Here is a 72089-nt window from a genome sequence, read left to right as displayed (position 1 = left end):
TGACAAAAAATAATAATAATTTCAGTTTGGACTGAATTTGCTAATTTTTGAAGGCAATTTTTATTAGTCAAATGAAAATAACATTCCAAGTAAAACCTCAGCACTCTAATTTTCTTTTATATTACTAAAATGGACAAATATGCCTCTTATTTAGTGTCAGTTACAAAAAAATATGCCTTTCTTTCTATCCCTAATTTCTCACTAGTTCTACTCCTTTCATATCCACCGACCACTTCAATCACTTTCGTTAGTGCAAATCTATACCCAATTTCCTAATCCTAGCAGCCAAAACTACCCCCTTCCCCTCGAAACCCAAAAAAAGCCCCCACAAAACAATATTCACTTTCATCCTTGGTTGATACGTTGGTCACTACTATTAAAATTTAGAAAATTCCTAGTGAAGGTGGTGCTTTTTTCTCTATATTTGCTGCAGAGTCAATGTGTGTACTTTTTCAAAAAAAAAAAAATGTATGTAGGACTAAGTGCATTACATTCTATTGCAAAAGTTTAGTGCTTAATTAATTTGTTCAATTTTACTTTTGTTTAATTTCTTATATAATTGTAGTGCTGTCTTTAGGAGAGATTAATATAATTGTGGAACTTGGATGTGGTTCTTTTTAGGAGTTTATGGTGGATTATTTAAAGAGAGATTAATAAAATTGTTGTACCTGAATTTGGTTCTTTTTAGGATGGTTTACCTGTAAAATAGTTGCCTTTGTTAAATTCATAGAATCCTCAATTTCATAGCACTATATCATGAATTTTAGTCTTATATGAGGAACAGAGGATGTTTGAGCATTTTTAGGTGATAGTAAGGATTGTCCCAGCCCTGGCTAGCTGCGAGGTTGATTAAGGGTGTAGTTGTCTAAACCATAAAGTGTGCAAGAAAGGAACAAGAAATTGCTTGAAGGATAGTCTTATAAGCTTGAGGGCAAATTTTTCAGTTCAAATAATATAAAAAGAAAGAGGGAGGGTCTAAAACTTTTTTTTTAAAAAGTGCTAATATCTTCTACCTTGTTTTTATTCTTATCAAGTACATTACTCAATTAAAAGCATATTGTATCTTGGTACATTGCAAATATTTTAAGCATGATAAAGCATATCAACATCTTTTTAATATAGCAAATAAATATAATCATCAATTTTTGGTGATATTTCATTTGTTATCTTGTTTGGATATAGACAATTCAATAAAAGTGCACTTAAACAAAAAGGAAAAATAATATGACTTTGAAAAAATTGCCCAACCAAAATAAAAGGGTTTTGCATACCAAATTGATTAATCCATTTAGAGACTCATTTGCTTCTTATTGTTTGGGACCAAAGATATTAGTGTTGATACTTATAATTTTAACAAGGTATTAAGACAAAACAAGGATTTCACGGTGTGATTAACCCTAAGGGTGCGTTTGGTTGTACAGAATTGGAATTGAATTGGAATTGGAATTCTATAGAATTAGAATTCTGTGAATTGGAATTCCAAAACATTGGAATTCATTTGTTTGGGTAATGCATAGAATTGATACAGAATTCATTTGGAATTCCAAATTTTTTGTTTGGATAGGAGAAGAATTCATTAAAAATTAGAATTGTTTCCAACTAATATTTCCTTACATAAAAAATTTCTTTTTTTTTACTATGTAATAATTTTTTTAACATTTAGCTAATTGTTACTAAATCTTTAAGGAAAAAACCAATTAGTGCCTTTAATAATTTATTTTTTCTTGCATTTAACTAATTGTTACTAAAGCTTTAAAGAAAAAAAAACAAATTAGTTCCTTTTTTGCCAAAAAAAAATTCTTTTTTTAAAAATTAAATTATATTAAATAAAAAATAATTGTAAATTCTAACTTAAAAAGTAGTTAATATTTATTGAGTTAAAACCTTGATACTTTTTTAAAGTTAAGAACTTTAAATTTTAGAAAATCAAAAACCTACTCTATGATATGAATTAGGAGGAAAGTCATAACTTGTACCTATTATAAATGTTTTGAGTTTTGTATCTTACAAGAAATTCCAATAGATGAATATGCAAACAAAGTGATTTTAGCCAAAAAAAAAAAAAGAGAAAGAAAAGCGCAATTATACATTGCTACTATTTTTCAATAAATGGTCATTCTAATATTAAATTAAGTTCGAATAAGTTCCTATCAAATTTCAACTACCATGATGGCCTTGTCTAATTTGATAGTCAATAAACATTACTCGTGTTAAAGCATTCCTAAATTGTGTCCACTCGTTAGTTGGTTGTACCGTTCGAATTTGATTCTCATTAACAGCATTTACACCACCATCATTATTTGGACCATCATCTTCCATTCCATTTTCGTCATCTTCATCATCAACCTCATGCTGTACTGACAGGGTGTCGAGCCTGTGCAATAATAAATACCTGCTCAAATAAAATACAAATTCTGTATATAGCGGTAAGCAGGGTCGAATCCACAGGGACTGGGGATAATTTAATTTCTTCTCAAGTTCCAGATATGGGGGGTTTTTGAAAATGAGAGTAACTAAATTACTTGGAATAAATTAAAATAAAATAAAATAACTACAACTCAAATAACTAATTATCACAATAAAAATAATAATGGACGAACTCTAGCCAAGAGACAACTTCGGAGATGGTTCACTTAATTCGATCACAGATGCAAGGATTATTCCAGTTACTATCTGATAAATTAGTTATAGTTGTCATACACGCGATAAACAACTAACTCTTCCTCAATTTGTCGATAGCTAAGGTACGACCGTTGACTATTTCTCTAATCAGGAAACAACCCTAGGTACGACCATAGAAGTTCATTTCCCTAATTGCATGAATAATTAGAAGAGTCTAATTCTAACCAATCAACACGCTACGAGGGTCTCTTTAAGTTAACCTATCTATCTCTCTGACACAAACCTAATCATGCCAGTTGCCACCAATTTAGAATAATTAAACAATTACGGATTTAACTACCCTAATTGGCTTCAGGTTACTGAATTAATCTAGAATCCGGACCCTGGATAATCGAATAATAAAACAACCATATGAACATAAAGCAGAAGATAAACGAATTCCAGAAAATAATAGGAAAGTTAAAATCGATTAGATCTCACAATTTAAGTCGAACCAAATCCTCCGTTATTCTTGACTAGAAGAAGGGATTTAGTTCATCCCTATTGAGGAGAACCCACGCAAGATCGTCACAATACTTCTGGCGTACATACGAACCAAAGAAAACGCATGAATCAGGAAAAGAAAGAAAACTAAATTGTCTCTAAAAACTCAGCTCCCAACCCTCTGTACGTTTCTCCCTTTTTAAAGCCACAAGAAAGTCTAATACTATCTCTAGTGGTCCCCCCAACAAATTGGGAGCCCAAGTACAAAAGTGAGGCTCTCTGCCGAAACTTTCTCCTTTTGTTTCCTATTGCTCATCAAAGACTCCCATTAGCAACCGAAATCTTTGTTCTCTTGCAGCACCATGTGGGCCTAACTCGTAAATCCGCTAGAGGCTCTAGTGTGTGAAGGATTTTTCCCAGTAAAATCTCCTTATTAGCATTTGTCAGTTCCACTTCCTGTAGATAGGTCCAAATACCAAATGTAAGTATATATTAACAATTTAAAACAATATTTGGTAGGGACAAGGGGAAATTAATAATAAAATTACTAACAATTAACACCCTATCAATTCCCCCACACCTAAATCATACTTGCCCTCAAGCATGGGAACAGCAATTGAACACCAAAAATTCGACAATGGCTATTGCTCCAACTACCGTATTGCCAAGATACCCAAGAAAAATAAATATCAAACATCACAGGTCAAGATCCAAGAAAAATCACCACGGTTAGCTTCCCAACTACCAACTCCTCCAATTTAAAGCAAACTAATATAAGAAAAAGGAATGGTTGCTCATATTTATCAGCAAATAGTCCAACTATTAACCAAAATCTCGACATTAAGATCACAAACCGGCAAGCTGACTTATTCACATACTAACACACTCTTTATTTTATTTTTTTCTTTTTGTTTTGTTTTGTTTCTTTTTTTCTTTTTTTTTTTGAGTAACAAAAGACTTAGTCTATAACCCTTAGAGCCTTTTGACGCGAACTCCAACATTTGACAGATAGAGGAGCCCGGTTACTTAGCTCCAATCGCTATGCAACCACGCACTCATAGCAATTATTACCTTTTGACGCGAGAATCGACACTTTAGGTGAAGATCCCCGGTTATTCAGTAGTAATAACTAGCGAAGTACAGTCAACTCTTATTTATGATAACATAACACAATAACTAAAAAATATCACAAAAATAACAGCAGCCAGCCTCAAATTTCCAAACATGGAGAACTAAAATTAATAATTGGACCAATTTACATGAAAAATGCCAACAATCATTCCCTATGCCTATAAAAGTTAACCAAAAATTAGAAAAGTCAAACAATTACTGATATTCACCAGAGAGATGTTCCTGAACTCAACCACATCAACTCGATACCCTTTTATTACTAAAACTTGGCAATAGCAGAATTAGAGATAACAATCTAGCATCAAAACTTGATAGTCATAGAAGAGCTGACCACTAAAAAGAAAGAAAAGGAAATAAACGAAAATAGAACAAATAACAAAAATAAAGGAGAACATGTAAAAACTAAAAATTAGAAATACTAGCTGTACCACAGCTGTCCCCCCCACACCTAAGTCCGACATTGCCCTCGATGGAGGTAATATAGCAATTAAAGTGAAGAGAAAAACGAAACTTCCCTCTCAAGCGGCTACGGAATAGGCGGGAACGGGGGAGTGAAGCAGACATGGTGGAAGTACGCGGCCAGGTTCTTAGAGATTGGAGCCATCTGGTTGGCGATATGCATTACTTGCTCATCCGCGTGGTGAACCTGATCTCGGAAGTGGCGCTACTTAGCATCAGAGGCCATCGGTGGGAGATGCCACTTAGCAAATTCAAAACAATAATAATTTAATAGCCACTGGTGCCTCCCTCGTAGACAACCCAATCAACAAAATGCACAACCCAGGCACCTAGAGACTATACAAATATCCCAACAATACAGCAATTTCAATCAATATTCACTGGTGGCCCCAATTGCGTCAAATGCAAGAACAATGCAGTCCAAAAGCGCAACAAATGCTCCAAAGATTTAGCAATTGAAATCAATAGATAGAGTACTCCCAGCAAGTCAATTAGACGCCACCAACAGCAATAAGTAATGGAAGTGGCACAGTAGCCTTCCAATTCAACAAACAAACGCAGAAAATACCCTACCAAAGGCACTTCAAAGGACGCAAGACAGAAACTAGCAAAATAGAACTCAAGTAATACCAACAGGAACCCCAACAGAGCAGTGAATTCAACCAATTTGAGCAAGTGAAACTCAACAAATGTCACCAATTGGATAGTTAATTACCCAATTCAACCGACCAAAATTAGCAATGGCAATTCTAGCAACGACCGTTTAGAATTCGAGAAACAATTTAAGCACTAAAACCCAAGAGTCGAGTAGGCAGTCAAGCATAAAGGATTAAGAAATTTTAGTCAACACCACAACCAGTACCTCTGGTGCCCACACAAGGAAAAACTAAAGCAAATAGCCAATTCAAATTTAATCCCCACAGATGAAAATAGAGGCGTCAAGTAGGCGAAACCCAATTAATGCACAACAATGTAATCAATACTAGAGAATATCCCCAAATGGAGCAGCAAACAAACTCAGTTCCACCAAAATTAACCAAAAAAAAAAAATACCTAAATCATCCCCTGCTTTTAGCTATCAAGAAACCCACGAAACAAAAGCGCAAATTCCAGCAATAGAAGGACCAGAAGAATACTAATCGAGGTTGACGAGTCAATACCTCCACCTGTCAATTTGGACAGGTGGGAATGGTGTGACTGTGGGTGGCGTGAGCAGCGGCGGCTGGCGTCGGTCTGCCGCGGCAGAGCATGAGCTCGAAAGTGAGAGTGAGGGGAACGGCGGGCAGCTCCGCGACTGCTGGTGGCGTCGCGAATGGAGAACAGGGGCGGCGGTGTGCGCTGGCGGTGTTGTGTGTGTGCACACAAGGTGGAGCGGGTTGTGGGTAGTGAGATCGAGAGAGGGAGATGAAGGGAGAGTGGTGGCGGTGGAGCTGGCGGCGTGGAGCAGGTGGCAGGGAACTGGCGGCGCGCGGCAAGGAGATGGTGGACAGCAGCAGCGGCGGCCAGCGTGCGCAGGAAAGCTGGTGGTGGTCTGTCAGGTGGAGCTTGGAGCTTGGAGTAGTGGCGCGAGCTAGCGGTTCTGGGGGAGTGAGGAGAGAAGGAGAGGTTGCGGTGGTCATGAGCTGCGCGCCTCGTGGAGAGAGCCAAGGCAGTGGCGGACAGCAGTGGAGGGAGCGAAGAAGGCGGTGGCGCGCGGTGGGTAGTGGCGGAGAGAGACGAGCTGCGCTGCTCGGCCGCGAGGGTGGGCGAGCGGCGTGCGATGGGGTGTTGATGTGAAGTGGGTGGTGGCGGATGGAGGGCAGCCGAAAGAAGAAATAAAAGAAAATGGAAGCAAGGCAGCGGGGAAGAAAGAAAGAAAGAAAGAAGAAGAAAGAAAGAAAAAGAAGAAAAGAAAAGAGAAAAAAAAATAGTTTTTGGGGAATTTTTTTTTTTTTTAAGTTTAAAATTTGAATTTTTCAAAACAAAATCGCAGGTTACAATGGAAAGTATTCTTTTTTATATTTTTCAAAAAAAATGAAAAAAAATTCAATAAAAAATAAAGAGAAATAAAAATAAAAAATAAAAATAAAAATTTTTCTTTTGTTTTTGAGTCGTCAAACACTGCGTGGGCATGCCAAAATTGGTAAACGTCCACTGACCTCAAGAGTCACAAATACCGCGTGGGCACGCCAAGATTGCACTTCCTGCCACAGTGGAGAAAAATATGAAGACCGATTACTACTCAACTGAGAAACGAAAAACGAAAGAAATGAACAACGAAAAATAATAAAATCAATATTTGGGTTGCCTCCCAAAAAGCGCCTTTCTTTAATATCTTTGGCTAGACATTGTTATGTCTTGTTCATGGAGGATAAAATCTTGTGACTCGCTTCAATGCTTCATCTTCAATGTGATCTTGGTAACCCTCATAGATGGAATAATCTTTGAGCACATGAGCTACGATCTTCCATGAACTAGTTGATGGCGCCACATAATCAAGCATTGATCGCAATTCTTCATCCACTCCTCCATCAAGAGTATTCAGCGGTTCAAGATATTTGACAATAACTACTCTTAACTCATTCCTGCCATGAGACTCAAGAACTTCCGGTATAACAAAATCAATATCATTAACAGAAATCATAGAGAAAAAGTTAAGAAAATGCGGGTTAGGGAATGGAGGTGGTGTCACCACATTTGATGATTCTTCACTGGATTCTTTCACTTGAATGGGTTGCGGTTGGGGTTCCATTTCTTCCTTTTCAGCTTCTTTTTCAACTGCATCTGTAGATCTCTCATTTTGACACTCTTGCATCTCCTCATCACTAGTCAAGCAAATTGCACTCTCATTTTCTTCAAAATCAACAATGATTTTCGAGGGCAATTCTTCAATTTGAGAAGCCAATCGATTTATTCTGGATGTCAATAGACATATTTGATCTGCCAGATTACTCATTGCATCCTTCATCATCCCATTTCTCATTTGTGTCTCCTGTTGGAATTGATATGTATTAGTAGCTATTGATTCAACTATTTCTTCAAGAGACATACCTGACATAGATGATGATTCTTGAGACTCATACTGCTGAAAATTCATTGGCCCTGTTGTATAATTATAACTGGAGTTATCCCACCATCCTTGATCATACCCGTTTGAATTAGGGTTATACCACGTTTGAGACCAGGGTGAAAAATCTCCATAATTATTGAGTGGGATACTCAGATTATCTTGATATTCGGGGCACATACCGGTTGAATGATCCCTGGCATAACGAATTTTACAGGTTGCAGCAGTCATTCTTTCTCTAATAGAGTTTAGTGCCTCTGAATATGCAAACTTAGCAAAAAAAACAAGCCTCATTGCCTTCCCTGGAAACAAAATCCAATTTATCACCAAAATACGGAGTGTTAGAAGCCATAAACTATATAAAAAAATAAGAGAAAAATAAATAAAAAAATAAAAACAAGATGAATTCAAAAAGAAACAAATTAATCTGGCACCAGTCCCCGGCAACGGCGCCAAAAATTGACAGGGTGTCAAGCCTGTGCAATAATAAATACCTGCTCAAATAAAATACAAATTCTGTATATAGCGGTAAGTAGGGTCGAATCCACAGGAATTGGGGATAATTTAATTTCTTCTCAAGTTCCAGATATTGGGGTTTTTGAAAATGAGAGTAACTAAATTAATTGGAATAAATTAAAATAAAATAAAATAACTACAACTCAAATAACTAATTATCACAATAAAAATAATAATGGACGAACTCTAGCCAAGAGACAACTTCGGAGATGGTTCACTTAATTCGATCACAGATGCAAGGATTATTCCAGTTACTATCTGATAAATTAGTTATAGTTGTCATACACGCGATAAACAACTAACTCTTCCTCAATTTGTCGATAGCTAAGGTACGACCGTTGACTATTTCTCTAATCAGGAAACAACCCTAGGTACGACCATAGAAGTTCATTTCCCTAATTGCATGAATAATTAGAAGAGTCTAATTCTAACCAATCAACACGCTACGAGGGTCTCTTTAAGTTAACCTATCTATCTCTCTGACACAAACCTAATCATGCCAGTTGCCACCAATTTAGAATAATTAAACAATTACGGATTTAACTACCCTAATTGGCTTCAGGTTACTGAATTAATCTAGAATCCGGACCCTGGATAATCGAATAATAAAACAACCATATGAACATAAAGCAGAAGATAAACGAATTCCAGAAAATAATAGGAAAGTTAAAATCGATTAGATCTCACAATTTAAGTCGAACCAAATCCTCCGTTATTCTTGACTAGAAGAAGGGATTTAGTTCATCCCTATTGAGGAGAACCCACGCAAGATCGTCACAATACTTCTGGCGTACATACGAACCAAAGAAAACGCATGAATCAGGAAAAGAAAGAAAACTAAATTGTCTCTAAAAACTCAGCTCCCAACCCTCTGTACGTTTCTCCCTTTTTAAAGCCAAAAGAAAGTCTAATGCTATCTCTAGTGGTCCCCCCAACAAATTGGGAGCCCAAGTACAAAAGTGAGGCTCTCTGCCGAAACTTTCTCCTTTTGTTTCCTATTGCTCATCAAAGACTCCCATTAGCAACCGAAATCTTTGTTCTCTTGCAGCACCATGTGGGCCTAACTCGTAAATCCGCTGGAGGCTCTAGTGTGTGAAGGATTTTTCCCAGTAAAATCTCCTTATTAGCATTTGTCAGTTCCACTTCCTGTAGATTGGTCCAAATACCAAATGTAAGTATATATTAACAATTTAAAACAATATTTGGTAGGGACAAGGGGAAATTAATAATAAAATTACTAACAATTAACACCCTATCATGTACTCTTCGCATCTCAGCATCAACTTCATCCAAGTAAGGATCATTTGGTTGTTCTACTCGAATAAGATGATGAAGGATGGCACGTGCATTAATTATAATAACATGAGTGTTAACATCAAAAAAAGATGCATCTCTCAAAATGACCCATCGCTTCCTGAACAAACCAAATGTCCTTTCAATCACATTTCGAGCAATTGAATGTCGAAGGTTGAATAACTCCTTAAAATTTTGAGCCTTGCTCCCACTAGCAGACCACTCGCTAAGATGATATCTAACTCCCCTATATGGAGCTAAGAAACCGGGGCTATTTGCATAACCCGCATCAACAAGAAAGTACTTGCCTGTAATGTTGGACAACAAATTGTTACTCATTTATAGTTAAAAGAAAAAAAACACTCGATATCTAATTGTCACATACCCTTGGGAACAATTAATGGATCTGATCTAACTAACGCATCCCATAGAACTCAACTATCTACTGCAGGACCTTCCCAACCAGGCAATACATATGTAAATCTCATGTCACGGGAGCGTACACCTAACATTTGTTGCTATCTCATTCTTCCTATTCCGGTATCTTCCTTGATCTCTAAGAAGAACATGTACTTTAACATAAGTACCGTCTAATGCTCCAAGACAATCCTGTATTATAAACAAAATATCATAAGTTGATGAATCTTGTAGATATTATCTTCATTAACAAATATCAAAAAATATTGATTACCTGAAACCATTCCCACTTTTCATGCTCGTAACCTTCCATTTCCGTTTCAGGCTGGATAAGATAGTGTCTCCCCAATTTTGTGATAGCACGTAGAACTATATTAAAGTATCGACTAACTGTCTCACCTTATCTTATGAAATTAAAATTGACAGTGCAATTCTTAAAGTTATGAGCAAGAACATAGAGAAACATTGCAACTGCTTCTTCAACAATAATATTTCTAGTATCCCTCAACCCACAATGCTCTCTTAAATTTGTACATAAAACAGTAAAACAATGTTTATTGAGTCGAAGTTGCTCTACACAAACTCCATTGTTTTCATAGTAAAGACGCCTTAGATATATTTCACGTGCTACTTTAAAGTCCAAATAAGGCTCCTTTATTATATGTTTCTCATGCCACCAAACTACTAATGTGGCTACTGTTACCATATAATTTGCAACTACCACCTTTCTCTTTTTTGTTTTTTGCTCGTCTCCTTCCTTATTCATGTCAATATCCAAATTCTGCAATTCAAAATCATGACAACAATAAGAAAAGGTAAGTCAAAAGACCAAAGTTTAAAAAGTGAGTCTGTGTTAAATTCTACATAGTCAATTGAAGCTAAAATGATAGCTAATGAAACCTCTGACATAATAATCTGCAATAATATTTTTGCCTTTCCTAAAATATTACATTTACAGCTTGTGAATATAACTATTGACAGAAACAAATATATTGGCTTATACACCTTTAATACTTTAGAGATCGCTTAGTATTACAATTTTGTGATTCATTAGTTTGTGCAAGTTGTTGGTAAACATAATTGCTTCTGTGATTCATTGCTATGATCAGGTTAGTGTGCCCATTTTGCCTTGGAAAATAAGCTTGGGAAACTATTACACTCAATTCTGTGAGTTACAGAACAAAAGATTAATTATCTTCCCCTTGAAACTCCTCTATATGTGTGTGTGTGTGAGATAAAGATAGCTATTTACAATTTCCTAACTAGCAATGAATTGCAGGGAAGGCCCAATTGGATAACAAGCACACCAAAGCTTCTTAAAAAAAGCCAGAAACTTTGGTATTATTCCTGCCTATTCTGCTACAAATATGTCAGAGCAAGGCCAGATTGGGAGATTAACTGCACTTCCTACTAATAACGCATTCATGTTGCACCACATTAAGAATACTGTGATAACCATAAGCTTTAAAATACACTTAACAATTGATTATATACAGAAACATACACCAAAGAACTGCAGGACAACTGTTCTAGTTAGTGTCAAAATTGAACCGTTATTACCAGGCTCTATAGTTGAAATATGAAAGCCAGAGATAGAGCTATAATTTTCACATCAAAAACCTATTCACAGCATTCTAAGGACTTGAAAATAAATACCTTTATAAATACAGGAAGTCAGCAGCCTTGAGACGATACATAAAAGATTTTTCAGGCCCTGACCTGACAGCAAGTTTTTCCATTAAGAAAAGAAACAACAAGATAACAAGCTAAAGTGCTCTATAAATTGAAGACAAGCAACCATTGTAAAGCACAAGTGCAGGCAAGCTTCAGCTAAACATGTCTCTGGTCTTTGTCAGGCAATACAGGAAGTTCAAACAAGGTTTAGAAAGCTTTTGTTTTAAGCAATGAACAGATATGAATTATAAAACTTCACCCTAGAATTCTTCAAATTATCTAAAAGACTCCTAGTAGGATGAATTGTTGCTGAGGTAAATGACTCTGTATGATTTAGACTCCTAGTAGGATGAATTGTTGCTGAGGTAAATGACTCTGTATGATTAATCATACAGAGGAGGCAGGGGAATAAACGTATATATTTTGAAAATTTTGTCAAATAAATTTGTTGCATATGACCTGCAGAGATTGAGCCCCGGAGATCCTGAACTGCCCTGTTGTTCAGGATGGCGTCCCAAACAGCTTTGTCGCAGGAGATCGAGGCCACCACGTTCTGCAATTTAAGTACGCACCGTTTAGAGACAGAACTGAAAGAAAAATTCATGTGGAAATGAAGTTAAAAAACTTTCAAACTATAAGCTGATGTCTTTTAACAATACATTCGATCTAGTATCATACATCCATTTTTCTGAGTAGAAGAGCAACAAGAAGGGCAGAAATGACTAAGTCATCAGCAGAATGAGATTTTAGAGAATTACAAGGTAAAGTGCGTCAATAACAAGAAATTACCCTCAAATCGATAAGGCCAATAATGGAGAATCCATGTACAAGGGATGCCCACAACATGTCGTGCTGAGAAGGCTATCTCCGGCGGTCATCTTTAGCTACAGCTATTGGATTCACTGGATTTGAGCCAATTTACAGAAAGAAACCCTGTAATTTCACTCATAACATGCGTAAATGAGAGTAGATGTTCAATGGTGGGAAGAGGCAGAGGAGGAAGATGAGTAAGAGGAGAGACGAGGTGTCAGCGATGGAAGTACGGGTGGAGGCAAAGGAAGAAGGATGGGAGGAGGCGGAGAAGGAAGATGCGGAGGAGAAAGAGCTGCAAAAGAAGCGATGGTTGGTCTGTGACAAGAGAGAGAGAGAGGGAGAGAGAGAGAGAGAAAGAGAGGCCTTTCATTTTCATTTTTTTTCTTTGATTATATAGAGACCCGTTTTATTGATTTAATCCACTTAGGATCCGCGTACTAACCCGAATAGGAGGTGAAATTATGGAATTAGAATTGTGATTCTTAGGTCTTATCAAAAAATTGAATTTGTGAAATTGATGGCCCATAGAATTCGAATTGAATTCTAATTCTCTGGCATTGACGGTGTCCAAACTGAAGATTTGGAATTGGGACTCCAATTCCATGGGGAACCAAACATACCATAAAAGTAATTTCTAACGCCCAAGTCGTTAAAACTATTAAACTCCTCGCCTGTGACTGTAATTGTATTGAGAGATAACCTTTACTTTCCAACTCTCCAAGACTTAGATTGCATGGTGACGCACATGCACTGATGGTGTCAGATAACACTATTCTTTTCAATGACAGACAGTGGAAAAAAGAAAATTCAACATGTTCCCTGAAATAAAGAAAGGTAACAGATAAGTAATGTCATCAAAGTATACCTAATACTATTGTATAGTGCTAGCACGAGTACAAGAATTACAAAGAGAAGGGAAAGAAAAAAGCTACTACATCACAGATTCAGTGGTGTTTCATAAATATCAAGTGTGTTCAACTAGATTTACGTGCCTGTTCTGATATTTCTGTTTGTCCCATTCTGGAATTAATGTATCCCTGTAATGAAATAGCATTCATCAGGTTCCATCTTCTTTTTCCATAGGCAACAGTCATTCCATTTCCAACCAAATGTAAAGCTCTTCATTCCTTTTCCTACCAAATGTAAACAGAACTCAACAGGCATCAGGCTGTCAAACTTTCACTCAGAACACATGAACAAACCGAAAAGAAACAGACACCAAGAAATGAGTGGTAGAAGAAAGACACTGTAGAATGCTCTGAAAGTTTAGATGCGCAGACCACACTTCTGCATTTTTTTTTTGGGGTCAAATTTCATGGCCAATCCAGATCTGTGATGATAGCATACTTCAGCGACAACTTTAATTAATTAATTCACCACTCACTAAGGTTGCACTCTTCCATCTGCATTAATGCGTAGCAATACCGTCATCATTAGTGATAGAATCAAATATTTATCGTTTGAGTTCAATCTTAGCATACCCAAACTTGCTTCTACAGTGCATGAGATTAAGAGACAAACTTAAAGAACTGAAGCAGAACATAAGCGTTGAAAGAGTTATTTTAAAGAACCAACAGCAAAATGGGAAAAAACAGAGACTGTTAAAACAAGTCAAACTGATAATAGTAGAAATTTCTTCTTCGGCCTGTGATTAAGAGACATTTACACTGCCCTCCTATCAAAGTTAGAATGTTCACCGTGTTTAAATATTTCGAGTCGAATATACTACATTGAGTATCTCAATCTCTATCAAATAAAAACTCAACAACTTTGTATGGCTGGATACCTAAGATGTCCTTAAAAAGGACAGAGAAGAGCATCTAAAGAGCAAAATCAAATAAAAAAAAGGAGCAAAAAAAGAGTGAAATATCCAGAGACCCTAAATGGAGCCAATTAAGTATAAGATCCCCCTCCTCCAACATTTAGACTGTTATTGCACATTTTTGGAGCAAACTTCTCAACTATCTTAAAAAGGGATGGATCATTTCCACTATCTCTGAACAAAGCTAGTAAAAAGGCAAAAGTAGATACTTGCAGTGAGAATCCTCTCTTATCCATTTCTTAAAAATAAACCACTGCATCATCAAATTCACTAGCCTTAATAAGTCCTTGGACAATAATATTTAAGATAAACAATGCAATTACTATATGGTATAGGCGATAAACTCAACATCTTCATGCTGCTCCATTGAGCAGGTCCACTATATTAGAGAAGCGTTTTTGGTATAATAAAAGAATAGAAGATGATGTAGGCCAGAACGTTGAGCGACAAAAGCAGCCTCTTTGCATCCAATGGCTTTTGATTATGCTAACAACTAAGTAAGCTTCTTCTATATTCTCTCACAAAATTCAGAAAGGGAAAGAGAAGCATTTTTCGTCTATAATAGAATAGAAGATGCCGTAGGTAACAACTAAGTCAAACTTACTTCTATCTTCTCCACTCACAGATAACTACAGATGATAATTTCAAAATATTCCAGCATGCTTATCACCTCATTCTAGAGAAAGGGAGCAGAAAGCTCAGAAGTGTGCCTGCAATGTGTATCAGTAGCTCAGAAAAATTCCCGTGGGGAGAAACCCTCAGGTAAAGAAGATACAAGGGAATTGAAATTTAATGGTTTAACCATAGCTGCTCTTCAACCAGAACAAGTGGATTGAGAGCTGCTATGCCACTGCTGCCCTTCAGTCTTTGGCTGGAGGGCGTCCTTTGCCTTCCAAAAGGTGCATCAATAGTTCACGACTTGAAAATGGTTAATAAATGTGTGACAAAAACTCAGAAGTTAATGGCCCTAATACAAAACTGTTTGGACCTTAATTGTGCTCATGCTTGCAAACTTAAGGCACCAAAATCAACCGAAAAACACTTTGTAACCTCTAAAATTTACAGAATGCAATTTCGAATTATCACAGCAGGTAAAAACTTCTGGGTGTTACTGCTAGTTACACTTTCTCTGATCTTTAATCCGTAAATTCAGGGACTTGTGAGCTAATTTCATGTCTAAGGGGAGGGCAGGGATGTATATGGGAAGAATTAGAACACGCACTCAAACAAAGAAGACTTGAAAAAATGGCAGTCAAGTTTAATTGGAGAATGTGAATTCTACAGTACAATGACTTTCATCCACAACTCCTGTTTTTTTTTTTGGTCACTTAATTGATTATTTTGCAACTGCCATGCGAACAATGTCTGTATAAGAACAATTAAGCTGCAATTTAGTAACCCGACATGACAATTACATGGACAAGCTATCATGTATCAAGTAAGCATACATAAGAGTGACTCAAACAGACAATGTGAACCATCGAGACAATTAGGCATAAAATTTTGAGAAAGTGATGAGAGAGGCGTGATCACAGAGTACAAACCATGAAATGCATTGAAAATGGGCAAGCAGACACTCTTTCGTCTGATAGTCATGAGAGAGCTTCTAACACATTGTCGCTTACCACCATGCAAGCATAAATCTTCAAATCTCTAGAATATGCTCAAAGATTGCTCCACCAAGGACTGTTGATAAACTTTTTGAAACAAAAGGACAAATATTGACAACAATGTCAGCTGCGAATCTACATCATGTACCTTTGGATGATTAAATGCAAGGAGCCAAAAAAAGCAACAGACTATCCAAAGGTCCCAAATGAAGCCAATTAAGGATAAGATCCCCCTTCTCCATTATTTAGACTTCCATTACCCATTTTTTGAGCAAACTTCTCAATTATCTTAAAAATAGAGGGATCATTTCCACTATCTCTGTATGAATCTAGTAAAAGTGAAAAAGTAGACAAATGCAGCGAGAATCCTCTCCTATCCATTTCATCAAAATAAACCACTGCATCATTAAATTCGCCAGCCTTAAGAAGTCCTTGAACAATAATATTAAATGTAATTAGATTTGGAGTGCAGCCATTTTCTTCCATTTTCTTAATAAACTCTTTGGCTTCCTCTAGGAAACCTTCTGAAAAGAGGCCATTTATCATCGTGTTATAGTTGAAACATTAGGATCCAATCCTTTAGAAGAGAGACTATAGAAAAGATGCCGGGCGCTGTCAAGCTTCCCACATTTGCATAATCCATCAAGGACGATGTTGTACATTGTTATATGACAATCTACTCCATCAACTTCCATCTTGTGCAAAAATTGAAGTGCTTCCTCAACATGTGAATTCTTGCATAAACCATTCAACAAAACACAGTAAGTGTGAAAATTAGGTTTTAAGCCAGCAGCTCGCATCTCATCGAAAGCTTCGATTGCTGTAAGATACCACCCGACACTAAATAAACCCTGCAGGAAAGTGGTATAGGTAACAACATTCGGTGTTAACCCTTTATGTCGGATCTCTTGGAAGAGACTCATGGCTGCTTCCACTTTCATTTTCTTCATATAACCATTGATCAATATACTATGGCTTTGAACATCAGGATTAAGGCCGCTAGCAGCCATTTTATCAAAAACTATCTTTGCTTCATCCATTCGGCCTTGTAAACAGTACCCATCCATCAATGCGCTATATGTAGCATTATCAGGCTTCTGATTTTGCTCAATCATGATTTTCAGTACCTCCTCTGCACCTTCTAACTGTCCTTCCTTACATAGTGCATCAATAAGAATACTAAAAGTAATAACATTTGGAACAATATTATAAGCCTTCATCTCAGTCAAAAGCTTTTCAACGTCCTTCCATTTACTTAAATTGCACAGACCCCGGACCAAACAATTGTAAGTGATGACATCAGGGGCAATTCCTTTCTCAATCATCTCGTGTAACAGGGAGAGAGCTTGATCCATCATTTTATCCTTGCACAACCCGTCGATAATAGTGTTGTAAGCAGCTGTATGAGGCCTGCACCTTCCTCCTTTTTCCATGAATCTAAGGACTTGAATGGCCATGCTAGTGTTCCCAGCCTTAGAAAGCCCATCTATCACAGTCCCATACGTAATTTCATTAGGTATGCATAGCTTTTCATATATTATTTTCTTGAACAATGCTTGTGCCTCATGAATTTTGTGTTCCCAAAAGAGTCCTTTAAGCAGAGTATTAAAGGTGGCCGTATCGGGCAAAATACCTCGCTTGAAGAAGCCACCAAATATAGAAAACCCAAAATTCACTTTACCCAAGAAGCAATAACAGTTAATCACAATATTAAGTGTGTATTCATTAAGCGGAATGCATCCTAACTCAGCCATATCTCTGTAAAGAGAAAGAACCACCAAATATTGCTTCATCTTAACAATACGACCCAGCAATTGAGTGAAATGAACAACACTAGGCACAGGTCTCATCCCGACCATCTGCTTGTAAAAGCCTAGAGCTTCATCAAGATTGCTGATTCTGTCAATATCACTCCTTAATCCCCGAGACCCATAATGAACAATGTTGTTAGGCTTAGCTTGATGATGATTACTACTTTTAATACCAATAGTGAGGGCTGCAGAGTGAAAAGCAGATTGGATGGGACAAAGAAATGAAAGAGTAGTAAAAGCGGCAGTAGTAGCAGTACCTGAGAAGGCCCTTTTTCTCATCTTCTTGATGGTATTGCCTTCGGAGCTGAGGAGCCAAAGACGATGGTCCTCTTTTGTCTTTTGCTGAAGGTTGTCGTCTCGTCTCCTCTCAGGTTTTGTGATTAACTTTTTCTCATATTCTTTTCTGGTTTTTCATTTTGTAGTTTTGGTTTCTTTTTAGCATTTTTGGTTTATTACTCTGAGATTGATATTTTTGGCTTTTTTTATGAAAATAAACTCAATAATTTAAGAAAACTATATAGAGACACAAGAGCATAAACTTATCACAGATTGAATTAGTATTAAAACATGAAATATTTTATAATAATAAGGCCAAGTTATTGGGGACACGTATAATGTCTTTTTTTTTTTTTATCGAAATCTATGAATGGATCCGTGGCACTCAAAATAAAAAATCCTTATTTTGATCACCAATTTGCTAGAAAAATGTTATTTATACTCCCATTTTCTTATTGATACTTTCACTATTATTTTAATCATATAATTTTAATTTATTAAATTATATAATAAAATAAATGGTGAAAATGCAAAGAACAAAAAATAGAGTGTAAATTCCATTTTAGACCAAAATCAAATAAAACCCCTCCCACATCAAAAGGTTATCCTCTTTTGTCATTTTTAATTCTACATTAATTACAAAATTATTACGACATAAGCACTTTTCTTGAAAAACACTTGTTAGCATATACGGAGCAAAAAAACACATGTTGACAGATACGATGAATGGTCAATTAGAAAAAAAAAATCCAAATATCTATTAGTTATGACATTTAATAATTTATATGATATCAACATTAGTTTATAACATGCACACATGTATCCTATTAATCAATTCACTAAATTCAATGAGTGTGTTTGGATGGAAAATTATTTGAGATATTTATTTAAAATAATTATTGTAATACTATTTGTGATGTGATACATGTGAGATAAAAAAAATGATTGAAAAAATAAAAAAAAAATGTTTAACTGATGCAAGCAAATTATTTATTTTCGAATCATTCGCATCCAATTGTTTAGAATGTATCCTTTGTGATGATACTTGATTTTATTATTATTATTATCATTTCCTTTAAATACCATAACATGATAACATCTGATAAAAGTCACTTATAATACTCATTTATTTGCCAAGCGCTAGCACTTTCATTAGAGTATCAGCCAAAAAATTTTTAAAAAGAAAAGAAAGAAAGAGCTACATCTCCACGAGCAGGCAGCCCAGACAATCAATCAGCTTCACAACCACAGAAAAAGGCCCGAGCATATCAGAAAATGTTCTCGGGTCCAGTTGAAAACTAGTACTAGCTCAACAAACTCCTTCCTGTCCTATAATTTGTCTATGCAAAATGAGATGCAAGATGGCCAACAAACCAATTGAACAAGAAAACTTTTAGGATAATATACAAGCAAATCTCAGCAGACAAACTTTGATATAGTAAGAAGAAAAAAATGACATCCAGCCACCAAATATCTAATTTCCATTTCATGGCCAGTCCAGATCTGTTGTGGTAGCTCACATTCTCCAGCATCAAAGTTAACCAATTATCCAACCCTCTCTAAAGTAAATCATGTCGAAATCATGCCATGCTCATTAGTAAAAGCTTCAAGCATTCATCCTTCTGAGTTCAACTCCGATCTCTGCATTGGCAATACTTCCTCCCTTGGTGCCTGTAATTAAGAGAAGTTTGAGCAACCATAAGCAGAATACAAAACTGGAAAAGGTATTCAAAGAACCAAAGCAGAATAAAAGAAGGAAAAGAATCCTTATAACTAGTACTACTAACAATAGAAGCTTTGGCTTGGGCCTGCGATTAATAAACAGATTTTATTTGTCCTCTACTTGCAGTTAAACGATCAACCCTATTAAATATCTCAGCTCAGTCATCCAACATACATAAATAAATGAATCGCTATGATGGGTGCAATCCAGAACTTTAAGCAGCTGGATACCTAAAAGGCCTCTTAACAAGACACACAGAGTGTCAAAGAGCAAAATAAAATATTATTCCCTACATGCTACTATTAATTTGCTGATCAGCATCAAACTTAAGCAGTCGCTAAAGCAACAGTAGGCAAAGAGCAGATATTGGGTCAATACAGACAATGGTACTACAGAACGTTCTAACACTGCAGTAAACTTTGCATTTGGATCATCGTCCATATCTAATCAGTGAATGTTTCGTTGTCCAAATTGCCCAACTGCCAGTTCCAGTATGTTTGCTTCCATAATATCAGTATGTTCTGAAAACAACAATGAGTATTCGAAAGTAAAAGGACAACTGCCAACGAAAGGACACATGTCAAGTCATTAGCACAACATAGCAATTTTATGAAGCTTAGATAAGTTAAAATGCGAGCACGCTTATGCTAAATACAAGTCATTAGCACTCAGGCAAAGAATACTAAAAAAAGTGGCTCTCCAGTTTAGTGAAAGAAAGTGAATTCCACAGTATGATGACTTTCATCTGCAACTCCAGCTTACGTGTCACTTAATTTGATTATTTTCCAACTGCCATGTGAACAATGTCTGTATATGAAGATAAATTAAGCTGCAATTCAACAACCCCACATGCCAATTACCTGGACAAGCAATCATATATAAAGTAAGCATATATAAAGTGATTCAAACGGCCAATGTAAACCTTCGAGAAAGTTGAAAATTAGGAATAAAACTTTGAGAAACTGAGGAGAGAGGAATGATTAAAGTGTACAAACCATGAAATGCATTGAAAATGGGCAGGCAGACACTCTTTCATCTGATAGTCAAGAGAGAGCTTCTAACACATTGTCGCTTACCACCATGCAAGTATTTAATCTTCAAATCTCTAGAATATGCTCAAAGATTGGTCCTCCAAGGACTGTTGATAAACTTTTGGAAACCAAAAGGACAGATACGGACAACAATGTCAGCCGCGAATCTACATAATGTACCTTTGGATGATTAAATGCAAGGAGCCAAAAAAAGCAGCAGAATATCCAAAGGTCCCAAATGAAGCCAATTAAGGATAAGATCCCCCTTCTCCATTATTTAGACTTCCATTACACATCTTTGGAGCAAACTTCTCAATTATCTTAAAAATAGAGGGATCATTTCCACTATCTCTGTATGAATCTAGTAAAAATGAAAAAGTAGACAAATGCAATATCTTCTAAAACTTTTTTTTTAAAAAGTGCTAATATCTTCTACCTTGTTCTTATTCTTATCAAGTACATTACTCAATAAAAAACATATAGTATCATGGTACACTGCAAGTATTTTAAGCGTGAAAAAGCATATCCACATCTTTTTAATACAGCTAATAAATATAATCATCAAATTTTGGTGATATTTCATTTGTTATCTTGTTTTGAAATAGCACTTAAACAAAAAGGAAAAACAATAACTTTGAAAAAAAATTGCCCAACCAAAATAAAAGGGTTTTGCATACCAAATTGATTAATCCACTTAAAGACTCATTTGCTTTTTATTCTTTGGGACCAAAGCTATTAGTATTGATACTTATAATTCTAACAAGGTATTAAGACAAAACAAGGATTTCACGGTGTGATTAACCCTAAAAGCAATTTCTAACACCCAAGTCATTAAAACTATTAAACTCCTCACCTGTAACTATAATTGTATTGGGAGATAACCTTTACTTTCCAACTCTCCAAGACTTAGATTGCATGGTGATGCACATGCACTGATAGTGTCTGATGACACTATTCTTTTCAATGACAGAAAGTGGAAAAAGGGAAATTCAAGTCAGAATTAAGGGCTACTACTATTGTATAAAGAAAGATAACAGATAATTAATGTCATCAAAGTATACCTACTACTATTGTATAGTGCTAGAACGAGTACAAGCATTACAAAGAGAAGGGAAAGAAAAAAGCTACTACATCACAGATTCAGTGGTGTTTCAAAAATATCAAGCATGTTCAACAAGATTTTGCTTTACTCTAATCCTATGTGCTTTCATTCTTTGACGTGCCTGTTCTGATATTTCTGTTTGTGCCATTCTGGAATTAATGTATCCCTGTAATGAAATAGCATTCATCAGGTTCCATCTTCTTTTTCCATAGGCAACAAAGTCATTCCATTTCTTACCGAATGTAAGGCTCTTCATTCCCTTTCCTACCAAACGTAAACAGAACTCAACAGGCATCAGGCTGTCAAACTTTCACTCAGAACACATGAACAAACCTAAAAGAAACAGATACCAAGAAAAGAGTGGTAGCAGAAAGACACAGGCACAGAAGAATGCTTTGAAAGTTTGGATGCGCAGACCACACTTCTGCATTTTTTTTTGGGGACAAATTTCATGGCCAATCCAGATCTGTGATGATAGCATATTTAAGCGCCAACTTTAATTAATTAATTCACCACTCACTAAGGTTACAAAAATTACACTCTGTTAGAACAAGCCTAACTGATAATAGTACAAATTTCTGCTTAGGCCTGTGATTAAGAGACATTTACACTGCCCTCTTATTGAAGTTAGAATGTTCACCATGTTTTAATATTTCCAGTCAAATATACTACATTGAGTATCTGAATCTCTATCAAGTAAAAACTCTTAAAAAGGACAGAGAAGAGCATCTAAAGAGCAAAATCCAATAAAAAAAGGAGCAAAAAAAAGAGTGAAATATCCAGAGATCCTAAATGGAGCCAATTAAGTATAAGATCCCCCTCCTCCAACATTTAGACTGTTATTGCACATTTTTTAAGCAAACTTCTCAACTATCTTAAAAAGGGATGGATCATTTCCACTATCTCTGAACAAAGCTAGTAAAAAGGCAAAAGTAGATACTTGCAGTGAGAATCCTCTCTTATCCATTTCTTCAAAATAAACCACTGCATCATCAAATTCGCTAGCCTTAATAAGTCCTTGGACAATAATATTTAAGATAAACAATGCAATTACTATATGGTATAGGCGATAAACTCAACATCTTCATGCTGCTCCATTGAGCAGGTCCAATATATTAGAGAAGCGTTTTTGGTATAATAAAAGAATAGAAGATGATGTAGGCCAGAGCGTTGAGCGACAAAAGCAGCCTCTTTGCATCCAATGGCTTTTGATTATGCTAACAACTAAGTAAGCTTCTTCTATATTCTCTCACAAAATTCGGAAAGGGAAAGAGAAGCATTTTTCGTCTATAATAGAATAGAAGATGCCGTAGGTAACAACTAAGTCAAACTTACTTCTATCTTCTCCACTCACAGATAACTACAGATGATAATTTCAAAATATTCCAGCATGCTTATCACCTCATTCTAGAGAAAGGGAGCAGAAAGCTAAGAAGTGTGCCTGCAATGCGTATCAGTAGCTCAGAAAAATTCCCGTGGGGAGAAACCCTCAGGTAAAGAAGATACAAGGGAATTGAAGTTTAATAGTTTAACCATAGCCGCTCTTCAACCAGAACAAGCGGATTGAGAGCTGCTATGCCACGGCTGCCCTTCAGTCTTTGGCTGGAGGGCGTCCTTTGCCTTCCAAAAGGTGCATCAATAGTTCACGACTTGAAAATGGTTAATAAATGTGTGACAAAAACTCAGAAGTTAATGGCCCTAATACAAAACCGTTTGGACCTTAATTGTGCTCGTGCTTGCAAACTTAAGGCACCAAAATCAACCAAAAAACACTTTGTAACCTCTAAAATTTACAGAATGCAATTTCCAATTATCACAGGAGGTAAAAACTTCTGGGTGTTACTGCTAGTTACACTTTCTCTGATCTTTAATCCGTAAATTCAGGGACTTGTGAGCTAATTTCATGTCTAAGGGGAGGGCAGGGATGTATATGGGAAGAATTAGAACACGCACTCAAACAAAGAAGACTTGAAAAAATGGCAGTCAAGTTTAATTGGAGAATGTGAATTCTACAGTACAATGACTTTCATCCACAACTCCTGCTTTTTTTCTGGTCACTTAATTGATAATTTTGCAACTGCCATGCGAACAATGTCTGTATAAGAACAATTAAGCTGCAATTTAGTAACCCGACATGACAATTACATGGACAAGCTATCATGTATCAAGTAAGCATACATACGAGTGACTAAAACAGACAATGTGAACCATCGAGACAATTAGGCATAAAATTTTGAGAAAGTGATGAGAGAGGAATGATTAAAGTGTACAAACCATGAAATGCATTGAAAACGGGCAAGCAGACACTCTTTTCATCTGATAGTCATGAGAGAGCTTCTAACACATTGTCGCTTACCACCATGCAAGCATTTAATCTTCAAATCTCTAGAATATGCTCAAAGATTGCTCCTCCAAGGACTGTTGATAAACTTTTTGAGACCAAAAGGACAGATACTGACAACAATATCAACTGCGAATCTACAGCATGTACCTTTGGATGACTAAATGCTAGGAGCCAAAAAAAGCAGCAGAATATCCAAAGGTCCCAAATGAAGCCAATTAAGAATAAGATCCCCCTTCTCCATTATTTAGACTTCCATTACCCATTTTTTGAGCAAACTTCTCAATTATCTTAAAAATAGAGGGATCATTTCCCCTATCTCTGTATGAATCTAGTAAAAGTGAAAAAGTAGACAAATGCAGCGAGAATCCTCTCCTATCCATTTCATCAAAATAAACCACTGCATCATTAAATTCGCCAGCCTTAAGAAGTCCTTGAACAATAATATTAAATGTAATTAGATTTGAAGTGCAGCCATTTTCTTCCATTTTCTTAATAAACTCTTTGGCTTCCTCTAGGAAACCTTCTGAAAAGAGGCCATTTATCATCGTGTTATATGTTGGAACATTAGGATCCAATCCTTTAGAAGAGAGACTATAGAAAAGATGCCGGGCGCTGTCAAGCTTCCCACATTTGCATAATCCATCAAGGACGATGTTGTACATTGTTATATGACAATCTACTCCATCAACTTCCATCTTGTGCAAAAATTGAAGTGCTTCCTCAACATGTGAATTCTTGCATAAACCATTCAACAAAACACAGTAAGTGTGAAAATTAGGTTTTAAGCCAGCAGCTCGCATCTCATCGAAAGCTTCGATTGCTGTAAGATACCTCCCGACACTAAATAAACCCTGCAGGAAAGTGGTATAGGTAACAACATTCGGTGTTAACCCTTTATGTCAGATCTCTTGGAAGAGACTCATGGCTGCTTCCACTTTCATTTTCTTCATATAACCATTGATCAATATACTATGGCTTTGAACATCAGGATTAAGGCCGCTAGCAGCCATTTTATCAAAAACTATCTTTGCTTCATCCATTCGGCCTTGTAAACAGTACCCATCCATCAATGCGCTATATGTAGCATTATCAGGCTTCTGATTTTGCTCAATCATGATTTCAGTACCTCCTCTGCACCTTCTAACTGTCCTTCCTTACATAGTGCATCAATAAGAATATTAAAAGTAATAACATTTGGAACAATATTATAAGCCTTCATCTCAGTCAAGAGCTTTTCAACGTCCTTCCATTTACTTAAATTGCACAGACCCCGGACCAAACAACTGTAAGTGATGACATCAGGGGCAATTCCTTTCTCAATCATCTCGTGTAACAGGGAGAGAGCTTGATCCATCATTTTATCCTTGCACAACCCGTCGATAATAGTGTTGTAAGCAGCTGTATGAGGCCTGCACCTTCCTCCTTTTTCCATGAATCTAAGGACTTGAATGGCCATGCTAGTGTTCCCAGCCTTAGAAAGCCCATCTATCACAGTCCCATACGTAATTTCATTAGGTATGCAAAGCTTTTCATATATTATTTTCTTGAACAATCCTTGTGCCTCATGAATTTTGTGTTCCCGAAAGAGTCCTTTGAGCAGAGTGGTAAAGGTGGCCGTATTGGGCAAAATACCTCGCTTGAAGAAGCCACCAAATATAGAAAACCCAAAATCCACTCTACCCAAGAAGCAGTAACAATTAATCACAATACTTAGCGTGTAATCATCAAGCGGAATGCATCCCAACTCAGCCATATCCCTGGAAAGAGAAAGAACCACCAAATATTGCTTCATCTTAACAATACGACCCAGCAATTGAGTGAAATGAACAACACTAGGCACAGGTCTCATCCGAGCCATCTGCTTGTAAAAGCCCAGAGCTTCATCAAGATTGCTGATACTATCGATATTTCTCCTCAATCCCCAAGACCCGGAAAGAACACTACTGTCAGATTTAGGGTGATGATTACTAATTGTACTACCAGTACTATAGGCATGAGAAACAGCAGAACTAGAAGCTGATTGTGGGTTTTGAATAAGGGTGGAGTTTCTTGGAGAAAGAAATGAAAGAGTACCTCCTGCCCCTGATTTGTGGCGGAGATGAGCATCACAGATGACTGAGAAAGGCCTTTTCTTCATCTTCTTGCTGGTCTTCCCGTACGAGTTCAGCTACAAAGATTCTATCGTTTGTGACGAGACTTACTATCATAGGTAGCATATTGACAATATTACCTTTCTAAAAATCCAATAGCAATTAACAAAACTATATGACTTTTTTTTTAATCCTGTAGCAATAGAATGTAGGGAACTTTTGACGTTGCAATTACCCAGCAAATTAGGAGCACATCAAATGGGCATTAGAAGCAAATGTGGCTTATTTGGATTTTTTTTCGCTTTTGAAATCCTGATGATTGTTGCCTTCTTGCTGTAATCAATAATATTAATTCTTTATATTAAATGAGTTGGTGAATTATAAGAGTGCCTTTTAATATTAGAACTTGTTATAATTTGCTACAATATCTTTTATTAATTTCCACTTTAAGTTGCTCATTTTACCATTGAACTTGTGTTTCTTATTTTGTCTTGATAATTTTAGATATGAAGTATTAATCATCACAAAATTGTAAAATTACTTATCTGCTGCAACTTCTCTTTGTTGCACTTACTTCTCTTCCAATTTGCCTTTTGCCTGTTAGGTTTATTTTAGTCTCAATTGCTGCTCTACTATTTATATAAAGAATAACGAAAGGGTACAAATCAAAGTAAATTATTATCCCTCCTCGTCTATGAATTTTTTATTAAGAGGTGAGAATGTTATAAAAAATGTCAATCAAAGGGAGGTAAGAGAGATTTTTGAAATTATAAGGATATTAAATGATATTAAAGCAATCCTTAGAAGAGATTTGTGAAATTACCCCAATAATCAATAAGTGAAGCAAAAGAAGCATATGCATAGTGCCTCGTTATGTTTAGTAAGAGAAAATCATTCGAAACGTTTCTCATATATTTGTAAAATAACTTTTTTATCTCTCACTTTTAAAAATATACTTTTACGTCCCTTACAAATTTACGTTAATCAAATTTGATCCCAACCTAGGGGCCTGTTTGGAACCTGAGTTTTTTGGGAGTTTGTCTAAAACTTTACTGTAGTGCACTGTAGAAGTTTTTGAAAAAATTTTGTAAAAGTTTTTGTAAGGTGAAAAACTTTTTTGTAGAAGTTTTTGAAATGTTACTGTAGACATTTTTTGGATTATTTTTAGAGGTATTTTTAAAACATATTTTTGAGTAGTTTATAATTTATAATTTTTATATTTTTATATTTTTAAACATTTATGCATTTATAATACATTTATAAATATTTAGAAATAAATATATTTATATATTTATATAAAAATATATAAATGTATTATATTATATATAATACGTAATATACATATATTTATAAATGTATAAATGTATAATTAGTATAAATGTATAAATTATAAATGAATATTATATAAATGTATAAATTATAATTTATAAATGTATATGATGATTATGTATAAATGTATTAATATAATTAATAGAAATGTATAAATGAATTAATATTATGTATAAATGTATAATTAATATTGTTTATAATTTATAATTTTTATTGTTTAAATATTTATATGCATTTATAATACATTTATAAATAAATATATTTATATATTTATATAAAAATATATAAATGTATTATATTATATATAATACATAATATACATATATTTATAAATGTATAATTAATTTAAATGTATATATTATAAATGAATATTATATAAATGTATAATTTATAATTTATAAATATATATGATGATTATGTATAACTGTATTAATATAATTAATATAAATGTATAAATATATTAATATTATGTATAAATGTATAATTAATATTGTTCAAATATTTATATATATTTATGCATTTATAATACATTTATAAATAAATATATTTATATAGGTATATATAAATATATAAATGTATTATATTATATATAATACATAATATAAATATATTTACAATTGTAATAATTGTATATTATTATAAATGAATATTATATAAATATATAAATTAATATATTATAAATTTATAAATATATAATATTATGTATAAATGTATTAATATAATTAATATAAATATATAAATGTATTAGTATTATGTATAAATGTATAATTAATATTGTGTGTTAATATTATGTATAAATGTATTATATTATACATAATACATAATATAATTGTATATAAATATACATAAATATATATACATAAATGTGTAATATATATAATATGTATTATATATATTAAATATATAATATATAATATTTATATAAATGTATAATTACATATTTATATTAATATTAATTTATATGGTATATAATATTTATATAAATATATAAAAATATATTTTAAATAAAATAAAATATTTATAATATGTTTAAATAAATATATAAATATATAATATTATAAATATATAATATATATAATAAATTTTTGAGGGTGAGGGACTCAAAAATTCAAAATTTTTTTTTGAGGTTACCGGCGGCGCCGGGAGAGGTGGTGGAGGCGGTGTCTGGTGTGGTGGGTTGGGTGAGGGAGGAAGAAAAGTTTTTGAGAAATTTTTTGTGTATAGATTTTTGAAGTGTGTAGGTAAAAAACTTTGAAAAGTTTTTTGGGGTTCCTGTAGCAAAAGTTGTTAAAAAACTAGTAGCTAAAAAACTTGGTAAAAAACTAGGGTGCCAAACAGGGCCTAGGTTTTCGACTAATTTTTTGTCGGAATCCACCATATGCCTTACAAGTGATCATTTTTTAAGGGCAAAATTGTCAAATCAAATTTTAAATAATTCGATTTATTATCCTTCATATTACATAAAATGAATTTTTTCATCCCTGACATTTTACAAAAATGAACTGTTTTGTTTCTCATGTTTCATAAAATAAATTTTTTCATCCCCCACATTTCTCATTGATCATGTGTACAATAGTTTTTTTTTAAATCCATGTATATATCTATTTGATTTCACCTAAACAGTAAGAATAATATGTAATATATCTTTATTTAATTTCACATAAACTGTCTAATCTTAGTTGTACACATTCTATTCAATAGATATATATATATATAGGGGTTTAAAACTAATAATTTTGTTTTAAACCCATGTATATATCTATGTGATCTCACCACGTGAACTTATTTAATATTTGTGGTCTTTTTCTTTTGATAATAATTTATTTATTGAGTTGTATAATAAGGCTATCTAATTAATCGGTCATAACTCAAATTCTATAGTCGTGTTAATAAATTACAATTTAAATCTGAAGTTTTCACTCGTCACTTTTAAGATCAACAATTAAATTACTTGTTATGATTCTCTTCAAATTTTAAAATACCTATTGCTTACTTTTTTTTGTCATACTTTTCCTTTGTTTAATTTTTCTGTCCAAATTTAATTCAATATAAACACTCAATAATATAATTAAATGTCTTCTTTGTTTTCAATTTTTAAGTAAAAAGAAATGAATATGAGTGAAAAACTAACAATTTTTTAAAATTTATATATATTTATATCTATTTGATTTCACCTAAGCAGTACAAAGTAGCATGTAATTTGTCTCTAATTTCGTTAGGTGAAATCAAATAGAGACATATTACATGCTATTCGTACTATTCAAGTGAAATCAAATAAATATATACATGGGTTTTAAAAAGAAACTATTCGCACACATGATCAATGAGGGATAACAAAAATCTATTTTGAAAAATGTGAATGATGAAAATAATTCATTTAGTAAAATATAAGGGACTAAAAAATTCATTTTATGAAATGTGAGAGACCATAAATCGAATTATGTAAAATTAGATTTGATAATTTCGCCTTTAAAAAATTATCACGGACAAGGCATGTGGCAGATTTCGATCAAAAACTAGTTTGAGAGAACCAAATTTGACTAATGTAAATTTGTAAGGGACGTAAAATTACACTTTTAAAAGTGAGGGACGAAAAAAATTATTTTACAAAATGTTAGAAAAGTTTTAAACAATTTTCCCTTTTAGTAATTTGCCTTTGATCGATACAACTAGCAATAAAAGTTTGTTACCGAAAACAGTAATAATAATAAAAGTTAGTGTGCAAATAGCAGTTTAGCCCTGAAATTTTGGAGAAATAACACTTTATTACCATGAATCTTGAAGATATGCAGTACCGCCCAAGAAGGCTGATCAAATGTTTAGAAAAGTTGTTGTACCCAAACTACTAGTACAATGACATTGTTGTGCTTAATTATTGTCAAAAATACTTATTTGGATTGCTATTTTTAGGAATTTTTAATGAAAAATATACATATGAGATAAAAATGTGATTGGAAAATATCTTCACGAAAAATGTAAAAATTTTTCTGCAAAAACTCACAATCCAAACAAATGTAAATTGCTATTTAGCATTATAAAAGGAGTCAATCACTCTAGTTCTAATGTACTTTAATAAACGTTATACTTAAACATAGAAAAAAAAGGCTTTTTTTTAAATATAACCAATCATCTCGATGAATGACAAAAAATAATAATAATTTTAGTTTGGGCTAAATTTGCTAATTTTTGAAGGCAATTTTTATTAGTCAAATGAAAATAACATTCCAAGTAAAACCCTAGCACTCTAATTTTCTTTTATATTGCTAAAATTAACAAATACGCCCCTCATTTAGTGTCAATTACAAAACAATATGTCATTCTTGCTATCTCTAACTTCTCACCAGTTCTACTCCTTTCATATCCACCGATCACTTCAATCACTTCCGTTAGTGCAAATCTATACCCAATTTCCTAATCTTAGCAGCCAAAACTACCCCCTCCCCCCGAAACCCAAAAAAAAACTCCACAAAACAATATTCACTTTCGTCCTTGATTGATACGTTTGCCACTACTATTAAAATTTAGAAACTCCCTAGTGAAGGTGGTGTTTTTTTCTCTATATTTGCTGCAGAGTCAATGTGTGTACTTTTTCAAAAAAAAAAAAAATGTATGTAGGACTAAGTGCATTACATTCTATTGCAAAAGTTTAGTGCTTAATTAATTTGTCCAATTTTACTTTTGTTTAATTTCTTATATAATTGCAGTTCTGTCTTTAGGAGAGATTAATATAATTGTGGAACTTGGATGTGGTTCTTTTTAGGAGTTTATGGTGGATTATTTAAAGACAGATTAATAAACTTGTGGTACCTGAATTTGGTTCTTTTTAGGATGGTTTACCTGTAAAATAGTTGTCTTTGTTGAATTCATGGAATCCTCAATTTCATAACGCTATATCATGAATTTCGTCTTATATGAGGATCAAAGAATGTTTGAGCATTTTTAGGTGATAGTAAGGATTGTCCCAAACCTGGCTAGTTGCGAGGTTGATTAAGGGTGTAGTTGTCTAAACCATAAAGTGTGCAAGAAAGGAGAAAGAAATTGCTTGAAGGATAGTCTTATAAGCTTGAGGGCAAAATTTTCAATTCAAATAATATAAAAAGAAAGAGGGAGAGTCTAAAACTTTTTTTTTTTTTTTAAAGTGCTAATATCATCTACCTTGTTCTTATTCTTATAGAGTACATTACTCAATAAAAAACATATCGTATCTTGGTACATTGCAAGTATTTTAAGCGTGATAAAGTATACCAACGTCTTTTTAATATAGCAAATAAATATAATCATCAATTTTTGGTGATATTTCATCTGTTATCTTGTTTTGAATAGACAATTCAATAAAAGTGCACTTAAAAAAAAGGAAAAATAATAAAACTTTGAAAAAAATTGCCCAACCAAAAAAAAGGGGGTTTTGCATACCAAATTGATTAATCCATTTAGAGACTCATTTGCTTTTTATTCTTTGGGACCAAAGATATTAGTATTGATACTTATAATTTTAACAAGGTATTAAGACAAAGCAAGAATTTCACAGTGTGATTAACCCTAAAAGTAATTTCAAACGCCCAAATTGTTAAAACTATTAAACTCCTTGCCTGTCACTGTAATTGTATTGGGAGATAACCTTTACTTTCCAACTCTCCAAGACTTAGATTGCATGGTGATGCACATGCACTGATGCTGTCAGATGACACTATTCTTTTCAATGACAGAAAGTGGAAAAAGGAAAATTCAACATGTTCCCTAAAATAAAGAAAGATACAGATAATTAATGTCATCAAAGTATACAGACTACGATTGTATAGTGCTAGCACGAGTACAAGCATTAGAAAGAGAAGGGAAAGTGAAAAGCTACTACATCACAGATTCATGGTGTTTCAAAAATATCAAGTGTGTTCAACTAGATTTTGCTTTGCTCTAATCCAGTGCTTTCATTCTTTGACGTGCCTGTTCTGATATTTCTGTTTATCCCATTCTTGAATTAATGTATCCCTGTAATGAAATAGCATTCATCAGGTTCCATCTTCTTTTTCCATAGGAAACAAAGTCATTCCATTTCTTACCAAATGTAAAGCTCTTCATTCCATTTCCTACCAAACGTAGACAGAACTCAACAGGCATCAGGCTGTCAAACTTTCACTCAGAACACATGAACAAACCTAAAAGAAACAGGCACCGAGAAAAGAGTGGTAGCAGAAAGACACGGGCACAGAAGAATGCTCTGAAAGTTTGGATGCGCAGACCACACTCCTGCATTTTTTTTTGGGGTCAAATTTCATGGCCAATCCAGATCTGTGATGATAGCATATTTCAGCGCCAACTTTAATTAATTAATTCACCACTCACTAAGGTTACAAAAATTGCACTCTTCCATCTGCATTCATACGTAGCAATACTGTCATCATTACTGATAGAATCAAATATTTATCGTTTGAGTTCAATTTTAGCATACCTAAACTTGCTTCTGCAGTGCATGTGATTAAGAGACAAACTTCAATAGGAAAATAGGAAAAAGCAGAGACTGTTAAAACAAGTCAAACTGATAATAGTAGAAATTTCTGCTTGGGCCTGTGATTAAGAGACATTTACACTGCCCTCTTATTGAAGTTAGAATGTTCAACATGTCTAAATATTTCAAGTTGAATATACTACATTGACTATCTGAATCTATATCAAGTAAAAACTCAACAACTTTGTATGGCTGCATACCTAAGATGTCTTTAAAAAGGACGGAGAAGAGCATCTAAAGAGCAAAATCAAATAAAAAAGGAGCAAAAAAAAAGAGTGAAATATCCAGAGATCCTAAATGGACCCAATTAAGTATAAGATCCCCTTTCTCGAACATTTAGACTGTTATTGCCCATTTTTGGAGCAAACTTCTCAACTATCTTAAGAAGGGATGGATCGTTTCCACAATCTCTGAACGAATCTAGTAAAAAGGCAAAAGTAGACACTTGCAGTGAGAATCCTCGCTAAATCCATTTCTTCAAAATAAACCACTGCATCATCAAATTCACTAGCCTTGATAAGTCCTTGGACAATAATGTTTAACATAAACAATGCAATTACCATATGGTATGGGCGATAAACTCAACATCTTGATGCTGCTCCACTGAGCATGTCCAGTATATTAGAGAAGCGATTTTGGCATAATGAAAGAATAGAAGATGATGTAGGCCAGAACTTTGAGCGACAAAAGCAGCCCCCTCTGCATCCAATGGCTTCTGATTATGCTAACAACTAAGTAAGCTCTTCTATCTTCTCTCACAAAATTCAGAAAGGAAAAGAGAAGAATTTTTCGTCCATAATAGAATAGAAGATGCTGTAGGTAACAACTAAGTCAAACTTACTTCTATCTTCTCCACTCACAGATAACTACACATGACAAAATCTAAATATTCCAGCGTGCTTATCATCTCATTCTAGAGAAAGGGAGCAGAAAGCTCAGAAGTGTGCCTGCAATGTGCATGTAGCTCAGAAAAATTCCCGTGGGGAAAAGCCCTCAGGTAAAGAAGATACAAGGGAATTGAAGTTTAATAGTTTAACCATAGCTGCTCTTCAACCAGAACAAGCGGATTGAGAACTGCTATGCCACGGCTGCCCTTCAGTCTTTGGCTGGAGGGCATCCTTTGCCTTCCAAAGGCGTATCAGTAGTTCATGACTTGTAAATGGTTAATAAATGTGTGACAAAAACTCAGAAGTTAATGGCCCTAATACAAAACTGATGTTATTTAGGACCTTAATTGTGCTCGTCACTTGCAAACTTTAGGCACCAAAAAACTTCTGGGTGTTAATGCTTGCTACACTTTCTCTGATCTTTAATCCGTAAATTCAGGGACTTGTGAGCTAATTTTGTGAGCTAATTTCATGTCTAAGGGGAGGGCAGGGATGTATATGGGAAGAATTAGAACACGCACTCAAACAAAGAAGACTCGAAAAAATTGGCAGTCAAGTTTAGTTGGAGAAAGTGAATTCTACAGTCCAATGACTTTCATTCACAACTCCTGCTTTTTTTGTCCCTTCATTTGATTATTTTGCAGCTGCCATGCGAACAATGTCTGTATAAGAAGATAAATTAAGCTGCAATTTAGTAACCCGACATGACAATTACATGGACAAGCTATCATGTATAAAGTAAGCATACATAAGACTGACTCAAACAGACAATGTGAGCCATCGAGACAATTAGGAATAAAAATTTGAGAAACTGAGGAGAGAGGAATGATTAAAGTGTACAAACCATGAATAGCATTGAAAACAGCCAGGTAGCCACTCTTTTCATCTGATAGTGATAAAAAAGCTTCAACACATCGTCGCTTATCACCCTGCAAGTATTAAATCATCAAATCTCCAGAATATGCTCAAAGATTGGTCCTCCAAGGACTGTTGATAAACTTTTTGAAAACAAAAAGGACAGATAATGACAATATGATCAGCTGCGAATCTACATCATGTACCTTTGGATGATTACACATAGAAGCCAAAAAAGCAGCGGAATATGCAGAGGCCCCACATGGAGCCAATTATGGATAAGATGGCCCTTCTCCATCATTTAGACTTCTATTACCCATTTTTGGAGCAAACTTCTCAATTATCTTAAAAATAGAGGGATCGTTTTCACTATCTCTGTATGAATCCAGTAAAATGGAAAAAGTAGACAAATGCAGTGAGAATCCTCTCCTATCCATTTCATCAAAACATATCACTGCATCATTAAATTCACCAGCCCTCAGAAGTCCACCAACAATAATATTAAATGTAATTAGATCTGGTGTGCAACCATTTTCTTAATAAACACTTTGGCTTCCTGTAGTAATCCTTCTGAAAAGAGGCTATTTATCATCGTGTTATATGTGGTAACATTAGGATCCAATCCTTTAGAAGAGAGACTATAGAAAAGATGCCGGGCGCTGTCAAGCTTCCCACATTTGCACAATCCATCAAGGACGATGTTGTACATTGTTATCTGACAATCTACTCCATCAACTTCCTTTTTGTGCAAAAATTGAAGCGCTTCCTCAGCATGTGAATTCTTGCATAAACCATCCAACAATACAGTGTAAGTGTGAAAATTAGGTTTTAAGCCAGCAACTCGCATCTCGTCGAAAGCTTCGATTGCTGTAAGATACCTCCTGACACTAAATAAACCCTGCAGGACAGTGGTATAGGTAACAACATTCGGTGTTAACCCTTTATGTCGGATCCCTTGGAAGAGATTCATGGCCGGTTCCACTTTCATATTCTTCATATAGCCATTTATCAATATATTATGGCTTTGAACATCAGGACTAAGGCCGCTAGCAGCCATTTTATCAAAAATTCTCCTTACCTCACCCATTTGACCCTGTAAACAATACCCATCCATCAATGCATTACAAGTGACTGTAGTAGGATTCTGATTTTGCTGAATCATGGCAGTTAAAACCTGCTATGCATCTGCTAACTGTCCTTCCTTACATAGTGCATCAATTAGAATATTAAAAGTAACAACATCAGGAACAATATTATAAGCCTTCATCTCAGTAAAGAGATTTTCAACGTCCTTCCATTTACTTAAATTGCACAGACCCTGGACCAAACAATTGTAAGTGATGACATCGGGGGCAATTCCTTTCTCAATCATCTCGTGTAACAGGGAGAGAGCTTGATCCATCATTTTATCCTTGCACAACCCGTCGATAATAGTGTTGTAAGCAGCTGTATGAGGCCTGCACCTTCCTCCTTTTTCCATGAATCTAAGGACTTGAATGGCCATACTAGTGTTCCCAGCCTTAGAAAGCCCATCTATCACAGTCCCATACGTAATTTCATTAGGTATGCAAAGCTTTTCATATATTATTTTTTTGAACAATCCTTGTGCCTCATGAATTTTGTGTTCCCGAAAGAGTCCTTTGAGCAGAGTGGTAAAGGTGGCCGTATTGGGCAAAATACCTCGCTTGAAGAAGCCACCAAATATAGAAAACCCAAAATCCACTCTACCCAAGAAGCAGTAACAATTAATCACAATACTTAGCGTGTAATCATCAAGCGGAATGCATCCCAACTCAGCCATATCCCTGGAAATAGAAAGAACCACCAAATATTGCTTCATCTTAACAATACGACCCAGCAGTCTATTGAAATGAACAACACTAGGCAGAGGTTTCATCCGTACCATCTGCTTGTAAAAGCCTAGAGCTTCATCGAGATTGCTGATACCGTCAATATCACTCCTCAATCTCCGAGACCCATAATGAACAATGTTGTTAGGCTTAGCCTGATGATGATTACTACTTTCAATACCAATAGTGAGGGCTGCAGAGTGAAAAGCTGATTGGATGGGGGTTGAATTTATTGGAGAAAGAAATGAAAGAGTAGTAAAAGCGGCAGTAGTAGCAGTACCTTTCGCCCCTGCTTTGTGACAAAGATAAGCAACAGAGAAGGCCCTTTTTCTCATCTTCTTGATGGTTTTGCCTTCGGAGTTCAGCTACAAAATCAGAAAGTCGCTGCTGAGGAGACAGAGTGAGGAGCGAAAGACGATGGTCCTCTTTTGTCTTTTGCTGAAGCTTGTCTTCTCCTCTCCTCTCAGGTTTTGTGATTAATTCATTCTTTTCTGGTTTCATTTTGTATTTTTGGTCTCTTTTTAGCATTTTTGGTTTATTACTCTGAGTTTGATAATATTTTTGGTTTTTTTATGAAAATAAACTCAATAATTTAATAAAACTATATAGAGACACATGAACATAAAATTATGAGAGAGTGACAATAGCATTTCCCTTTTGCTCATTCCATTTTAGACCAAAATCAAACAAAACCCCTCCCACATCAAAAGGTTATCCTCTTATGTTATTTTTAATTCTACATTAATTACAAAATTCTTACGACATAAGCACTTTTCTTGAAGTAAATCATATGGAAGGCATGTACCCATACTATGCTCATTAGTGAAGCTTCAAGCATTCATCCTTCTGAGTTCAACTCCGATCTTTGCATTAGCAATACTTCCTCCCTTGGTGCCTGTAATTAAGAGACAAGTTTGAGCAACCATAAGCAGAATACAAAACTGGAAAAGGTATTCATAGAACCAAAGCAGAATAAAAGAAGGAAAAGAATCCTTATAACTAGTACTACTAACAATAGAAGCTTTGGCTTGGGCCTGTGATTAATAAACAGATTTTATTTGTCCTCTACTTGGAATAAATATCTCAGCTCAGTCATCCTACATAAATAAATGAATCGCTATGATGAGTGCAATCCAGAACTTTAAGCAGCTGGATACCTAAAAGACCTCTTAAACAAGACACAGAGAATGTCAAAGAGCAAAATAAAATATTATTTCTCTGCATGCTACTATCAAATTTGCTCATCAGCATCAAACTTAAGCAGTCACTAAAAGCAACAGTAGGCAAAGAGCAGATATTGGGTCAATACAGACAATGGTACTACAGCACGTTCTAACACTGCGGTAAACCTTGCATTTAGATCATCGTCAATATCTGATCAGTGAATGTTTCGTTGTCAAAATTGCCCAACAGCCAGTTCCAGTATGTTTGCTTCCATAATATCTCTATGTTCTGAAAACAACAACGAGTATTCGAAAGTAAAAGGACAACTGTCAACGAAAGGACACATGTCAAGTCATTAGCACAACATAGCAATTTTATGAAGCTTAGATAAGTTAAAATACGAGTACGCTTATGCTAAATACAAGTCCAGCTTAAGTGTCACTTAATTTGATTACTTTCCAACTGCCAAGTGAACAATGTCTGTATATGAAGATAAATTAAGCTGCAATTCAACAACCCCACATGCCAATTACATGGACAAGCTATCATGTATCAAGTAAGCATCTATAAAGTGATTCAAATGGCCAAAGTAAACCTTCGAGAAAGTTGAAAATTAGGAATAAAATTTTGAGAAACTGAGGAGAGAGGAATGATCACAGAGTACAAACCATGAAATGCATTGAAAACGGGCAGGTAGCCACTCTTTTCATCTGATAGTGATGAGAAAGCTTCAACACATCGTCGCTTATCATATTAAACCTGCAAGTATTTAATCTTCAAATCTCTAGAATATGCTCAAAGATTGCTCCTCCAAGGACTGTTGATAAACTTTTTGAGACCAAAAGGACAGATACTGACAACAATATCAACTGCGAATCTACATCATGTACCTTTGGATGACTAAATGCTAGGAGCCAAAAAAAGCAGCAGAATATCCAAAGGTCCCAAATGAAGCCAATTAAGAATAAGATCCCCCTTCTCCATTATTTAGACTTCCATTACCCATTTTTTGAGCAAACTTCTCAATTATCTTAAAAATAGAGGGATCATTTCCACTATCTCTGTATGAATCTAGTAAAAGTGAAAAAGTAGACAAATGCAGCGAGAATCCTCTCCTATCCATTTCATCAAAATAAACCACTGCATCATTAAATTCGCCAGCCTTAAGAAGTCCTTGAACAATAATATTAAATGTAATTAGATTTGGAGTGCAGCCATTTTCTTCCATTTTCTTAATAAACTCTTTGGCTTCCTCTAGGAAACCTTCTGAAAAGAGGCCATTTATCATCGTGTTATAGTTGAAACATTAGGATCCAATCCTTTAGAAGAGAGACTATAGAAAAGATGCCGGGCGCTGTCAAGCTTCCCACATTTGCATAATCCATCAAGGACGATGTTGTACATTGTTATATGACAATCTACTCCATCAACTTCCATCTTGTGCAAAAATTGAAGTGCTTCCTCAACATGTGAATTCTTGCATAAACCATTCAACAAAACACAGTAAGTGTGAAAATTAGGTTTTAAGCCAGCAGCTCGCATCTCATCGAAAGCTTCGATTGCTGTAAGATACCACCCGACACTAAATAAACCCTGCAGGAAAGTGGTATAGGTAACAACATTCGGTGTTAACCCTTTATGTCGGATCTCTTGGAAGAGACTCATGGCTGCTTCCACTTTCATTTTCTTCATATAACCATTGATCAATATACTATGGCTTTGAACATCAGGATTAAGGCCGCTAGCAGCCATTTTATCAAAAACTATCTTTGCTTCATCCATTCGGCCTTGTAAACAGTACCCATCCATCAATGCGCTATATGTAGCATTATCAGGCTTCTGATTTTGCTCAATCATGATTTTCAGTACCTCCTCTGCACCTTCTAACTGTCCTTCCTTACATAGTGCATCAATAAGAATATTAAAAGTAATAACATTTGGAACAATATTATAAGCCTTCATCTCAGTCAAGAGCTTTTCAACGTCCTTCCATTTACTTAAATTGCACAGACCCCGGACCAAACAACTGTAAGTGATGACATCAGGGGCAATTCCTTTCTCAATCATCTCGCGTAACAGGGAGAGAGCTTGATCCATCATTTTATCCTTGCACAACCCGTCGATAATAGTGCTGTAAGCAGCTGTATCAGGCCTGCACCTTCCTCCTTTTTCCATGAATCTAAGGACTTGAATGGCCATGCTAGTGTTTCCAGCCTTAGAAAGCCCATCTATCACAGTCCCATACGTAATTTTATCGGGTACGCATAGCTTTTCATATATTATTTTCTTGAAAAATCCTTGTGCCTCATGAATTTTGTGTTCCCGAAAGAGTCCTTTGAGCAGAGTGGTAAAGGTGGCCGTATTGGGCAAAATACCTCGCTTGAAGAAGCCACCAAATATAGAAAACCCAAAATCCACTCTACCCAAGAAGCAGTAACAATTAATCACAATACTTAGCGTGTAATCATCAAGCGGAATGCATCCCAACTCAGCCATATCCCTGGAAAGAGAAAGAACCACCAAATATTGCTTCATCTTAACAATACGACCCAGCAGTCTATTGAAATGAACAACACTAGGCAGAGGTTTCATCCGTACCATCTGCTTGTAAAAGCCTAGAGCTTCATCGAGATTGCTGATACCGTCAATATCACTCCTCAATCTCCGAGACCCATAATGAACAATGTTGTTAGGCTTAGCCTGATGATGATTACTACTTTCAATACCAATAGTGAGGGCTGCAGAGTGAAAAGCTGATTGGATGGGGGTTGAATTTATTGGAGAAAGAAATGAAAGAGTAGTAAAAGCGGCAGTAGTAGCAGTACCTTTCGCCCCTGCTTTGTGACAAAGATAAGCAACAGAGAAGGCCCTTTTTCTCATCTTCTTGATGGTTTTGCCTTCGGAGTTCAGCTACAAAATCAGAAAGTCGCTGCTGAGGAGACAGAGTGAGGAGCGAAAGACGATGGTCCTCTTTTGTCTTTTGCTGAAGCTTGTCTTCTCCTCTCCTCTCAGGTTTTGTGATTAATTCATTCTTTTCTGGTTTTTCATTTTGTATTTTTGGTCTCTTTTTAGCATTTTTGGTTTATTACTCTGAGTTTGATAATATTTTTGGTGTTTTTTTATGAAAATAAACTCAATAATTTAATAAAACTATATAGAGACACATGAACATAAACTTATGAGAGAGTGACAATAGCATTTCCCTTTTGCTCATTCCATTTTAGACCAAAATCAAACAAAACCCCTCCTACATCAAAAGGTTATCCTCTTATGTTATTTTTAATTCTACGTTAATTACAAAATTCTTACGACATAAGCACTTTTCTTGAAAAACACTTGTTAACATATACAGAGCAAAAGAAAAAAAAAACTTGTTAACAGATACGATGAATGATCAATTAGAAAAAAAATCCAACTATCTATTAATTATGATATTTAATAATTTAAATGATATCAAAATTAGTTTATAACATGCACACATGTAGAGCTGTTAAATGAAACGAGCAGTTCGAAAGTTCGATTGAGGTCGATTCGATAAAGCTTGAGCTCAGCTCGTTAATTGTGGTAAACAAGTCAAGTTCGACCTTGAGATATGCTCGTTTAATTAACAAGCCGAGTAAGCTTTGATTCGTTTGTTATCCGAGTAGCTCAATTATGCTCAATAAGGAAGTACATATATGTCATTTCACAATTCAAAAATATAAAAATTAAAAATTATAGATTTTTATTGGGATTAATTTGCTCGAGCTCGTGCAAGCTCGACTCATTTGTGATAAACGAGTCGACCTCGGGCAAGCTCACAAACGAGTCGAGCTCGATCTCGAGCCACATGTCCATTTGGCGAGTCGAATCCGAACACATTTCAAAACTCGTCCACCTGTTGAGCTCGAGTTAAACTTGAGTCGAGTTCGGCAGTCAAATATTCGATTCGACTCGACTCGATTAACAGCTCTATACACATGTATCCTATTAATCAATTCACTAAATTTAATTAGCATGTTTGGACAAAAGATTATTTGAGATATTTATTTAAAATAATTACTGTAACATTTTTCGTGATGTGATGTATGTGAAATAAAAAAAAAATTGATTGAAATGATGCAAGCAAATTATTATTTTTTCAAATCATTCGCATCCAAATTGTTTAGGGTGTATTATTTGTGATGATACTTGATTTTATTATTCTCATCATTCAACTATAGGGAAAACCACAGAAAAAGGCCCGAGCATATCAGAAAATGTTCTCGGGTCCAGTTGAAAACTAGTACCAGCACAACAAACTCCTTCCTGCCCTATAATTTGTCTATGCAAAATGAGATGCAAGATGACCAAACCAATTCAACAAGAAAACTTTTTGGATAAAGCAAATCTCAGCAGACAAACTTTGATATAGTAAGAAGAAAAAAATGACATCCAGCCACCAAATATGTAATTTTCATTTCATGGCCAGTCCAGATCTGTTGTGGTAGCTCACATTCTCCAGCATCAAAGTTAATCAATCATCCAACCCTCTCTAAAGTAAATCATATCGAAGGCATGTACCCATACTATGCTCATTAGTAAAGCTTCAAGCATTCATCCTTCTGAGTTCAACTCCGATCTCTGCATTAGCAATACTTCCTCCCTTGGTGCCTGTAATTAAGACAAGTTTGAGCATCCATAAGCAGAATACAAAACTGGAAAAGGTATTCATAGAACCAAAGCAGAATAAAAGAAGGAAAAGAATCCTTATAACTAGTACTACTAACAATAGAAGCTTTGGCTTGGGCCTGCGATTAATAAACAGATTTTATTTGTCCTCTACTTGCAGTTAAACGATCTTCCCTGTTAAATATCTCAGCTCAGTCATCCTACATAAATAAATGAATCGTCATGATGGGTGCAATCCAGAACTTTAAGCAGCTGGATACCTAAAAGGCCTCTTAAACAAGACACAGAGAATGTCAAAGAGCAAAATAAAATATTATTCTCTACATGCTACTATCAAATTTGCTGATCAGCATCAAACTTAAGCAGTCACTAAAAGCAACAGTAGGCAAAGAGCAGATATTGGGTCAATACAGCCAATGGTACTACAGCACGTTCTAACACTGCAGTAAACTTTGCATTTAGATCATCGTCAATATCTGATCAGTGAATGTTTCGTTGTCAAAATTGCCCAACTGCCAGTTCCAGTATGTTTGCTTCCATAATATCTGTATGTTCTGAAAACAACAACGAGTATTCGAAAGTAACAGGACAACTATCAACAAAAGGACACATGTCAAGTCATTAGCACAACATAGCAATTTTATGAAGCTTAGATAAGTTAAAATACGAGTACGCTTATGCTAAATACAAGTCATTAGCCCTCAGGCAAAGAATACTCAAATAAGTGGCTCTCCAGTTTAGTGAAAGAAAGTGAATTCCACAGTATGATGACTCTCATCCGCAACTCTAGCTTATGTGTCACTTAATTTGATTACTTTCCAACTGCCAAGTGAACAATGTCTGTATATGAAGAAAAATTAAGCTGCAATTCAACAACCCCACATGCCAATTACGTGGACAAGCAATCATATATAAAGTAAGCATCTATAAAGTGATTCAAACGGCCAATGTAAACCTTCGAGAAAGTTGAAAATTAGGAATAAAAATTTGAGAAACTGAGGAGAGAGGAATGATTAAAGTGTACAAACCATGAATAGCATTGAAAACAGGCAGGTAGCCACTCTTTTCATCTGATAGTGATGAGAAAGCTTCAACACATCGTCGCTTATCACCCTGCAAGTATTTAATCTTCAAATCTCTGGAATATGCTCAAAGATTGCTCCTCCAAGGACTGTTGATAAACTTTTTGAGACCAAAAGGACAGATACTGACAACAATGTCAACTGCAAATCTAGATCATGTACCTTTGCATGACTAAATGCTAGAAGCCAAAAAAAGCAGCGGAAAATCCAGAGGCCCCAAATGAAGCCAATTAAGTATAAGATCCCCCTTCTCCATTATTTAGACTTCCATTACCCATCTTTGGTGCAAACTTCTCAATTATCTTAAAAATAGAGGGATCATTTCCACTATCTCTGTATGAATCTAGTAAAAGTGAAAAAGTAGACAAATGCAGCAAGAATCCTCTCCTATCCATTTCATCAAAATAAACCACTGCATCATTAAATTCGCCAGCCTTAAGAAGTCCTTGAACAATAACATTAAATGTAATTAGATCTGGAGTGCAGCCATTTTCTTCCATTTTCTTAATAAACTCTTTGGCTTCCTATAGGAAACCTTCTGAAAAGAGGCCATTTATCATCGTGTTATATGTTGAAACATTAGGATCCAATCCTTTAGAAGAGAGACTATAGAAAAGATGCCGGGCGCTGTCAAGCTTCCCACATTTGCATAATCCATCAAGGACGATGTTGTACATTGTTATATGACAATCTACTCCATCAACTTCCATCTTGTGCAAAAATTGAAGTGCTTCCTCAACATGTGAATTCTTGCATAAACCATTTAACAACACACAGTAAGTGTAAAAATCAGGCTTTATGCCAGCAGCTCGCATCTCATTGAAAACTTCGATTGCTGTAAGATACCTCTGCACACTAAATAAACCCTGCAGGACAGTGGTATAAGTTGCAACATTCGGTGTTAACCCTTTATGTCGGATCTCTTGGAAGAGACTCATGGCTGCTTCCACCTTCATTTTCTTCATATAACCATTGATCAATATATTATGGCTTTGAACATCAGGATTAAGGCCGCTAGCAGCCATTTTATCAAAAACTATCTTTGCTTCATCCATTCGGCCTTGTAAACAGTACCCATCCATCAATGTGCTATATGTAGCATTATCAGGCTTCTGATTTTGCTCAATCATGATTTTCAGTACCTCCTCTGCACCTTCTAACTGTCCTTCCTTACATAGTGCATCAATAAGAATACTAAAAGTAATAACATCAGGAACAATATTATAAGCCTTCATCTCAGTAAAGAGATTTTCAACGTCCTTCCATTTACTTAAATTGCACAGACCCCGGACCAAACAATTGTAAGTGATGACATTGGGGGCAATTCCTTTCTCAATCATCTCGTGTAACAGGGAGAGAGCTTGATCCATCATTTTATCCTTGCACAACCCGTCGATAATAGTGCTGTAAGCAGCTGTATCAGGCCTGCACCTTCCTCCTTTTTCCATGAATCTAAGGACTTGAATGGCCATGCTAGTGCTCCCAGCCTTAGAAAGCCCATCTATCACAGTCCCATACGTAATTTCATCGGGTACGCATAGCTTTTCATACATTATTTTCTTGAACAATCCTTGTGCCTCATGAATTTTGTGTTCCCGAAAGAGTCCTTTGAGCAGAGTGGTAAAGGTGGCCGTATCGGGCAAAATACCTCGCTTGAAGAAGCCACCAAATATAGAAAACCCAAAATTCACTTTACCCAAGAAGCAATAACAGTTAATCACAATATTAAGTGTGTATTCATTAAGCGGAATGCATCCTAACTCAGCCATATCTCTGTAAAGAGAAAGAACCACCAAATATTGCTTCATCTTAACAATACGACCCAGCAATTGAGTGAAATGAACAACACTAGGCACAGGTCTCATCCGAGCCATCTGCTTGTAAAAGCCCAGAGCTTCATCAAGATTGCTGATACTATCGATATTACTCCTCAATCCCCAAGACCCGGAAAGAACACTACTGTCAGATTTAGGGTGATGATTACTAATTGTACTACCAGTACTATAGGCATGAGAAACAGCAGAACTAGAAGCTGATTGTGGGTTTTGAATAAGGGTGGAGTTTCTTGGAGAAAGAAATGAAAGAGTACCTCCTGCCCCTGATTTGTGGCGGAGATGAGCATCACAGACGACTGAGAAAGGCCTTTTCTTCATCTTCTTGCTGGTCTTCCCGTACGAGTTCAGCTACAAAGATTCTATCGTTTGTGACGAGACTTCTATCATAGGTAGCATATTGACAATATTACCTTTTTAAAAATCCAATAGCAATTAACAAAACTATATGACTTTTTTTTTAATCCTGTAGCAATAAAATGTAGGGAACTTTTGACCTTGCAATTACCCAGCAAATTAGGAGCACATCAAAATGGGCATTAGAAGCAAATGTGGCTTATTTGGATTTTTTTTCGCTTTTGAAATCCTGATGATTGTTGCCTTCTTGCTGTAATCAATAATATAAGCAAATGATCATTTGCTGTAAGCAAATGATTTTTTTTCGCTATTCTTTACTCCCTCCATCCCACTTTGATAGTCCTGTTTTCCTTTTTCGTCTGTCCCAATTTATAGTCTACTTTTCAATTGAAGAATGTAGTTGTATTTTAATTTTCCTAAAATACCCTTATTCAATGTAAGTTGTTGTTACTATAAACCTACCCCAATTAATGAGAGTTTATTCTTTTTTTACCATCAATTCAAGTTCCCATAAAGTTGTACTCTAATTAATGTGAGGGTATTTTAGGAAAATAACTACCTAAATTGATTGTTCCAACAAAGTTAACTACTTTTTCTTAAACGGTGTGAAAAAAGAATCAGGACTATCAAAGTGGGACGGAGGGAGTATATTAAATGAGTTGGTGAATTATAAGAGCGCCTTTTAATATTAGAACTTGTTATGTTTTGCTATAATATCTTTTATTAATTTCCTCTTTAAGTTGCTTCTTTTGCCATTAAACTTGTGTTTCTTATTTTGTCTTAATAATTTTAGATATGGAGTATTAATCATTGCAAAATTGTTAAATTACATATCTGCTGCAACTTCTCTTTGTTGCACTTACATCTCTTCCAATTTGCCTTTTGTCTATTAGGTTTATTTTAGTCTTAATTGCTGCTCTGGTATTTATATAAAGAATAACGAAAGGGTACAAATCAAAGTAAATTATTATCCCAGCCCTCAGGGGCTTGGTCTGGTGGTTGAGGTTGCTGAAGATGGAGCTTCAGGTCCCTGGTTCGAACCTTGCTGCCAGCAAGTTGCTGAGGGTGGTGAATAGTCTGCGGGGTCCACTCCCTGCGGGACACACCTAAAAAAAAAAAAAAGTAAATTATTATCCCTCCTCGTCTATGATTTTTTATTAAAAGGTGACAATATTACAAAAGATGTCAATCAAAGGGAGGTAAGAGAGATTTTTGAAATTTTAAGGATATTAAATGATATTAAGGCAAACCTCAAAATAGGTTTGTGAAATTACCCCAGTAATCAATAAGTGAAGCAAAAGAAGCATATGCATAGTGCCTCGTTATGGTTTTAGTAAGAGAAAATCGTTCGACGTTTCTCACATATTTGTAAAATAACTTTTTTATCCCTTACTTTTAAAAGTGTACTTTTCCATCCCTTACAAATTTATATTGATCAAATTTGATCCCTACTTATGTTTTCGACTAATTTTTTGTGGGAATCCATCACGTGCCTTGCAAGTGATCATTTTTTGAGGGCAAAATTGTCAAATCAAATTTTATATAATTCGATTTATTGTCCTTTATATTTCACAAAATAAATTTTTTTCATCCCTGACATTTTACAAAAATGAATTGTTTTGTCTCTCACATTTCATAAAATGAATTTTTCATCCCTCATTGATCATGTGCAATAGTTTTTTTTTAAACCCATGTATATATCTATTTGATTTCACCTGAACAGTAAGAATAATATGTAATATATCTTTATTTAATTTCACGTAAATTGCCTAATCTTAATTGTACACATTCTATTCAATAGATATATATATATATATATATATATATAGGGGTTTAAAACTAATAATTTTGTTTTAAACCCATGTATATATCTATGTGATTTCACCATATGAACTTATTTAATATTTGTGGTCTTTTTCTTTTGGTAATAATTTATTTATTGAGTTGTATAATAAGGTCATCTAATTAATCGGTCATAACTCGAATTCTATAGTCATACTAATAAATTACAATTTAAACCTGAAGTTTTCACTCATCAATTTTAAGACCAACAATTAAATTACTTGTTATGATTGTCTTAAAATTTTAAAATACCTATTACTTACTTTTTTTTGTCATACTTTTCCTTTGTTTAATTTTTTAGTACAAATTTAATTCAATATAAACGCTCAATAATATTTAAAATTAAATGTCTTCTTTGTTTTCAATTTTCAAGTAAAATGAAATGAATATGAGTGAAAAACTAACAATTTTTAAAAATTTATATATATTTATATATATTTGATTTCACCTAAGCAGTACAAAGTAGCATGTAATATGTCTCTAATTTCGTTAGGTGAAATCAAATAGAGACATATTACATGCTATTCATACTATTCAAGTGAAATCAAATAGATATGTACATGGGTTTTAAAAAGAAACTATTCGCACACATGATCAATGAGGAATAAGAAAACTCTATTTTGAAAAATGTGAATGATGAAAAGAATTCATTTAGTAAAATATAAGGGACTAAAAAATTCATTTTATGAAATGTGAGAGACAATAAATTGAATTATGTAAAATTAGATTTGATATTTCGCCTTTAAAAAATTATCACGGACAAGGCATGTAGCAGATTTCGATCAAAAACTAGTTTGAAACCTAGACGGAAACCAAATTTGACTAATGTAAATTTGTAATTGACGTAAAATTACACTTTTAAAAGTGATGGACGAAAAAAATTATTTTACAAAATGTTAGAAAGTTTTAAATGATTTTCCCTTTTAGTAATTTGCCTTTGATCGATACAACTTGCAATAAAAGTTTGTTACCGAAAACAGTACTAGTAATAAAAGTTAGTGTGCAAATAGCAGTTTAGCCCTGAATTTTTGGAGAAATAACACTTTATTACCATGAATCTTGAAGATATGCACTTTACCGCCCATGAAAGCTGATCAAATGTTTAGAAAAGTTGCTCTACCCAAACTACTAGTACAATGACATTGTTGTGCCTAATTATTGTCAAAAATACTTATTTGGATTGCTATTTTTAGGAATTTTTAATGAAAAACATACTATAGTAATTTGATGTATGTGAGGTAAAAAAAGTGATTGGAAAATATCTTCACGAAAACGTAAACATTTTTCTGCAAAAACTCACAATCCAAACAAGTGTAAATTGCTATTTAGCATTATAAAAGGAGTCAATCACTCTAGTTCTAATGTACTTTAATAAAAGTTATACTTAAACATAGAAAAAAAAAGGCTATTTTTTAAAATGTAACCAATCATCTCGATGAATGACAAAAAATAATAATAATTTCAGTTTGGATTGAATTTGCTAATTTTTGAAGGCAATTTTTATTAGTCAAATGAAAATAACATTCCAAGTAAAACCTCAGCACTCTAATTTTCTTTTCTATTACTAAAATTGACAAATATGCCCATCACTTAGTGTCAGTTACAAAATAATATGCTTTTCTTTCTATTCCTAACTTCTCACCAGTTCTACTCCTTTCCTATCCACCAACCACTTCAATCACTTCCGCTAGTGCAAATGTATACCCAATTTCCTAATCCAAGCAGCCAAAACAACCCCACCCCTTCGGAAACTCAAAAAAAACTCCCACAAAACAATATTCACTTTTATCCTTGGTTGATACATTTGCCACTACTATTAAAATTTAGAAACTCCCTAGTGAAGGTGGTGTTTTTTTCTCTGTATTTGCTGCAGAGTCAATGTGTGTACTTTATGTAGTACTAAGTGCATTACATTCTATTGCAAAAGTTTAGTGCTTAATTAATTTGTTCAATTTTACTTTTGTTTAATTTCTTATATAATTGCAGTGCTGTCTTTAGGAGAGATTAATATAATTGTGCAACTTGGATTTGGTTCTTTTTAGGAGTTTATGGTGGATTATTTAAAGAGAGATTAATAAAATTGTTGTACCTGAATTTGTGTAAAATTGTGGTACCTGAATTTGTGTTCTTTTTGGGATGGTTTACTTGTGTAAAATAGTTGCCATTATTGAATTCATGGAATCCTCAATTTCATCGCACTATATCATGAATTTCAGTCTTATATGAGGATCAATTTGCTGTCAAGCTAGTGCATGATATTGAATGGGAACAAGACTTCCCAAGATGGCTGATGGACTTAGTGCAGAAAGAAATGAGGGTAGTAGCCCCTTTTTGTAACTAAATCTTGTACTATCAAGTGTCCATATATATATATATGAATCTGTTAACGTTTGTTGGGAAAAAAAATTACAAAGAGAAGGGAAAGAAAAAAGCTACTACATCACAGATTCAGTGGTGTTTCATAAATATCAAGTGTCTTCAACTAGATTTACGTGCCTGTTCTGATATTTCTGTTTATCCCATTCTTGAATTAATGTATCCCTGTAATGAAATAGCATTCATCAGGTTCCATCTTCTTTTTCCATAGGCAACAAAGTCATTCCATTTCCTACCAAATGTAAACAGAACTCAACAGGCATCAGGCTGTCAAACTTTCACTCAGAACACATGAACAAACCTAAAAGAAACAGACACCAAGAAATGAGCGGTACCAGAGAGACACAGGCACAGAAGGATGCTCTGAAAGTTTAGATGCGCAGACCACACTTCTGCATTTTTTTTTTTTGGGGTCAAATTTCATGGCTAATCCAGATCTGTGATGATAGCATACTTCAGCGCCAACTTTAATTAATTAATTCACCACTCACTAAGGTTACAAAAATTGCACTCTTCCATCTGCATTAATGCGTAGCAATACTGTTCAAATATTTATCGTTTGAGTTCAATCTTAGCATACCGAAACTTGCTTCTGCAGTGCATGCGATTAAGAGACGAACTTAAAGAACTGAAGCAGAACATAAGCGTTGAAAGAGTTATTTTAAAGAACCAACAGCAAAATGGGAAAAAACAGAGACTGTTAAAACAAGTCAAACTGATAATAGTAGAAATTTCTTCTTCGGCCTGTGATTAAGAGACATTTACACTGCCCTCCTATTGAGTATCTGAATCTCTATCAAGTAAAAACTCAACAACTTTGCATGGCTGGATACCTAAGATGTCCTTAAAAAGGCCAGAGAAGAGCATCTAAAGAGCAAAATCAAATAAAAAAAAGGAGCAAAAAAAGAGTGAAATATCCAGAGACCCTAAATGGAGCCAGTTAAGTATAAGATCCCCCTCCTCCAACATTTAGACTGTTATTGCACATTTTTGGAGCAAACTTCTCAACTATCTTAAAAAGGGATGGATCATTTCCACTATCTCTGAACAAAGCTAGTAAAAAGGCAAAAGTAGATACTTGCAGTGAGAATCCTCTCTTATCCATTTCTTCAAAATAAACCACTGCATCATCAAATTCGCTAGCCTTAATAAGTCCTTGGACAATAATATTTAAGATAAACAATGCAATTACTATATGGTATAGGCGATAAACTCAACATCTTCATGCTGCTCCATTGAGCAGGTCCAGTATATTAGAGAAGCGTTTTTGGTAGAATAAAAGAATAGAAGATGATGTAGGCCAGAACGTTGAGCGACAAAAGCAGCCTCTTTGCATCCAATGGCTTTTGATTATGCTAACAACTAAGTAAGCTTCTTCTATATTCTCTCACAAAATTCAGAAAGGGAAAGAGAAGCATTTTTCGTCTATAATAGAATAGAAGATGCCGTAGGTAACAACTAAGTCAAACTTACTTCTATCTTCTCCACTCACAGATAACTACAGATGATAATTTCTAAATATTCCAGCATGCTTATCACCTCATTCTAGAGAAAGGGAGGGAGCAGAAAGCTCAGAAGTGTGCCTGCAATGTGTATCAGTAGCTCAGAAAAATTCCCGTGGGGAGAAACCCTCAAGTAAAGAAGATACAAGGGAATTGAAGTTTAATAGTTTAACCATAGCTGCTCTTCAACCAGAACAAGCGGATTGAGAGCTGCTATGCCACGGCTGTCCTTCAGTCTTTGGCTGGAGGGTATCCTTTGCCTTCCAAAAGGTGCATCAATAGTTCACGACTTGAAAATGGTTAATAAATGTGTGACAAAAACTCAGAAGTTAATGGTCCTAATACAAAACTGTTTGGACCTTAATTGTGCTCGTGCTTGCAAACTTAAGGCACCAAAATCCATCAAAAAACACTTTGTAACCTCTAAAATTTACAGAATGCAATTTCCAATTATCACAGGAGGTAAAAACTTCTGGGTGTTACTGCTAGTTACACTTTCTCTGATCTTTAATCCGTAAATTCAGGGACTTGTGAGCTAATTTCATGTCTAAGGGGAGGGCAGGGATGTATATGGGAAGAATTAGAACACACACTCAAACAAAGAAGACTGGAAAAAATGGCAGTCAAGTTTATTTGGAGAAAGTGAATTCTACAGTACAATGACTTTCATCCACAACTCCTGTTTTTTTTTGGTCACTTAATTGATTATTTTGCAACTGCAATGCGAACAATGTCTGTATAAGAACAATTAAGCTGCAATTTAGTAACCCGACATGACAATTACATGGACAAGCTATCATGTATCAAGTAAGCATACATAAGAGTGACTCAAACAGACAATGTGAACCATCGAGACAATTAGGCATAAAATTTTGAGAAAGTGATGAGAGAGGCGTGATCACAGAGTACAAACCATGAAATGCATTGAAAACGGGCAAGCAGACACTCTTTTGTCTGATAGTCATGAGAGAGCTTCTAACACATTGTCGCTTACCACCATGCAAGCATTAAATCTTCAATTCTCTAGAATATGCTCAAAGATTGCTCCTCCAAGGAGTGTTGATAAATTTTTTGAGACCAAATGGACAGATACTGACAACAATATCAACTGCGAATCTACATCATGTACCTTTGGATGATTAAATGCAAGGAACCAAAAAAAGCAGCAGAATATCCAAAGGTCCCAAATGAAGCCAATTAAGGATAAGATCCCCCTTCTCCATTATTTAGACTTCCATTACCCATTTTTTGAGCAAACTTCTCAATTATCTTAAAAATAGAGGGATCATTTCCACTATCTCTGTATGAATCTAGTAAAAGTGAAAAAGTAGACAAATGCAGCGAGAATCCTCTCCTATCCATTTCATCAAAATAAACCACTGCATCATTAAATTCACCAGCCTTAAGAAGTCCTTGAACAATAATATTAAATGTAATTTGACCAGGAGTGCAACCATTTTCTTAATAAACTCTTTGGCTTCCTGTAGGAAACCTTCTGAAAAGAGGCCATTTATCATCGTGTTATATGTTGTAACATCAGGGTCTAATCCTTTAGAAGAGAGACTATAGAAAAGATGTTGGGCACTGTCAAGCTTCCCACATTTGCATAATCCATCAAGGACGATGTTGTACATTGTTATCTGACAATCTACTCCATCAACTTCCATCTTGTGCAAAAATTGAAGTGCTTCCTCAACATGTGAATTCTTTCATAAACCATTTAACAACACACAGTAAGTGTAAAAATCAGGCTTTATGCCAGCAGCTCGCATCTCGTCGAAAACTTCGATTGCTGTAAGATACCTCCCGACACTAAATAAACCCTGCAGGACAGTGTTATAAGTTGCAACATTCGGTGTTAACCCTTTATGTTGGATCTCTTGGAAGAGACTCATGGCTGCTTCCACTTTCATTTTCTTCATATAACCATTGATCAATATACTATGGCTTTGAACATCAGGATTAAGGCCGCTAGCAGCCATTTTATCAAAAACTATCTTTGCTTCATCCATTCGGCCTTGTAAACAGTACCCATCCATCAATGCGCTATATGTAGCATTATCAGGCTTCTGATTTTGCTCAATCATGATTTTCAGTACCTCCTCTGCACCTTCTAACTGTCCTTCCTTACATAGTGCATCAATCAGAATATTAAAAGTAATAACATTTGGAACAATACTATAAGCCTTCATCTCAGTCAAGAGCTTTTCAACGTCCTTCCATTTACTTAAATTGCACAGACCCCCGAACAAACAACTGTAAGTGATGACATTGGGGGCAATTCCTTTCTCAATCATCTCGTATAACAGGGAGAGAGCTTGATCCATCATTTTATCCTTGCACAACCCGTCGATAATAGTGTTGTAAGCAGCTGTATGAGGCCTGCACCTTCCTCCTTTTTCCATGAATCTAAGGACTTGAATGGCCATGCTAGTGTTCCCAGCCTTAGAAAGCCCATCTATCACAGTCCCATACGTAATTTTATTGGGCACGCATAGCTTTTCATATATTATTTTCTTGAACAATCCTTGTGCCTCATGAATTTTGTGTTCCCAAAAGAGTCCTTTAAGCAGAGTGGTAAAGGTGGCCGTATTGGGCAAAATACCTCGCTTGAAGAAGCCACCAAATATAGAAAACCCAAAATTCACTTTACCCAAGAAGCAATAACAGTTAATCACAATATTAAGTGTGTATTCATCAAGTGGTATGCATCCCAACTCAGCCGCATCTCTGTAAAGAGAAAGAACCACCAAATATTGCTTCATCTTAACAATACGACCCAGCAGTCTATTGAAATGAGCAACACTAGGCAGAGGTCTCATCCGAGCCATCTGCTTGTAAAAACCCAGAGCTTCATCAAGATTGCTGATACTATCGATATTACTCCTCAATCCCCAAGCCCCGGAACGAACACTACTGTCAGATTTTGGGTGATAATTACTAACTGTACTACCAGTACTATAGGCATGAGAAGCAGCAGACTAGAAGCTAATTGTGTGTTTTGAATAAGGGTGGAGTTTCTTGGAGAAAATGGAAGAGTAGCAGTACCTCCTGCCCCTGATTTGTGGCGGAGATGAGCATCACAGACGACTGAGAAAGGCCTTTTCTTCATCTACTTGATGGTCTTCCCGTCCGAGTTCAGCTTCAAAGATTCTATCATTTGTGACGAGATTTCTACCATAGGTAGCATATTGACAATATTACCTTTTTAAAAATCCAATAGCAATTAACATTAACACTACTATGACTTTTTTCTTTGGACAAATTATCTATTTGGCCCTTGAACTCTTAGTATAGGTAAAATTTAGCTCTCCAACTGTTAAAAGTCAATTTTTAACCCTCCAACATGTAAAATAGGAAATCCGTGGCCCTTCCTTTTGTCAAGGTTAGTGGCCCTTTTGTCCGCTTTATATCTGGTTTTGCAATTGAAGAGACCAACGGCACTATGCTTTATAGAAGGACCTTTTTTCCCCACACAAACAAAAAAGACGGCAAAAAGCAAGATATCCATCATTTTCCCTCTGTAGAGGCGATGGTTGGTCGGTTTGTTGCTGGAATCAGAGTTGGATATGCTATGATGGTAGCCTTTGTATATTCTGGTGGGATATCTCTAAGATCAATTTGGGGATTAATCACTTCTTTTACGGAAGCGTTCATCAACCTTGGCGAGTTGTTGGAATACGTGTCCAACTATTCTTTCCCCAAGTCTGCCGCCAACTTGGTCTAAGGGTCACAGTTCCCTAATTTATAAGTTGAAGGGCTAAAAATTGACTTTTAATAGTTGGAGGGTTAATGTTTGTCTATATTAAAAGTTTAAGGACCAAATAGATAATTTGGCCTTTTTTTGGATCCTGTAGCAATAATAATGTAGGGAACTTTTGATGCTGCAATTATCTAGCAAATTAGAGGCACGTCAAATGGGAATTAGAAGCAAATGTGGCTTAGTTGGATTTTCTTTCGCTTTTGAAATCCTGATGATTGTTGAATTCTTACAATAATCAATAATATTAATTCTTTATATTAAATGAGTTGGTGAATTATAAGAGTGCCTTTTAATATTAAACTTGTTATGATTTGCTACAATATCTTTTACTAATTTCCTCTTTAAATTGCTACCTTTGCCATTGAACTTGTGTTTCTTATTTTGTCTTGATAATTTTAGATTTGGACTATTAATCATTGCAAAATTGTAAAATTACTTATTTACTGCAACTTCTCTTTATTGCACTTACATCTCTTCCAATTTGCCTTTTGCCTATTAGGTTTATTTTAGTCTTAATTGCTGCTCTACTATTTATATAAAAAATAACGAAAGGGTACAACTCAAAGTAAATTATTATCCCTCCTCGTCTATGAATTTTTTATTAAGAGGTGACAATGTTGCAAAAGATGTCAATCAAAGGAAGGTAAGAGAGATTTTTGAAATTATAAGGATATTAAATAATATTAAGGCAAACCTCAGAAGAGGTTTGTGAAATTACCCCAATAATCAATAAGTGAAGCAAAAGAAGCATATGCATAGTGCCTCGTTATGGTTTTAGTAAGAGAAAATGGTTCGAAATATTTCTCATATATTTGTAAAATGATTTTTCTGTCCTTTATTTTTAAAAGTATACTTTTACGTCCCTTACAAATTTACATTGATCAAATTTGATCCCTATTTAGATTTTCGACTAGTTTTTTGTCGGAATCTGCCACATGCCTTGCAAGTGATCATTTTTAAGGGCAAAAGTCAAATTTTATATAATTCGATTTATTGTCCTTCATATTTTACAAAATGAATTTTTTCATCCCTCACATTTTACAAAAATGAATTATTTTGTCTCTCACATTTCATAAAATAAATTTTTTCATCCCTCACATTTTTCAAAATAAATTTTTTCATCCCTCATTGATCATGTGTACAATAGTTTTTTTTTTTAAACCCATGTATATATCTATTTGATTTCACCTGAACAATAAGAATAATATGTAATATATCTTTATTTAATTTCACGTAAACTGTCCAATCTTAGTTGTACACATTCTATTCAATAAATATATATATATAGGGGTTTAAAACTAATAATTTTGTTTTAAACCCATGTATATATCTATATGATTTCACCATGTGAACTTATTTAATATTGGTGGTCTTTTTCTTTTGGTAATAATTTATTTATTGCGTTATATAATAAGGCCATCTAATTAATCGATCATAACTCGTATTCTATAGTCATGCTAATAAATTATAATTTAAATCTAAAAATTTCACTCGTCACTTTTTAGACCAACAGTTAAATTACTTGTTTATGATTATCTTAAAATTTGAAAATACCTATTACTTAATTTTTTTGTCATACTTTTCCTTTGTTTAATTGTTTTTGTCCAAATTTAATTCGATATAAACACTCAATAATATTTAAAATTAAATGTCTTCTCTGTTTTCAATTTTCAAGTAAATCCGTTTGGATTAGCTATTTTTGAGGGTATTTTTGAAAAATTTTGCTGTAGCAGAGTTTTTAGAGTATATTTTACAATATTTTTAGAAAATATTTTGGGCTATTTAAGAGTAGAAGAGTTTCTAGAATATATTTTGAGATATTTTTTTAAATTTTAAAAAAATTAAACTAATTTTTAGATTACCTTTTAGAGTACTTTTTAAAAAATTTTATTGTATTTGAAAAACTTGTTTTTGAAAAACAGGGGATCCAAACATTTATATCTAAACTAATTTTTAGATTATCTTTTAGAGTACTTTTTAAAAATTTTTATTGTATTTGAAAAACTAGTTTTTGAAAAACATCCCAAAAACAGGAGATCCATGAGGGATAAGAAAAATTTATTTTGAAAAATGTGAATGATGAAAAGAATTCATTTAGTAAAATGTAAGGGAATAAAAAATTTATTTTATAAAATATGAGGGACAATAAATCGAATTATGTAAAATTAGATTTGATAATTTTGCCTTTAAAAAATTATCACGGACAAGGCATGTGGTAGATTTCGATAAAAAACTAGTTTGAAACCTAGATAGGAACCAAATTTGACTAATGTAAATTTGTAAGGAATGTAAAATTATACTTTTAAATATGAGGAACGAAAAAAATCATTTTCAAAATGTTAGAAACGTTTTAAACGATTTTTCCTTTTAGTAATTTGCCTTTGATCTGTAGACACCAAAATTTTAATTCTATTTAATTCCAAATAGGAGTTTGCAAATAGGAGTTTAACATTTTGTTTACCCTAAATTTGTTTTGAAAAACAAAATAAAAACAGAAACAACAAAAAACAAAAATATGTGGAATGCGTGCAAGATAGTTAGGTGGAATGCATGCAAATAAGCCATGTGATTTTGGCCTTTTGCACACCACAACACTTGCTAGATTAGGAGGGTAGGACACTTGTTGAATTGAAAAAAATCTGGAAATTAGGACGAAACAAGGAAGAGGCTTGGGGCAGAGAAGAAAAAAGAAAAAAAAAGGGGGTTTCGAGCAAGGGAGAAAAAGAAGGAAAAAAGAAACCGAGAGAAAGAGTGAAGATGGAGAAAAGGTGACAGCTGAGGATCAAGAAAGCGAGCAAGGGAGGAGGAGGAAACAACAGAAAAAAAAAATGAAGAGAAAGAAACCAGAAAAAGGAAGAAACTGGGGAGGAAAAGAAAGAGAGCTTTCGAGCAGGAGGAAAAAAGAAAGAAGGAAAGAAAGGGAGAAGAGAAAAGAGGGGGAGGAAGAGAGAATCAAGGGGATCAGAGGGAAAAATAGAAAGACAAAACGAAAGGAAAAGAAAGGAAAAAGAGAGAAAAGAAGGAAGAAAAAATGCAGAAATTTTTTTGATAAAGTCTGAACCAGGGTTGACTGTTGGGGTTTTTGGGTGGCTGTCTTTCGATCTTTGTAGGGTTTCTCCAGCACAATTATCACTTTCTGGGAAATCTATGAAGGTTAAGGAGCAAGATCGGTGTTGGAAAATTCTGGAGAAAATCGCTTCAACATCCTCAAATGGAGACCCCAACCTGTTGCCTTCACCAAACTTGAGCAACTATGAAAGAAGGTCTTTGCTTCATTTCCAGCAATTCAGACGGTCGTTTCGAGTTTTGCTCACATCGATCCAATCTCCAATCATTCACAGGTAATGATAACCACTTTTATTGGTTGAGTTAACGGTTTTCATGAGTTTTCTTGAACCATTTACAAGAGTTTTGCTTTGGAATGTGGTTCTCGGATGCTTCGCTTGTTCCCTGATGCTTTGAAAAACTAGTTTTTGATGGTTTAAGTTTATCCAAAAGGATTGGAGATAGTTCAATGTTTGGGCGATGTAGTTAGAAAATTCTTAACTCCTGATGGTCCCATTGTTGGTTTCATCAGAAGCCGACTGCGTCATTCTTTCCTTGCATTTCCCGTCTGATTTCCTTTGTTTGATCTTTAATGGCTATGTATTCTTAGTAAGATTGTGTTAGTCAAAGTGTGTTGAAGTTTTAATGGGTTTGGAGTTTTCTGGCTTGGTTTGAGATTGCGTAAGACATCCCAATTGAATAAGCTGCAAAGTTGCAGAAAGAAACCAGCGAAGAAGAAAGCTTCTTCGAATCAGATGCATGAAAATTTCTGAAAATTGTACTTTAACCCCCAGTTTTCCCCTTATTTCTGCTATGGCCCAGAAAATTGAAAAAATCAATTAATCTTGTCCTTTTAAAATGTTATTTTTCTTCGGCATGCTTTAATATGATTTTTGGATAGATTATTTATGAGTTTTAGGATAAAATTTAAGGTTTAATAATTTTGATTGATTAATAATTTTTTATTTGGATTTTAGCAAAAAATTTAAAGATTTGGGTAATATCTTTGTGGGTTTTGATTTTTTTTTTTGTGGATTTTAGCATTTGGTTTTGGTATGCTTTATTTTGAGCCCTTAATTTTATTTTTCTTTAATTTCAACCCCTAAAATTTTGTAATAATAATAGTTCGATCCCCAAAATTTCCTCAATGTTTGCAAATCTTCATAAGTTAGCTCGAGTTTTGTCAATAGAATTTCAAGTGAACTCGTCAATTGTAGATTTTGGATGCTTCATGAGTAGTAAATTAAGGTGATAGCTTTTGAATCATTAATTTGCATTTTATTTGATAAAGTTGAATTGTTTAAGTACTTGCTTAGTTTAAATGGAGTTTAATTTGTAAACTTTAGGAACCTTGAGTTGATTTTAAGTAATTGGTTGTGTGTTTATTAAATAAATTGGTGCCTTGACCATTTTCTTTATTTTGGAGGATAAATAAGAGAAATTTCATTTCATTAGGTCACCAATTCAAGGGAGGTACACTCTACTCCTTTATTTTGATTTACTTGATCCTATGTGAATTTATATGTGTAATTGCATGCTTTTTGAATATTATTTATTTATTTATTTTATTTTGTTTATTTATTCCCTTTATTTATTTTTTAATTTTGTATATTTATTTTAATTTAATTTTTAATTATTTGAGAGGCATTTAAATGTCAAATTGTAATAGTTAGGAGGTTCAAGACGTGTATTTAGATAAAATATGTAATAATTAGACAATTATTTTATTATTTTATTCTTGGATAAATTCCCTTTTGTCCCCCTAAACTATACCCTGTTTCCCACTTCAATCCCTAAACTTCTAAATGGGACACTTAAGTCTCCAAACTACTGAATCCGTCCCAATGAAGTAAAATCGTTAACGGACTCCACAGAATCATCAGGGTTTTCCGAGCGTACAAAACAAGAGCCACTGACCAAGGGCAGGGATGAAAATTTAGAGAAAAGATATAAAAAGAAATAAATTTATTTAGCACAAAGGAGGGAAACTTTCCCTCCTTTTATCAAGCACAATCGGGTCATATAATTGACCCGATCCAATTCATAAAAGCGACGGATTGTGCCCTAATTACCGAAATGAGGGGTAAGAACTTCTTGGTCAAGAGCTTTCGGAAATCTGAAGATAAGAAAGAAGACAAAGGAGAAATGGTTAGGGACACATGCAACTGTGAAAAACAAGCATTGATGATGACATCATGGACAGATTTAAACCCAGGAAGAAGGTTTTGTTGATGTCCAAATTACAGGGTGATTTTATTTCCATTATATCTGTTTGCACTTCTTCCCCTATGGTTTTGATTTATATGCAATGCACCCAAGTAAACTTGTATTTACTCTATCAATAGTGTTGTTAATGCAGCAATTGAGGGGATGTAGGTATTGGGATTGGGTGGATCCTGAGATGTGTCAAAGGCGAAGGATATAATCCCTGGACTGATAAGAACAAAAAACAAATTGGAGTTTGAGATTGAGAGATTGCAAGAGAAGTCAAAGCTGCAGGAAGCAAAACTAAGAAGGCTGAAGATGTACTTGTTTCTTCACTGGGTTATTGATGTTGTATGGATCCTTTTGTTCAACTCTGGGCCATAAAGGTCATTAGTGGAGTTTGACAAGAATATGTCCATCTATGTGGGAAAGGAAAAGAAGCATCGGTGTAGTAGAGTGCAACATGCAATGCAAGGGAAAATGGTGCTATGTAATTGGGATAGAAAAGATGTAATTTTGTCTCTCTGTATAAGCTGCGGTTTCCGGTGTAATGTAGCTATGCTTGAAGAAGCACTAGGGGCTGACATCCTCTTTTGTTTGAACTTTAGGGACCTAAGTGTCCCTATGTAATGAAGTATTGTGATTGAACCATCCATTTTATGTAGTTGAGGGACTAAAGTGTCCCAACTTATTGAACTACTTTTGTCAGTGGATGATAAACCTGTAAACATTTGTAACACCATCAACTATTTGACACAATAAATGCAATTGAAAATGGACTGAATTTGATCATTTAAGAAGAAGGCATGTTTAGCCTTACACCAAAAGACCAAAAGTTTCACAAATTTACAAAACAATAGCTGGAATTTCTTGCCATTTACAAAACATCAGCTCCTTACAAAGCAACAGAAATTCACAAAACCCAACTAAACATAGAGTCGCACATTGCCATTTAGAAAACACAACTATTTTGGAGGCTGATTTAAATTTCCTAACTTTGCAGCTTCATTTGCATTCCCATGGAGCTGCACATTGGCAATGCTAGTTGAATGATTCACATGACTTGCTGCTGCCTGCAATGTAGACAGATTTACACACATGTTCCCCCTCCAAGTGAAGGGGGTTGGTTGAAGTCGTCTGGTGACACGGCTAGTTGAACCAAACTCTTCTGTCTGCCTATCACCAATGTATGAGTCTGGTGGTTTCATTGTTATCCCTGAACTCTGTGAATAAAATTTGTCACCAGTATTGGAGTTCAACTACATGTCAGGAGTTAAGAAATAGTTAATAGGAGAGTGAACATTTTTGTATCTCACACAGCAACAAACTGAAATTTCAAAGCACTTACATGTCCAGATTCAGTTCTATTTGAAGCTGTCTCATATGGGTTAATCAGAGAATCAGTTGCAGCTCTGTTGAGTCCAAGTTCTCCAGTCATGTCCAGTGAGTTTCTAAAGGTCCATTGCCTTAGCTTGCAACCTTTCTTAGAAGTAGTTAGACCAGTACTGGTATGCCTTGTTTCATTTCTGATGGCATTTGTTTGTTGTGTGCTGGTCCCACTAGATTCCTTATCCATATGCCCATCTCTTCCCTTTTCTACTAGAGCAGTTTGCTGATTTTTTTTTTCAGGTTAGTCCTCCTATTATGGTCGTATTTCTTGTACAGACTACAGCTTATCTTAGTGCCAACCTTGCTAACTTTGTGAGGTTTAGATGGATTCACGCATGACTGCCTGTTCCTATCTTCATCTGGTCCCTTTTTCCTCGCCTTTTTTGGCCTTCCAAGTGATTTCCTATATTTTGGAGGCTTCATTGGTGGTAAATCTACTGGGGCCCACAGATTAGGACCATTGATTGGATTCAACACAGGTTCATAACTTTTCATGTATGTACTTTTCCAGTAGATGGGTGCCACATTTTTTTTCTGGTTTGTCACGTCTCCTATTAATAGCAGCAACTGCATGGCCATATGGGATTCCCCTTAGTTGCGATTTTCTACAATGCAGGTCTTGCTCCCCAAATCAACGACAAATTGGTCACCAAAAGGACAGCATATCTGATACTTCATTGTGCCAGTATACTAGCAGATGCACATGCATTGCTTTTTCTTGGCCTTCTCAAGAATGTCAAAAATTACTGGACATAAGAGACCTAACAAATAAAAGGGAAAATTAGATATTGAACATAGTGTAATTTTAAAAATGCTGATAAAAAATAGTAAGCAAGTAGCTTAACCTTCATGCTTAGACATTGTCTCTCTATTCTTCTCCATTCTCTTCAACAAATATAAGTAAATAGTTTGCAACATGCCTATGATAGGCAGTGATCGTGCCTTTAAAATAACTGAATTAAAAGATTCACACATATTATTAACCAATATATCGCAATCCAATCCAGTCTTGAAATAAGCCCTAGACCAAGTATTGGGGTCCTTTTCATCCAACCATGCATATGCATCCTTTGATTCTAGCTTTATCATCTCCATTTCTGCTTTGTACCGAGTTATATATGAAGCCCTAGTACATCTCCAAAGCCTATCTTTAAGAACAAGACCTCTATGCATTTGCTTGAAGTTAGTGTAAAGGTGTTGGACACAACACCCATGCTCCGCTTGTGGAAGTTTGTCCTTAACAGCCTGAACTAGACCCCGTGCAATCCACCACAACAATCACATATGCCACATTAATATCAAAAGTTTAACATAAATAGTTAATGGATAACAAATTAATAAATACTACCTTCTATTTGTCAGTCATAATGCACTAACAACTAGAGTCTGAATTTTTTAAATCTTGTACAAGCAATCCTAAAAACCAACTCCAGTTATCATAATTCTCTACCCCAACAACTGACATTGCCAATGGAAACATTTTGTTATCACCGTCCATTCCAATTGCTGATAAAAGCCGCCCACCATATGGACCTTTTAGGAAGCAACCATCTAACCCAATCCATTTTCTACAACCAGCTAAAAAACCTCTCTTTATTGGTTCTAAGCACATATACAGCCTTCTAAACCTAGAAACACCATCTTCATCTATATAAGTCTCAACAAATACAGTAGATCCCGGATTTGCCCTCCTCAATTTAACACAAAATGTTTCCAACATGGTGTACTGTTTGTCATGGGATCCATGAATAGTGTCTCTCACTTTTCTAAGTGTTTTATACCCTTGCTTAAGGCTGAAATCAACATTTAACGCCTCAGTTACTTTGGTCATCAACTCATGCACTGTCATAGATGGCACTTTCATTACCTCATCAACAAATAGTTTGCTAGCCAACCTAGATGTCATGTTTTTATTGTGGAACACTTTTTCACAAGTGTGCTCATCACTAAGTGTTTTTATCTGTAAGGTATTTTCATCTTGCATTTTAGACCCAAATAGCTACCAGTCACAATTTCTGCATTTCACTCTCACCCTCCGTGTATCATTTTTCTTGAAATACACATCTCTCCCATCCATAATTGTTTGGATTCTTACAGCCAACCTGAATGTAATGACTGATGTGAACTTTTGACCAACTTCAAACCTTGATTTCTTCATGTCTGTTTGCTCATTAAAAACTAGAAATTTAAGCCTCTTTGTCTTACTATTCCTATCTTCATCAGATTCACTTTGACTCTTCAACACAAATGAACCATCCGAGTCATATTTTGATTCAATGTCATCAATGTTAATCATATCCTAGTCATCATAGCAATTAATTTCAATGGGTGGGTCTTGTAGACACCAAAAATTCCACCATCATTTTATTTACTTTTATATTTATATTTATATTTATATTTCTTTGATTTTATTTATATTTTGTTCATTTTTTGTTAAATTTTATTTATTCTTGTTTCACTTCTATTTCTTGAAAAAAATTAATTATTATTATTAGAAAAAACAGGAAAAGAAAAGAAAAATCATCAAAATCAATTTTGTTTAAAAGAGGGAGGGAGGGAGAGAGAGAGAGAGAGAAGAGCCACGCGTGCTTGGCTTCCTTCTTCTTCGTATCGCAAGCAAAGCAAAACTAGTATAAGAGAAGGAAATTTCACAGCTGGCATTTGGAGCCCCATTCCACTCATTTTTTTTGTAGATTTCTTGCTCCTCAAATTTCTGGCCCCCTCATCCATCCGAATCATCAAAGAATCTCAGGACAAAAGCCATCTAATGGCTTAGAAATCATTAAGAAAAATACAGCAAGCCTGCGCCTTAGATGCAAGGTTCTGGGGGTATCTGCCACTTATAAAAATGCCACAAAATGGGAGGGTTTAGAGAGGACAATGAGAGTGGCGGCTGAGTAGATAAAAGCAGAGGAAAAGAAAAGGGTTTGGGGAGAGGAACCGGGAGTAGATTGAGAGAGGGTGGTTGAGGAGAAAGGAAGGGTTTTCAGGCAGGGGAACAAAACAAAAAGAAAAGAATGAAATCTCGGGCAGTGAGGAAAACAAGAGGGAAGATCAAAGAAAGGAAAAAGCAAAAGAGAGGCTACGAGAACAAGGTTATCAGGCAGGGGAACAAAACAAAAAGAAAAGAAGGAAATCTCGGGCAGTGAGGAAAACAAGAGGGAAGATCAAAGAAAGGAAAAAGCAAAAGAGAGGCTACGAGAACAAGGTTATGAGGAGATCAAAGGGAGGATAACAGCAAAAAGAGAGAGAAAAATTGAAAGAGAAAGAAAAGGAAAAAGTGCAGAAATTTTTCTGCAAAATATTGAACCAAGGTTGACGAACCTACCCTGTTCATCACCCTATTTCGACAAATCCTGATCTCCTTTGGAGGAGATTCTTCTTGCCGCATCATCTATGATACTTAGGGAAGAATATTTGTGTTGAAATGATTCGGAGAAAGTCGCTGCAACATCTTCAAATCGAGGCTTGAATTGGATACCTTCACGTTCTTTGAAAGCCGCAATCTGGGTTTTGAGAAGCTTGCCTATCTTCCTACAGATTTCCATTGCGATTTCAACTCTTTAAGGTGCAAAAAGGTAGTTTCTTTCTTCCTTTTTTTCCACGTATTTAGTGCTGAATATGCATAAGAAAAGTGGAAACTCTTGTTGATGCCATTTGTGGATCTGTTGGGGAGGGGAACTTGAACTATGGCTTGATGTTATGATTTGGTTTTCCATCAGTCAGTAAACTTTGAGTAAAATCCGTGGGTAAAACCTGACTAGAGTCGTTTTCCATCAGCCATACATTTTTTTTTCTTTCCTTCGCCTTCCGTGTCATGGGTTTGGCATAAGAAGAATTGCTGGTTCCAATTTTGATTTTTTTCGCATATTTGGATGTTGAATTATTTTGTTTTGATTGCTAGAATAAAGTTTGATGCTTGCTTGAATCTTGGTTCCCTCTGTTTGACATGAAACCCAGAAATCTGTAGGAATTCATGATTGTCTCTTTCGGTTTCTTTTATGCATGATCTGGAGTGAAAAATTCTTGGGAATGCAGAGGATGGGGTTGGGTCTTGATGATAGAATGCATATCTGTTTGTTTTGGGTTGAAAGATTGCTGTTTGTTTGGATTTCTCCCTTGCGTTTTGATGAACCAGCAAGAAAGTTGCGAAGTTGCAGAGGAAGCTGATGAAGAAGAAAGCTTCCTCGACCCTTTGCATGAAAAATTTTCATAAAGTACACTTTAATCCCTTAATTTTTATCTAATTATATTATGACCCAAAAACTTTTCCAATTGAACCAATTTTGCCATTTTTGACTTCATTTTTTTTTTAATGTTTAGTAGTTCATTGGGTAGATTAATTCTGGAATTTAGGATAATGAGAGTTAAGTATTGATAGTTAATTTTTCTTTGTTTGTTAGGTTTTGTAAAAATAGTCTAGATTTGGGTAATATTTTGTGTTTGGGATTAGCAAGTGGGTTTTGACTTATTTTTGTGAAGTTAGTATTTAATTGTGGTAGGCTTCACCTTAAGCCCTTAATTTTATTTTATTTGATTTAAACCATAATATTTGTAATAATAGTGATTTGACCTCTCAAACTTCTTTAATTCTTTCAATTGGGTCCTTGTTTGTTTTAATTTGTCGACTATGGGCTGTTTACTTTTATTTGAATGTTTTGATTGATTCAATTTCATGTTTATTTCCATCTCATGTGATCATTTGTAATTAAAGTGATGCATTGATCATTTTTCTTTGTTTTGGAGGGTAAATAAGTAATTTCGTTTCACTAGGTCATCAATTCATGGGAGATACACTCTACTTCTTTATTTTGATTTGATTTAACACTATGTGCTCCTGTGTAACTTTATGTGTGTAATTACATGCTTATTTGAACGTTTTTATTTTATTTTATTTATTTATTCACTTTATTTATTTTAATTTTGTATATTTATTCAAATTTAATTTTAATTATTTGAGAGGCATTTAAATGCCAAGTTGTAATAGTTAGGTTATTATTTTGTTTTATTTCATTTTTCCCCTTAGATTGTAGTAGGGCCCCCTAATGTAATAGTTAGGTTCTTATTTGCTTTATGTGTTTTGCATTCTTACGTGTTATGTGTTACTCTTTTTCTTAGGATCTTACATCTAGATATCATGTCTATATGTTATGTGTTTTATGTGATTTATGTGTTTATTTGCTTTATTATGCTTTATCTAATTTATTAGGCTATAATAATAAATGCCCGTCGTTACCACTCTAGTCCAATGCTAGTTATGACCCCTTTTTAGGATTCCACACTAGTCCAACGCTAGTGAAAATTTATAAATATGGGTTAGTCCAATACTAGATCCTTAGGAACCTATCCACACGTTAGATCATGCTTGTGTGATAAAACATCATATTTTCATGCATATTTCCAATTTTTAGGGTTTTTCTTCTATCATTTTTTGCATGACATTTTCCTTATATGTATATCCTTTATCCTATATTTCCCTATATGTATTTTATTTATCCTATGTATGAGACATAACATTAGACTTGCATTTCATTTAAGAAAATTGGACTTAGACTAGATCATTTGTTTGATTAGATAAGAATAACCCTTGAATATGGGATATGAATGAGTGTGGCTTTCTAGCCTTAACACGTTCGTATTCCCTCTATAAAAGGAAAAATTGAGTCACGAGTATTAGTTCCCCGTACCCGTTATGATGCATTCCTTTAGGTCATTTTGTATAATATTATTTTCTTTTTTTGAATCTCATATTTTTGCACAATTCGTGACCTTTTTGAAAGTTTACTTTTGAGTGTCACAATTAATGCGATTTGCATTAACTAACTTCGAAGAGATATTCTGACCCCAATAATTAGGTCTAGGTTTGCATTCACGTAAATATCTCCAAAATATGATAAATTTTTAGGTTAAATTAAGAAAATCTTTGACTAAATCACGCAACTAGTTTTGGCTAGATTGAAAGGGTACCTTGGATCTTATTCTTGTCTTCCTTTTCTTCAAATGTGACTCCTGAATACTTTTCTCTAATTTTCGAAGATTTGGAGTCGTTTAAAAAGGGTTTTCTTTACTTTTTATTTAAAAATTTATTTTAGATGATTTGGTACACTTTAACTCAATACCAAGTGGCGACTCCAATTTTTCATTCAAAAATCCTTTTTAAACTATAATTTGGGCCAAAATCATCGCACATTTAAATCCCATTTAGACCCATTTTCTTTATTTATTCTCAAATAAATCAAAATCCATTTTTTATAAACTAGCATAATTTCATTTTTAAAAAAATGGGACGTGATAGCTTGGCGACTCCACTGGGGATTTAGAAAGTCCGAGCATTTGATTTAGTCAATCTTTTTCTTTTTCTAATCTTCTTATATATTACATTTGGAGGTTTTAGGTTGTATTTTTTTCTTTTTAGGGTTTCTTGCATTTCACACGTACAAACCACCTCGATATTTGTGTATGTGATAAATAATGTGTTTGTTTTCTTTCATTCACTTATGTTTGTATATCGCGCTTGCATATTGGGAGGAGGATAATCACCCTAGAACCCTCACTCGTATTTGATGGTATTTAATCCCTCCCTTCAAAAGGAGCACTTCATACGTGCATACGCTTTACTTTATAACCCCGCATTTCTTTTTTACTTTTAGTGGTTGTCATGCCACTCTTTCCTATTTAGAATTAGATCAATTCACTTGGACATGTGGCCATAGAACGACGTGTGGATAGCAATGTCTGAGAGATCACTTGAACCACCGACTCTTAGGCATTGGGATTGATGACCCTTCGCCTTTGATATGAAGGTTTGGGAGCCTGAAACTCTTATCGAGTCTAGATGCATTAGTGAGGCAAACCTCATGCATACATATTAGAAATCGTCTAGGGTAGAGTCAACCTTACCCAAATAGGAACACTAAGCACGAAGGGAGGGATTCCACCCATCTTTCCTTAATTTTCTTTTCATTTTTTTATCATCTAATTACCCAACATGTTATGTGTTCTCTGTTATCTAACATTTCTTTGTTTTCTCGTTTTGCATTCACAAACGTTAGAGAATAAGAGATCTAGAACGATACTCTTTTAGATAGGCTATCGTACGTTTAAAATTTTATATATTGCATTTGTAGATTAATAACTGCACATCATTTTAGGCCCACCTTGACATACAAAGGGTCCCTTTAAGCCATGTTTCATTTAAATTGCATATTTAATTATTTTTATAAATTGGTATCATGCATAAACCTTAGGAGGAAATGCCGCATAGGGAATCCCACGTTAGGAAAAGCCACCTTGTGTTTTGAATATGTAATTCAATGAGACTTGCACGTCTATATTTGTGTACCATCCAAAGGGATAGTGCACAAGGTAAGGTAGGATCCAATTTTTTTCATGATAATTGAGCAACTTTTACACATTAGAATGTGAGTATCTAACAATCATCTTTTGGCCATTTTAACATAGTTGGTTAAAATTCCTTACGTAAAGGATATTAAGTCGAAAAAAATTCAGGATTGATTCCTCATTATTGAGACGATAAATATGTTGAGGCCAAATCTGGATTTTAGAAGGCTCATAGACTAATGCATTGCAATGAATTGGTTGAAGCTACCAATGGGGTAGATAACTCAATCGATTTTTTAATAAACTATCAAATTCATCCAATCCATTTTATCAATTCATTCAATTTTAGAACAATCTAGTCATTTTTTTTAACTCCATTTCATCTATTTGATCAATTCATTCACTTTTAAAATAATTTAGTCGTTTTCGAATAAATCATTAACTCAATCCATTCATTCATTCTTAGGACGATCTATTCAATTTTAAATAAATCATCAATTTCATTCGACCCATTTGACCAGTTAACCGTTTTTAGGGCGATCCAGTCAATTTTTGAATACATCATCAATTTCATCTGATCCATTTGATCCGATTATTCTCTTTTAGAATTTCGATCTAAGGTTTTCTGAATAAACTAGTCGAGACATTGCAACCCTTTCAAGAGTAGACTCTTTCGCACATCACTTTATGTGTTCGGACTTTTTTCTTATTTTGGTAGGACAAATGTCTCTTGTCACTCCAATTGGTCAAATTTTTTAAATTTTTTTTCACTCAAATATCAATAAATTGATCGGATTCATCAGGTATTGTATGATGCCTAACCTAGAGAATTGTATTCTCATTCTAGGCCAACCCTTAGCATAAAAGGGCTCCCCCAATAGGGCATGCATCCGAATTACCTCAATATATACTAAATCTTTTCTTTTTCTTTTTCTTTCTTTTCTTGCTTTGCCAACAGTCGGTCAAGAAATTATGCTAAATAGAGTTTTCTAAAATGTCAGGTGTTTTCAAATATAGTTATAAGAAGAAGCCCCATCGTCACACGATCTCGCAGTCGAGTTTTGAGAAATCGTGTAAATATGAGTGTACATTCGGAATCATCTGACAGGTCCATCACGTCACCTGCAGCCGACACTGCAAATTTGGGAGTGCAATTGAGCGAAATGTTAAACAAATTCAATGAATTGAGAGTGAAAATGTTAACCCAAAGGTGTATGATTGACCAACTAGTTGCTAGTAATAGCGGTATCCAACATGATCCCATACCTATTAGCCAGCTTGAAATAGAACACCAACCACTTCCTCTATCCCATACCCAAGTTACCTTTGCACCATCCTTTGCAAACATACCTGAAGAGACTTTCACCTATCTCGCTTTCAGTTTTTCATATACTTACCGCCATAATATTCAAATTAACCCAGCCAGCATTTAAATGCCTCAAATTACCCACCAAACATGCCAACTGACTCTCAAGTACCTCATCACACCACCGCTGAGTCATTCACGCTGGATACTACTATGCAAGGGAAGGTGAAAATGGGTGAATTCTTCGCTCCAATGGACAAAAATCTGTTGAAAAGATTGGATAAATTTGATGAATTCATGAGGAAAAGCCAAGGAAAGAGCAAGCCTAGAGGTTTAGACTATGATGAACTATGTCTTTTTCCAGATATGCAATTACCTTTGGATTTTAAAACGTCCAAATTTAGTAAGTATGATGGAACTGGTAACCCCAAGATGCATCTAAAACTATTTGCAAACAAATTGGGAAAGCCAGTAGATGATGAAAATTTGTCGATACATTTATTCCTAGAGAGCTTGGAAGGCGATGCCCTGGATAGGTATTCCAATTTAAAGGTTGAAGAAATGAGAACATGGTTGGATTTGTCAACCGCTGTCGTGGGATAATACGAATACAATTGTGAACTTACTCCCACAAAAACCACGCTTGAAGTCACTAAAAAGAAATCATCTGAAGATCATAAGATATATGTCAAGTGATGGAGAAAATTGGCTGCCAATGTAGAACCTCCGATGACTGAAGAGGAAATTGTTCGTACTTTCATTAAAACTCACGACTCACCATATTTTGAGGAGATTTTTCGCATGATCGGGTGTTCATTTGTTGCAATTATTAATAAATTGAAGGAGTATGATGAATATGTCAAAGCAGAAAAAATTGTCAATGTATCGGCTTTAAAATCACAGTTGAACGCCTTGCAAAGTCAGAATAATAACAGAAGGGAACCTTAACTCAAGAAGAAAGAAGAGGAAACTGCTTTGGTGTGGGACCAAGGACCGTCTTCAAGATCCAGGTTCCAACGTTACCACACATATTCATCTCACTACTCAAACCCATGCTCTGTTTACCATACTACTATCAATCACCCTCGACTTCGGCCAAACCATGCAAGCCCACCTACAATGCCCTTCCCAATATCTCAAACCAACCCTCAAATTCGAGCTCGTCTACCTTATAATCCCAGACCTACTTTACTAAACAAACAGACCTACAACCATCCTTAAACCCATGAAATACAAAGCCTCGGCCGATCTCGAACCTTTACCAACTTAGGCAGGCTTGTTGACCAACTGTATGAATAGTTCAAGGCCGTCGGTAAAATTGATGACATATCTCCTCCAAACTACCCTTATCGAGGCTTCTCTGCTAGGTACGACCCTCAAGTCGCTTGTACATACTATTCTGGAGTGCCGGGTCACTCGACCGGTAATTGTTGGATACTAAAGTATAAGATTTAGGACATGATCAAAGTAGGAGATATAGTGTTAAGGAAAAGGGAAGAACAAGGACCGAGTTCAAGTACGAATTCTTTTCCTGAACAAAAGGACACC

At 34.8% G+C, this 72089-nt stretch overlaps 6 protein-coding genes and 2 pseudogenes across 6 annotated transcripts; all 8 read right to left on the bottom strand.

Annotated features, from left to right (window-relative positions):
• Positions 1–16428: 16428 nt before the first annotated feature.
• On the bottom strand, positions 16429–17976 carry LOC113773883 (putative pentatricopeptide repeat-containing protein At1g12700, mitochondrial). The gene has a single exon (XM_027318484.1). The coding sequence runs from the start codon at positions 17974–17976 to the stop codon at positions 16429–16431; it is 1548 nt and encodes a 515-aa protein (XP_027174285.1).
• A 6412-nt stretch (positions 17977–24388) lies between these two features.
• Positions 24389–25288, bottom strand: LOC113773882 (pentatricopeptide repeat-containing protein At3g22470, mitochondrial-like). Its single transcript, XM_027318483.1, has 2 exons — positions 25109–25288; positions 24389–25024 (listed from the first exon to the last, which is right to left on the bottom strand). Exons 1-2 carry the CDS (start codon positions 25286–25288, stop codon positions 24389–24391), a joined length of 816 nt encoding a protein of 271 aa, XP_027174284.1.
• Positions 25285–26310, bottom strand: LOC113773881 (putative pentatricopeptide repeat-containing protein At1g12700, mitochondrial). Its single transcript, XM_027318482.1, has one exon. It carries the CDS (start codon positions 26308–26310, stop codon positions 25285–25287), a length of 1026 nt encoding a protein of 341 aa, XP_027174283.1.
• Positions 26311–35348: 9038 nt separating this feature from the next.
• Positions 35349–35999, bottom strand: LOC113773880 (pentatricopeptide repeat-containing protein At1g63330-like). The gene has a single exon (XM_027318481.1). The coding sequence runs from the start codon at positions 35997–35999 to the stop codon at positions 35349–35351; it is 651 nt and encodes a 216-aa protein (XP_027174282.1).
• Positions 36000–36014: 15 nt separating this feature from the next.
• LOC113773879 (putative pentatricopeptide repeat-containing protein At1g12700, mitochondrial) lies at positions 36015–37022 on the bottom strand. The gene has a single exon (XM_027318480.1). The coding sequence runs from the start codon at positions 37020–37022 to the stop codon at positions 36015–36017; it is 1008 nt and encodes a 335-aa protein (XP_027174281.1).
• A 2113-nt stretch (positions 37023–39135) lies between these two features.
• LOC113773878 lies at positions 39136–45736 on the bottom strand (annotated as a pseudogene).
• A 6504-nt stretch (positions 45737–52240) lies between these two features.
• LOC113773877 lies at positions 52241–54604 on the bottom strand (annotated as a pseudogene).
• An 8130-nt stretch (positions 54605–62734) lies between these two features.
• Positions 62735–63800, bottom strand: LOC113773876. The gene is made up of 2 exons (XM_027318479.1): positions 63323–63800; positions 62735–63144 (listed from the first exon to the last, which is right to left on the bottom strand). The coding sequence occupies exons 1-2, from the start codon at positions 63798–63800 to the stop codon at positions 62735–62737; spliced, it is 888 nt and encodes a 295-aa protein (XP_027174280.1).
• Between the last annotated feature and the right edge of the window lie 8289 nt (positions 63801–72089).

This window comes from Coffea eugenioides, chromosome 6 (genome assembly GCF_003713205.1).
Source record: "Coffea eugenioides isolate CCC68of chromosome 6, Ceug_1.0, whole genome shotgun sequence".
NCBI classification, from domain to species: domain Eukaryota; kingdom Viridiplantae; phylum Streptophyta; class Magnoliopsida; order Gentianales; family Rubiaceae; genus Coffea; species Coffea eugenioides.
This window is presented reverse-complemented; position numbering and strand designations above follow the sequence as displayed.

Coding starts and splice junctions, on each gene's coding strand:
- LOC113773881 (XM_027318482.1), bottom strand. CDS start 26,310: ATGAAGAAAAGGCCTTTCTCAGTCATCTGTGATGCTCATCTCCGCCAC.
- LOC113773883 (XM_027318484.1), bottom strand. CDS start 17,976: ATGAGAAAAAGGGCCTTCTCAGGTACTGCTACTACTGCCGCTTTTACT.
- LOC113773876 (XM_027318479.1), bottom strand. CDS start 63,800: ATGACATCTAGGTTGGCTAGCAAACTATTTGTTGATGAGGTAATGAAA. Junction 63,145..63,322: donor AGAGAATTATGATAACTGGA/GTTGGTTTTTAG, acceptor CACGGGGTCTAG/TTCAGGCTGTTAAGGACAAA.
- LOC113773880 (XM_027318481.1), bottom strand. CDS start 35,999: ATGATTCAGCAAAATCAGAATCCTACTACAGTCACTTGTAATGCATTG.
- LOC113773879 (XM_027318480.1), bottom strand. CDS start 37,022: ATGAGAAAAAGGGCCTTCTCTGTTGCTTATCTTTGTCACAAAGCAGGG.
- LOC113773882 (XM_027318483.1), bottom strand. CDS start 25,288: ATGATTGAGCAAAATCAGAAGCCTGATAATGCTACATATAGCGCATTG. Junction 25,025..25,108: donor GTTATATGAAGAAAATGAAA/GTGGAAGCAGCC, acceptor ACTTTCCTGCAG/GGTTTATTTAGTGTCGGGAG.